Source organism: Aquarana catesbeiana, linkage group LG02, assembly GCF_042186555.1.
Source record: "Aquarana catesbeiana isolate 2022-GZ linkage group LG02, ASM4218655v1, whole genome shotgun sequence".
Classification (NCBI taxonomy): domain Eukaryota; kingdom Metazoa; phylum Chordata; class Amphibia; order Anura; family Ranidae; genus Aquarana; species Aquarana catesbeiana.
Genome location: NC_133325.1, coordinates 79531352 through 79603440, shown reverse-complemented (window position 1 = coordinate 79603440; position 72089 = coordinate 79531352). Strand labels below are relative to the sequence as shown.

General features: G+C 45.5%; 1 protein-coding gene across 2 annotated transcripts; it reads right to left on the bottom strand.

Annotated features, from left to right (window-relative positions):
* Positions 1-19366: 19366 nt before the first annotated feature.
* On the bottom strand, positions 19367-41645 carry BIRC2 (baculoviral IAP repeat containing 2). Of its 2 annotated transcripts, none has more exons than XM_073613073.1 (9): positions 41496-41645; positions 28653-30283; positions 26977-27076; positions 26218-26296; positions 25926-25971; positions 24632-24871; positions 23591-23848; positions 21138-21182; positions 19367-19650 (listed from the first exon to the last, which is right to left on the bottom strand). In XM_073613073.1, the coding sequence occupies exons 2-9, from the start codon at positions 29527-29529 to the stop codon at positions 19457-19459; spliced, it is 1839 nt and encodes a 612-aa protein (XP_073469174.1). In that variant the 5' UTR covers positions 29530-30283; positions 41496-41645; the 3' UTR covers positions 19367-19456. The 2 variants fall into 2 exon arrangements, with proteins under 2 accessions (XP_073469174.1, XP_073469173.1); XM_073613072.1 differs by lacking the exon at positions 41496-41645 and adding an exon at positions 41069-41223.
* Between the last annotated feature and the right edge of the window lie 30444 nt (positions 41646-72089).

Genomic DNA, 72089 nt, shown 5'->3' with positions numbered 1-72089 from the left:
TGTACACACGATCAGAATTTACGGCAACGGATTTTGTTGTCGGAAAATTTGGGAACCAGCTCTCAAATTTTGTGTGACGGAAATTCCCATGGAAAATGTCCGATGGAGCCTACACACGGTTGGAATTTCCGACAACAAGCTCCCACAGAACATTTTCCATCGGAAAATCCGACCGTGTGTACGGGGCATAACTGTGGCTGAGTGCGGGTGTACCAAGATGGCCACGACTGAACGTCACTTCCATTACACGATTTTCACGGGTCCCTAATCTGATGGAACACGTGTCTGTGGGGCCAGGACATGGACATTAGCACACATACCCACCTAATGCTGCCTCAGCAACAACTTCCCCCATATCATACCTCCCAACATTTTGAGATGGGAATGAGGGACACCTACTAACAAATGTATGTAGGCATAGGACACGCCCCCCTGTCACACCCCCTTAAAGAAGAATTAACCAAACAAAAAGGTTAATTAAATCCACAAGGACTTTTTTTTAACCACTATTATTCCTTTATATTAGCTTTTCAAATGTACAAATGCAACAATTTAGAAATTGGATGAAAGGTTTAGCACTGGGAAACACTTTTTGAAAGATAAAAAGTACATTTTGTATACAACCATATGGATCAGACAAAAATGAGGGGGTAAGAGGGACAGAGGGACATTGCTCCAAATCAGGGACAGTCCCTCGAAATCTGGGACAGTTGGGAGCTATGTCCATAGTAGCCATGACTGCCTGGAAGCTTTTCCCTTTGACTGTAACCTGGTAAACCACCTGCCAAGTGCTAACCACTAAGCAATTGTGCTGCCCATTATTAGTACACTGCATTATTTCCGTGACACATTACACTTGTTATTTCACTGCACGTCACTCCGTCAGCGACTAGATATTCATGTCTGCAATTATGTTCTTTTTTTTTTTTTTTACGTAAGAGGAAAGGAAAGGAAAGGAAAGGGGAGGTTTTACCTGCCTAATACCGTAATTCCTGCAACCCATGATGACATAACTAGAGGATTTCCAGCATTGCTTTGTTTGGGAAACCCAAGCAGCAACGCTCAATTCCTGGAGCCTCAAGAAACAGGAAATACTTTTAATCACTTCAGCTCCAGAAGATTTTACCCACTTCATGACCAGGTTATTTTTTCCTTTTTAACATTGCGCTACTTTAACTGGCAATTGTGCAATCATACAAAGCGGTACCCAAACGATATAATATTTTTTTTTCTTTTACACAAGTAGAGTTTTCTTTTGGTTATATTTAATCACCATCGCCATTTTTTTGCGATATAAGCTAAAAAAAAGACCGAGCATTTTTTTACAAAATATTTTTTACTTTCTGATATAAAAACATATCCAATAAAAAAATGTAAAAAATAAAATTTCTTCATAAATTTAAGCCAAAATGTATTCTGCTACATGTCTTTGGTAAAAAAAATAAAATAAAATCCCAATAAGTGTATATTGATTGGTTTGCCTAAAAGTTATAGCGTCTACAAACTATTGGATATATACTGGAATTTTTATTTATCCATTTATTTTTATACTAGTAATGGCGGTGATCAGCGACCTATAATGGGACTGTGATAGTGCAGCGGACAATCTGACACTAACTGATGCTGGGGGGGGAACTGACTGACACCACCAATGACATTAATACAGTGCTCAGTGCTAATATGATATACGCTGACACTGTACTAATGACACTGGCTGGGAAGGGGTTAACATTTACGGGCAATCAATGGGTTAGCTGTGTGCCTAACAACGTTTAGTGTGTGTACTGTGTGCTGTTTTACTAGGCGATGTACCAGTTTTTGCAGGGGGAAAAAAAATGGCACATTGCTGCTGTCTGTAGAGAGCCCTGTGTTTTTTTTACGAACTCAGGGCTCTCTTCTGTCATTCGCTCTGCAGGTTCCAGCCATAAGTCATTGGCCGGGGCCTGCTGATCAGCTTGTGCTGTAGCAAATGACAGTACAGCCAGGGCGGGTGGGCACACGTCCCCTACCCAGAAATGCAAAATAAATATATTTACGTGATTGCCAGGGGCGGATCCAGAGTCTAGTCTCAGGAGGGGCCCTGCCAGAAAATACGTTTTTTGCAGGCAATTTATCGGGGAAACGGCTGGTGTTGGCGCTTCAATCATCCCGGCACCATGGTTGTTATGGTCTCAGGATGATTGAAGCGCATTATTTTATTATTTCATTGTTATATAAAATGAAATAGTTCAACTCACCATAATGCAGAATCAGTGGGAGCCCTGAGCGTGTCACCGTCGCCTGCCACCAGATGCAGATTGTCACTTGCCACGTCACCTGCCACATGTTGCAGACTGTCACTTGCTGCTAAGGTGGAGATTGACTCTTGCTGTGTCCCAGAGTCAGGCAGCAGAGAGATGATGTAATCTCCCTGCACAGTGAGGGCGGGCGGGGAGAGATGATGTCGGTTTCCCCTACAAAATCTGTTTTCCCTGGCTCTCGGCTGAGATCGAAACTCCGCCTCTCCAGCCCTCTGCACTGCTGCTCCTCCTACTCTCCCCTGAATGCATGGGGGCGGGGGCGGTTGAAGGATGATTAGCATTCGTGGGAGAGGAGGAGCAGTGGTGCAGAGGGCTGGAGAGGCGGAGTTCCGATCTCAGACAAGACCGAGAGCCAGGGGAAACAGATTTTGTTGGGGGAACCGATCTCGGCACAACACCGGGCCGCTCGCTCTCTCACCCGCCCGCTCACTCACCCGCATCTAATTTCTCGGGGGGGGGGGGGGATTTTGGGGCAATTGACACGTTGCCCTTGCCCCCTCCCCCCCCCCCGCATTCTGCACAGCTGAGTTGCCCTATAGCAGTAAAGCTACAGGAGGTGGTCAGCAAGTGGTTAACCACAGATACTGCGGCAGGGCAGCCCTCTGCTCGAAATCACATACCTATATGTGGTTTTGTGCACAGGGTCAGGGTCTGTCCTGCAAGCACACCGCCCCAGTGTGAAAGCAAAAACGCCTGTAAAGTATAAAGTGCTTCAGTGTGAAGGGGGTCTAAGTGCCACTTTTTGGGGACCAGTGACACAATACAGTCTTCAGTGCTAAAAAAAATAATGCACTGTCACTGTACTAATGACACTGGCAGGGAAGGGGTTAACATCAGGGACAATCAAAGGGTTAAATGTATCCCCAGATGGTGCTTTCTAATTCTGTGGGGGATGTGCTTTGACTAGGGGAAAACAGAGATCCGTGTTTCTGCTTAGCACAAGATCTCCATTTTCCCCTCTGACAGAACGGTGGTCTGCCTTGTTTACATAGGCAGACTGCCGTTCTGCTTCTCCTACGAATGATCTGCGAGTTCTGGCAGACATTGCGTCCACCGGACCCGCTGATTGGCTCCTGCTGTGTCTAATTAGCGGGTCCAGCATTAGTCATTAGTACATGTCATTAGTACAGTGACAGTGCATTATTTATTTAGCACTGAAGACTGTATTGTGTCACTGGTCCCCAAAAAGTGGCACTTAGACCCCCCTCACACTGAGGCACTTTACAGGCATTTTTGCTTTCACACTGGGGCGGTGCGCTTGCAGGACAGGAAAAAAAAAAAAGTCCTGCTAGCAGCATCTTTGGGGGCGGTGGGGAAGCGGTGTATAATGAATAGGCGCCGTTTGAAAGCAGCGCTAATCGGGCGATTTTAACCCCGTTAAAAGCGCCACTATAACAGCGGTAAAGCACTGCTAAAACTAGCGGCGCTTTACCGCCGACGCCCGCAACTGCCCCAGTGTGAAAGGGGTCTAGTAAAAAAATAAATAAATAGAAATTCCATAAATATATCCCATAGTTTGTAGACGCTTTAACTTTTGTGCAAACCAATCAATATATGCTTATTGGGAATTTTTTTTACCAAAAATATGTAGAATACATATTGGCCTAAATTGATGAAGAAATTCGATTTTTTAAATTTTTTTATTGGGTATGTTTCATAGCATAAAGTAAAAAAAATTTTATTTTTTTTTCAAAATTGTCACTTTTTTTTTTGTTTATAGCGCAAAAAATAAAAACCACAGAGGTGATCAAATACCACTAGAAGAAAGCTCTATTTGTGGGTACAGAGTCGCACGACCGCGCAGTTGTCAATTAAAGCAACACAGTGCCGTATCGCAAAAATTGTCCTGGTCATGAAGGGGGGGGGGGGGGTAAATCATCCAGAGGGCAAGTGGTTAAAATGTCTAACACACTCGAAACTGACATTTATGTTTATAAGTGGGCACTAATGGGGTGAATCACCTGCTGGCTTTATGAATCTAGAGTGATTAAGATCATACACAAGGCAATGTCAGACTGCATAGTTCCACTTCTTGCCAGCCGTATGACACGTTTGTTGTAAACATACTCATGTTTTATCACAAGGCTTTATCACAAGGTACACACGTACTTACTTGTATGACCTTAAATACTTGCAAGTCACTGTGCAATATATTCATAACCCATGTCTTACATACCCAGGGCATGGAGAGAAAAACCCCATGCCCTGCTCTCTGCCTCAGGTCCCAGTGACATTTTTCGCCAAGGCAAATCCCTTTAGGAGGATGAGGGGTGTTTAGTAGAGTAGAGAAGGTTCTATTGCTGTTTACGTTCCTGCTAGGGAGAGTCATTGTCCTCAGAAGTCAGGAGTGGGTTGGGCTGCAGTTATACAAGTTTGTAAGCTCTAATGAGCAGGGCCCTCTGATCCCTCCTGTATTGATTTGTATTATAAGTGTACTGCCTGCCCTCATGTTGTAAAGCGCTGCGCAAACTGTTGGCGCTATATAAATCCTCTATAATAATAATTAATACAAGTTGTGTAAACTGGATGTGTTGCAACAAGATTTCAACACATAGTTTTCTACATTAGGTTACACTATGATCTCAGACACACTGCTTTCAGGGTCAGTAGACTTTGCAGATTAGGAGTGTAAATGCTAGATCAGGCTTGAACTGGGTCAGTGACTCAAGCTTTTATAAAGGGTCAGCAAGACAGAAAAGCAACTACCGTTTTTCCCCAAAAATAAGACCTAGCATGAGTTTCTGGGATGGCTGCAATATAAGCCCTAGTTAAAGTCCTTGTAAAATCATGTAATCTGTTCTGTAAAAAGATTATATAATGTGCAGTGTGTCTCCTTGTGTAACTTTATTGTGGAAAACGCCTTATTTAGAACGCCACTGGGCGCTCACGTGACCCGTCGGAGCTCTTCTCCTCTCCTCCCAGCTGACATCAGCAGCCCCTCCCTTTGCGGTGCTCGGAGCAGGCTGATGTCAGCGGGGATCACAGCCCCTCCCTTTGCAGTGCTCAGAGCGGGCTGACATCAGCGGGGATTACAGGCTCTCCCTTTGAAATGCTCGGAACGGGCTGACATCAGCGGGGATCTCAGCCCCTCCCTCTGCAGTGCTCGGAGGGGGCTGACATCAGCGTGGTTCTCGGCCCCTCCCTTTGCAGTGCTCAGAGCGGACTGACGTCAGCGGGGATCACGGCCCCTCCCTTTGCAGTGCTCGAAGCGGGCTGACGTCAGCGGGGTTCTCAGCCCCTCTCTTTGCAGTGCTCGGAGTGGGCTGACATCAGCGGGGATCTTAGCCCCTCCCTCTGCAGTGCTCGGAGCGGGCTGACGTCAGCGGGGATCTCGGCCCCTCCCTCTGCAGTGCTCGGAGCGGGCTGACGTCAGCGGGGATCTCAGCCCCTCCCTCTGCAGTGCTCGGAGGGGGCTGACGTCAGTGGGGATCACGGCCCCTACCTTTGCAGTGCTCGGAGCGGACTGACGTCAGCGGGGATCTCGGCCCCTCCCTCTGCAGTGCTCGGAGCGGGCTGACGTCAGCGGGGATCTCAGCCCCTCCCTCTGCAGTGCTCGGAGGGGGCTGACGTCAGTGGGGATCACGGCCCCTACCTTTGCAATGCTCGGAGTGGGCTGACGTCAGCGGGGATCACAGCCCCTCCCTTTGCAGTGCTCGGAGCGGGCTGATGTCAGCGGGGATCTCAGCCCCTCCCTGCAGTGCTCGGAGCGGGCTGACGTCAGCGGGGATCTCAGCCCCTCCCTCTGCAGTGCTCGGAGCGGGCTGAAGTCAGCAGGGATCTCAGCCCCTCCCTCTGCAGTGCTCGGAGCGGGCTGAAGTCAGCAGGGATCTCAGCCCCTCCCTCTGCAGTGCTCGGAGCGGGCTGAAGTCAGCGGGGATCTCAGCCCCTCCCTCTGCAGTGCTCGGAGCGGGCTGACGTCAGCGAGGATCTCAGCCCCTCCCTCTGCAGTGCTTGAAGCGAGCTGACGTCAGCGGGGTTCTCAGCCCCTCCCTCTGCAGTGCTCGGAGCGGCTGACATCAGCAGGGATCACTGCCCCTCTCTTTGCAGTGCTCGGAGCGGGCTGACATCAGCGGGGATCACGGCCCCTCCCTTTGCAGTGCTCGGAGCGGGCTGACGTCAGCGGGGATCACAGCCCCTCCCTTTGCAGTGCTCAGAGCGGGCTGACATCAGCGGGGATTACAGGCTCTCCCTTTGAAATGCTCGGAACGGGCTGACATCAGCGGGGATCTCAGCCCCTCCCTCTGCAGTGCTCGGAGGGGGCTGACATCAGCGTGGTTCTCGGCCCCTCCCTTTGCAGTGCTCAGAGCGGACTGACGTCAGCGGGGATCACGGCCCCTCCCTTTGCAGTGCTCGAAGCGGGCTGACGTCAGCGGGGTTCTCAGCCCCTCTCTTTGCAGTGCTCGGAGTGGGCTGACATCAGCGGGGATCTTAGCCCCTCCCTCTGCAGTGCTCGGAGCGGGCTGACGTCAGCGGGGATCTCGGCCCCTCCCTCTGCAGTGCTCGGAGCGGGCTGACGTCAGCGGGGATCTCAGCCCCTCCCTCTGCAGTGCTCGGAGGGGGCTGACGTCAGTGGGGATCACGGCCCCTACCTTTGCAGTGCTCGGAGCGGACTGACGTCAGCGGGGATCTCGGCCCCTCCCTCTGCAGTGCTCGGAGCGGGCTGACGTCAGCGGGGATCTCAGCCCCTCCCTCTGCAGTGCTCGGAGGGGGCTGACGTCAGTGGGGATCACGGCCCCTACCTTTGCAATGCTCGGAGTGGGCTGACGTCAGCGGGGATCACAGCCCCTCCCTTTGCAGTGCTCGGAGCGGGCTGATGTCAGCGGGGATCTCAGCCCCTCCCTGCAGTGCTCGGAGCGGGCTGACGTCAGCGGGGATCTCAGCCCCTCCCTCTGCAGTGCTCGGAGCGGGCTGAAGTCAGCAGGGATCTCAGCCCCTCCCTCTGCAGTGCTCGGAGCGGGCTGAAGTCAGCAGGGATCTCAGCCCCTCCCTCTGCAGTGCTCGGAGCGGGCTGAAGTCAGCGGGGATCTCAGCCCCTCCCTCTGCAGTGCTCGGAGCGGGCTGACGTCAGCGAGGATCTCAGCCCCTCCCTCTGCAGTGCTTGAAGCGAGCTGACGTCAGCGGGGTTCTCAGCCCCTCCCTCTGCAGTGCTCGGAGCGGCTGACATCAGCAGGGATCACTGCCCCTCTCTTTGCAGTGCTCGGAGCGGGCTGACATCAGCGGGGATCACGGCCCCTCCCTTTGCAGTGCTCGGAGCGGGCTGACGTCAGCGGGGATCACGGCCCCTCCCTTTGCAGTGCTCGGAGCGGGCTGACTGCAGCGGGGATCATGGCCCCTCCCTTTGCAGTGCTCGGAGCGGGCTGACGTCAGCGGGGATCACTGCCCCTCCCTTTGCAATGCTCGGAGCGGGCTGACATCAGCGGGGATCACTGCCCCTCCCTTTGCAGTGCTCGGAGCGGGCTGACGTCAGCGGGGATCTCAGCCCCTCCCTCTGCAGTGCTCGGAGCGGGCTGACGTCAGCGGGGATCACGGCCCCTCCCTTTGCAGTGCTCGGAGCGGGCTGACGTCAGCGGGGATCACGGCCCCTCCCTTTGCAGTGCTCGGAGCGGGCTGACGTCAGCGGGGATCACGGCCCCTCCCTTTGCAGTGCTCGGAGCGGGCTGACGTCAGCGGGGATCACTGCCCCTCCCTTTGCAGTGCTCGGAGCGGGCTGACGTCAGCGGGGATCACTGCCCCTCCCTTTGCAGTGCTCGGAGCGGGCTGACGTCAGCGGGGATCACTGCCCCTCCCTTTGCAGTGCTCGGAGCGGGCTGACGTCAGCGGGGATCACTGCCCCTCCCTTTGCAGTGCTCGGAGCGGGCTGACGTCAGCGGGGATCTCAGCCCCTCCCTCTGGAGTACTCGGAGCAGGGAAAAAGCGCTCCAGCAGGTCATGAGCACCCAGGGGCGCTGAAAATAAGGTATTTACCACAATAAAAAGTTACACAGGAAGACACACCGCACATTTTATAATTTTTTTTTTTTTCTAAGGTTGATTTTTGGGATTACAGAATTTCATAATACTGACTCCTGAGCTGACAGGGGGAGAGAAGACGGGGACACAGGAACTTTTTTTGTACATACCGTAAATAAGACATCCCCTGAAAATAAGCCCCAGTGTGTTTTTTGTAACCAAAATGAATATAAGACCCGATCTTATTTTTGGGGAAACATGATAGCAGTTGCAGAATGACAATTACATAGTTACATAGCAGGTGAGGTCGAAAAAAGACACAAGTCCATCAATTCCAACCTATGTGTGTGATTATATGTCAGTATTACATTGTATATCCCTGTATGTTGCGGTCGTTCAGGTGCTTATCTAATAGTTTCTTGAAACTATCGATGCTCCCCACTGAGACCACAACCTGTGGTAGGGAATTCCACATTCTTGCCGCTCTTACAGTAAAGAACCATCTACGCAGTTTAACGTTGAACCTCTTTTCTTTTAATGAGAGGCCACGTGTCTTGTTAAGCTCCCTTCCGAGAAAAAGTTTTATCCCTATTGTGGGGTCACCAGTCCGGTATTTGTAAATTGAAATCATATCCCCTCTCAAGCGTCTCTTCTCCAGAGAGAATAAGTTCAGTGCTCGCAACCTTTCCTCATAACTAAGATCCTCCAGACCCTTTATTAGCTTTGTTGCCCTTCTTTGTACTCGCTCCATTTCCAGTACATCCTTCCTGAGGACTGGTGCCCAGAACTGGACAGCATACTCTAGGTGCGGCCGGACCAGAGTCTTGGAGAGTGGGAGAATTATCGTTTTATCTCTGGAGTTAAAGTGGAGTTCCACCCAAAAGTGGAACTTCCACTCATCAGATTCCTCCCCCCCTCCGGTGACACAGTTGGCACCTTTCAGGGGGGAGGGGGGTACAGATACCTGTATATTACAGGTATCTGTACCCACTTCCGGCGTAGATAGCCGTAGAATCTGCGGTTATTTACGCCACTTCCTGCTCCCTCCCCGCTGCCTGCTGGGAAACACACGGGTCCCAGAGGCAGCAGGGAGCATTCGTATTGCGCGGCGCGACTCGCGCATGCGCAGTAGGGAACCGGGAAGTGAAGCCGCACGGCTTCACTTCCTGATTCCCTTACCGAAGATGGAGGCGGCAGCACCCGAGGACGGAGAGACGCTTCGGCCTCGGGTGCCGACATCGCGGGCGCCCTGGACAGGTAAGTGTCCATGTTTTAGAAGTCAGCAGCTGCATATTTGTAGCTGCTGACTTTTAAAAAAAAAATTTTCGGCGGCGCTCCGCTTTAATCCCCTTTTTAATGCATGCCAATATTTTGTTTGCTTCGTTAGCAGCAGCTTGGCATTGCATGCCATTGCTGAGCCTATCATCTACTAGGACCCCCAGGTCCTTTTCCATCCTGGATTCCCCCAGAGGTTCTCCCCCCAGTGTATAGATTGCATTCATATTTTTGCCACCCAAATGCATTATTTTACATTTTTCTACATTGAACCTCATTTGCCATGTAGTTGCCCACCCCATTAATTTGTTCAGATCTTTTTAAAAGGTTTCCACATCCTGTGGAGAAGTTATTGTAACTTTTGTTTTTCTCCCTTGAACAATTTCGTTTAATTTCAGCGGTGTATTAAGTACAGGAACAACCTTTAGGTTCCTCAGAATGCCTGGGATTCCCAAATCAAGTGTTCAAAAATTCAAAGCTTTTTTTTTCATTTGCATTGGTAAATTACCCCCACAAAGTTCCAACCTTCCCATGCCTTTTGTTGGACAATAATAAAAAGCAAACCATCCAAGGAGGTGCTGGGACTTTTATGAGTTCATACAAAGTAGTGAGCGGACAAAAACTTTCAGAGAGCTCACTGGCTCAAGTTAGACTGCTCACAACAGACAAGGCTACCTGCCAGTGGGTACCATAAAAAAAAGCACTAATAGAAGAAAGCCAGACCAAAGGATGAGTGTCCAAATTCATTTATACAAAAAAAAATAAAATACCAACATGTTTCAGGGATCAAAAAAACCTTCATCAGGGCTTCAGTTAAAAAAAAAAAGACCTTGAATGGATTCAAAATAGAGCACTCCCAAGTGAATGTGTGTAGGAATGCAAATTGCTGGATCAGGAGAGTTACTGGTCAGCACTATCTGTGTGTTGGACTATTAATAGCTTGCTTATTTATGGCTAGAACTGAAGCCCCATAGATTTCAATGGGGTTTGCCACTAAATTGGCAAACTTCAAGCAAGCAACTAAAACCAGCAAGATTTGCTCATCCCTAAGTGCAAGATGAAGATTGTAGGCAATAACCCAATCAGAAACTAATGGAAATAACACTACAAAAGCAGACAGTATCTGGGTTAATTCCATTTTCTTTTAAAGTGGAACGCCAGCTAAAACCTCTTCCTTTTCTAAATTCCAGATAGAGGAATGAGGCAGCAGACACTTGGGGGTGAATTGACTAAAACTGGAGTGTAAAATTTGGTGCAGCTGTGCATGGTAGCAAATTTGCTTCTAACTTCAACTTGTTTAACCAATTGCCTACTGGGCACTTTTACCCCCTTCCTGCCCAGGACAATTTTCAGCTTTCAGCGCTGTCGCACTGTTTTTTTGTTTTTTTTACACAAATAGAGCTTTCTTTTGGTGGTATTTAATCACCTTTTTTTTTTTGGTTTGTTTAGCAAAAAAAAAAAAAAAAACCAAAGGACCCAAAATTTTGAAAAAAAAAGGCTGCACTGATGGGCACAAAAAGGTGACACTGATGAGGAGACACTGTTGGGACTGCACTGATAATCAGTACCCTGATTATCAGCGTTGGTGTCCCTTTTACACAAGCCGGTTATTGGCTCTCTTCTTCTCTCCTCACGCTGTCAGCTGATCACGTGGTAAAGCAATTACAGCGCGATCACGGGATGTTAAAAGACGTCAAAGTAAGCATGCGCTGTAGCCGTCATTCGGCTATAGTGTGGGCAGGAAGGGGTCAAAGATTTGGCTAAAAAAAAAAAACACCTGGTTTCTGTGCAGAGATTTTGCACTCTACAGTTTCAGTAAATCTCCCCCTTAGTGCCCTGGATTGAGACAAGTACACACTATAGAGGGACATGCTTTGTTCATATTTCAGGTCTGAGGTTTACAACCACTTTAACCAATTCACACCGACCGTACGCAAATATGCGGCCTCGGCTTGTACCAGGGTGATGCTTGCAGCTGCATTCATGCATCACCCCCGCTCGGCTGTTATCCCAAGCAGCGGGAGGGGACGTGTCCCCCCCCCCCAGTGGCTCACCCGGGCTCTCTCGTCTCACTGGGAGGCCCAACCAGCCAGCACTTCTGCCAGAATAAGATCTAGTAACCCGGAAGCAATGTCATGACATCACTTCCAGTTTACAGAAGACTTAAAGGTGCCGAATAAAAAAAATAAAAAAAACCTGACAGCATTAAAAACAGCCAAAATTGCTTTTTTGTATGCTTTTAAGTGCAAAGGAGGGATCTGGGGTCTTACAGACCCCAGATCCCTCCATAAAGAGTACCTGTCACTGCCTATTACTGTCACAAGGCATGCTTGCATTTCTTCCAAAAACAACTGCATTTGAAAGACAGCTGCTCAAATACAGTGTGACATCAAATATTGCAACGATTGCCATTTTATTCTCTAGGGTCTCTGCTAAAATATTATATATACAGTGGGGCAAAAAAGTATTTAGTCAGCCACCAATTGTGCAAGTTCTCCCACTTAAAAAGATGAGAGAGGCCTGTAATTGTCATCATAGGTATACCTCAACTATGAGAGACAAAATGTGGAAACAAATCCAAACAATCACGTCTGATTTTTGAAATAATTTATTTGCAAATTATGGTGGAAAATAAGTATTTGGTCACCTACAAACAAGCAAGATTTCTGGCTCTCACAGACCTGTATCTTCTTCTTTAAGAGACTCCTCTGTCCTCCACTCATTACCTGTATTAATGGCACCAGTTTGAAGTTGTTATCAGTATAAAAGACACCTGTCCACAACCTCAGTCACACTCCAAACTCCACTATGGTGAAGACCAAAGAGCTGTCGAAGGACACCATAAACAAAATTGTAGACCTGCATCAGGCTGGGAAGACTGAATCTGAAATAGGCAAGCAGCTTGGTGTGAAGAAATCAACTGTGGGAGCAATAATTAGAAAATGGAAGACATACAAGACCACTGATAATCTCCCTCGATCTGGGGCTCCACGCAAGATCTCACCCCGTGGGGTCAAAATGATCACAAGAACGGTGAGCAAAAATCCCAGAACCACATAGGGGGACCTAGTGAATGACCTGCAGAGAGCTGGGACCAACGTAATAAAGGCTACCATCAGTAACACACAACGCCACCAGGGACTCAGATCCTGCAGTGCCAGACGTGTCCCCCTGCTTAAGCCAGTACATGTCCGGGCCCATCTGAGGTTTGTTAGAGAGCATTTGGATGATCCAGAAGAGGATTGGGAGAATATCATATGGTCAGGTGAAACCAAAGTAGAACGGTTTGGTAGAAACACAACTCGTCGTGTTTGAAGGAGAGAGAATGCTGAGTTGCAACCAAAGAACACCACACCTACTGTGAAGCATGGGCTGGCAACATCATGCTTTGGGGCTGTTTCTCTGCAAAGGGAACAGGACGACTGATCCGTGTACATGAAAGAATGAATGGGGCCATGCATCGTGAGATTTTGAGTGCAAACCTTCTACCATCAGCAAGGGCATTGAACATGAAATGTGGCTGGGTCTTTCAGCATGACAATGATCCCAAACACACCGCCTGAGCAACGAAGGAGTGGCTTCGTAAGAAGCATTTCAAGGTCTTGGAGTGGCCTAGCCAGTCTCCAGATCTCAACCCCATAGAAAACCTTTGGAGGGAGTTGAAAGTCCGTGTTGCCCAGCGACAGCCCCAAAACATCACTGTTCTAGAGGAGATCTGCATGTAGGAATGGGCCAACATACCAGCAACAGTGTGTGACAACCTTGTGAAGACTTACAGAAAACATTTGACCTCTGTCATTGCCAACAAAGGATATATAACAAAGTATTGAGATGAACTTTTGATATTGACCAAATATTTATTTTCCACCATAATTTGCAAATAAATTCTTTCAAAAATCAGACAATGTGATTGTCTGGATTTGTTTCCACATTTTGTCTCTCATAGTTGAGGTATACCTATGATGACAATTAAAGGCCTCTCTCATCTTTTTAAGTGGGAGAACTTGCACAATTGGTGGCTGACTAAATACTTTTTTGCTATATAGATATATAATGTTTGGGGGTTCCAAGTAACTTTCTAGCAAAAAATATGGATTTTAACTTGTAAGCAACAAAATTTCAGAAAAAGGCTTAGGCATGAAAGGGTTAAATATTTTTAAATGCATTTTGTGCAAGTAACTTAATTTGACTTTACATCAGACTCCCTCCCCTGTACTGCAACCAAGGCTAAAATAGGAGAGGCAGCACTAGGAGCCAATCGGGTGCAAATGCTGACCAGAAGCAAGACCAGAAAGAAAAGATTTCACTCTGCTCCTGCACAGGCTGGGAGCGATCAGGTGACCTAGAGAAAAGCAAGGTCACCCCAACTAGCACTGCTGTATTGCAGGGCTCTATAAATCTCAGGAAGAGGTCAAACCCCCTTGTGATGAACCTGATAAGGGGAGAACTGGTGGAGGCTGCTGAGCTAAGGAGGGCCTGATTGAAAAGAGAGTCTCTCTAACAGCCTTAAAAGAGATGTAAGCTGCCATTGCTGGCCTTCACAAAATGCCAATTGTCTGGTTGCAGGGCTGCACAAATGAGCATTTTCTACCATCAAGTTGAGTCCCTAGTACAGCAAAACAGAATATCAAGTCCAGTCTGAGGTTCATTGCCAATGCAGCAAAGAACAGGGGTTTAGCTAAGGTAGTCACATCTTCTATGCTACAACCATGAAGAGAGCAGTTTCTAGACCAGATTCTGAAAATGTATTATTCAACTTTTGTAATTTGCTCACTGCTTCTACCAGATAGGTGACATTATAAGTAGGCTGAATAGAATTCAGCACTACTGCTATAGGCATCAGGTTTTCAGATGGGAGTACCACACAAAAAACAAAACAAAAAAAACGGAGTTGGACTTACCAGTAACTCTTTTTCTAGGAGTCTTCCAGGACAGCCTCTGAGACATAGGGCTCCTCCCTCCGGGACAGGAAACACGTATACCCAATTAGTTTAAAAGGTGGTCCTCCAGGCCTCCCTCTTCAGTTTAACCAAGAACTACCGGAAGACTCTGAAAGACATAACACACTAACACAACGTCAGTACATACCTCCAAAAAACAGTTAATAAAAAACACCAGGTGGGAAACCAGGCTGTCCTGGAAGACTCCTAGAAAAAGAGTTACCGGTAAGTATAACTCCGGTTTTCTACTTTCGTCCAGGACAGCCACAGATATGATAAGCAAGAAACTTACTTTGCCAGGGCAGGACCACTGCCTGGAGGACCTTTCGTCCAAATGTCTGCTCTTTATCAGACAATAAATCCAGACAGTAATGTTTAGCAAACGTAGAGTAGCTGGACCACGTTGCTGCTTTGCAGATCTCCTCCGGAGAGGCACCGGCCCTCTCTGCCCATGAAACTGAGACTGCCCAGGGGCGCCCCTGATGATGCAGGTTTGTGACGAAACGTTGGGCTGCACAAGAGACGCATGACATAGCGCTGTGGATGGGGGAGTGGCCGCTATCTCGTTGGTAGGAAACGCTAGACGCTTTCCGATTGCCTGTACCTCATTCAAATTATGTGAGTTTTATATACTGTTTTATATCAATAAATTAAGCCTTCTGTCGGATGTCTGCGCAATGAGAGTGTTTCTTCCATTTTTTACCTATGTGGCCACCTGGCTATACCATTGGGAGCATCCTGCTTAGTCAAGTGTTTACTGGGCTGTGTACATCTGGTTGGTCAGGGAGAGAGGGACCTCTGTAATGCAGTGGTTCGTTTGAAGCGTGGATCCGACTAACTATACATCTTTATACTGTGTATTTCCAATGCACTGGCGGTAAGAGTCAGTAATATTGGGAACTGGGGGAGTTCCCCTCACAATGGACCACTTTGACGTTAAGTCCATTCATACTAGACATCAAGTTCTTTCTCTTCAGTACTTGAACATCTCTGATGGATTTCTGAATTTTTTCTGATGGACTATACAATATATTGATTTATTTATTTTGTGATGAACTTATTTTTGATTATCACCATTTTTTAGCACTGCACCTCTTACCCCTTACGTTCTTTATGAAGTCTAGTATGAATGGACTTGACGTCAAAGTGGTCCATTGTGAGGGGAACTCCCCCAGTCTCCCTCCCACTGGGACTCAGGAGTCACTGAGGTTTTGAGGTGGCTTGAGGAGGATTAAATAGGATTCCTCCTCTTCCACGCCCCTTGTGGCCCGTCCATTGTTTCTTGGGGCGGCCATCCCTTTCTTGATGGGCCTGCTGCCTGGGGCCTCGAATAAAGCATTTACCCTCAATTTTCTTTTCAGGAAATGCTTTTTTCCTTTTGAGTGCGTTCCAGCGCCTCCTGGAGGCCGGGCCCAAACAGATGGTCACCTGAAAAGGGTAACCCACAAAGCTTAAGCTTTGAGGCGGCGTCGCCTGTCCAGGCCTTTAGCCACACAGCCCTTCTAGCTGCATTCACTAATGCGGCTGACCTAGCAGCCAACTTTACAGATTCCGCAGAGGCATCTGTCAAAAAGCCAACTGCCTAAAATAATAATGGAAACTATTATTTCAAAAGCTGCTGCCTAGACATGCCAGCCGAAATGTGGGACTGTAATTGCATTAGCCAACATTCCAGATTTTTGGCCACACAAGTAGCTGCAAGGGCTGGTTTCAATCCAATGGATGAGGCATCCCAAGCAGACGTCCCCTCTTTTATCCATGGGATCTCTAATGCCGGACTTCCCGACAGAAAAAGTCCGATGGGAGCTTTCGGTCGGACATTCGGACCGTGTGTATGCCCCATCAGACTTTTTCTGTCGGCATTTCCGACGGACTTAGATAGAGCCTGTTTTAAATTTTTCTGTCGGAAAAAAAGTTTTGCCAGATGCAAAGTCCAGCCGTGTGTACGCGGCATAAGAGACCCCAGGTCGTCAAAGGCCAAATCTGTCTTTTTAGAGACCTTGACTAACGGTGTATCTAGTTTGGGAATTTTATTCCAGGGATGAGAAGCATCAGCTTCAAAAAGGGAATCTCCGCTTGAGGCAAAAAAAAAAAAAAAAAAAAAAAAAACGGCCTCTTTTTCGGCTGCTCCCACACCAGCAAAATCAACTCTATCAGAGATTTATGTACGGGGAATACCCTGGTCTTATGTGCACTAGAACCTTGGTACATAAGGTTGTGCTTAGAGATCTGAACCTGCTCCTCATGCATTTCCAAGGTGTCATAGATCGCCTTTAGATCTCCCACATCGTCCAAAGACAATTTATATCTGGACCCCCTGGAGGAATCATCCTCCCCCTGAGTCGGATGCTGAACCCGCTTGAGAGGAGGCTAGTGACCTAGGTACCCTCTCCCTATCCCCCTCATCCTCCTGACTAGGCTCAGATAGGGAAGGCATACTCACTGCCCTGGATAGGGATGAAGAGGGACCCTGCATTCGATCCATCATTCCCTTGAAAGACTGGAATGTGGATGCAATCTAGTCTTTAACAGATGTCAGGATTTTGTGACACGCTGCCACTGAATCATCTTTGACCAGACTGCTGACACACTCGGGGCAAAGTGGCTTTTCCCAATTGGCACCTAACTTAGTCCCACATACAGCACATTTTTTCCTAGGCGGCTGCATCTGGGTCCAGTCTTGGGCTTTGACCTGAAAGCCAAAAAAAATACAAACAATCTCCCATTGGAGTGCGGCCCTGACCCACACCACCACTGTGGTAGGGTAAGCCTAGGAGGTGCCCAGCCCATCACCTGTGGTTTCCCACCCAAGGAGGGAATTTTATAGGCCTAAAAGGACCCTGACCCCCAGTGTAAGCCATGGTCTACCCTCACCACGCTTACCTTAGAGGTGCCGGAGCCTGCTGAACCAGAGTCTACCTGTGCAGCCGTACCCTCCATGGTCCCTGGTGTTTGCTCAGTCTTTGAGCCTTTATCACCGCTCCGAACGCCTGTACATCCACCACTGCGCCCAGGAGACTGGAACCATGTCTCGCGTGGCGCCCCCTGATGACGCGGTTCTGCTGGAAGTCCGCTCTTATCACTTCCTCCTGCTGGAACGCAGAAGCCCTGCCCCCTCACGCCGCACCCAGAAGAACCGGAAGGTGTTACCAGCATGGCTGGCCGGGCGTCTCCCACCCGCCGGCTGACAGCTCACAGGTAACATTAGCGGGGCATGGGTGGTGGGATCTGCCGCCACATAGGGGTCCTGCTCTCCCTGAGCAAATGGCAGCGGTGTTCTTCAGGGACTCTACTCTTCCCTGACAGGACAGAGGGGTGCTAGCAGGCAGAGGCCAGTCAATGCCAGGGGCTCTCCCAGGACAGCCCTGAGATATGGAGCTCCCCTTAGGTTCTTAACATGCTCCTTCCCGTCCGGTAGGAAACACAAAAACAGAAGAGGGAGGCCTGGTGGACCACCTTTTAAACTAATTGGGTATACGTGTTTCCTTTCCTGGGGGGAGGAGCCCTATGTCTCAGAGGCTGTCCTGGAAGACGAAAAGGCAAAAAATAATTACAAAATAGGAAACATTACATTGTTTCTCAATAATACAAACTGACAATGGGATTATATTACCAGTTTAACTATACAATTAAGGTATTGGCTCCCGTACTGACTAGAATGGGTGCTGGAGAACATTTGGCAGGCAGGAGGGATGCACATTTTGTGCACTCTTGACTAAAGATTACCTAGCTTTTACTCAGAATCAGTTTGGGTCAAAACCCAGAATTCAGCCATAATTCCTTATCCAATGAGCTGTAGGCAGGGATTCCCACCCCACAGCTGACATATACAAGAGCAGCTGGAATGATCATGACATCATTAACCCAATATGGCCATGTTGCCTTTTTAGGTCAATATCATCATGAGCTTCCCCACCCCTTTGTGTACAGTCAAATATGGGATGGGGAATCTCCTGCCCACAGCTCATTGGACCAGGAATGATAGCTGACAAAACGAATGCAAGTTCATCCCTACTCTTGACGCAAAAAGGTTTATGGCCTTGAAAGGAATATTTCAGGAAAGAAATTAGAGCTGCCATCACCCTTAGTTACAGTTAGTTAGAATAAGCAGGCTCATCGCCACCTGATATGCACCACTTGTTCGTGGTCAAAAGATCCACCAAGTAGGGAAGTAAAGGATGGCAATCATGAAGCAAGGGAGATGCAGTTGTGCTCTTTTTTTAATCCCAAATTCTAATCTACCTAGTAAAGCCAGGATCAATGAGGTCTGAAAAGCCTGAACACTCAATTTGGCTTACTAGTATCAAGTTAGCAACTTCAAATAGGTTCTGTTTAATTTAACATGGAAAAAGATATAATCCATTTGGCCTTTCGGTTCACACCTAATGCGTTTTTTGCAGAAACACTACAGTTCATTTAAAATGGTTTCCTATGGGACACGTTCACATCTATGCTTTTTTCAGCCACTGCATTTTTGGAACGGTTCAGAACTTTTTTTTTTTTTTAAATGCAAAATAGTGCTTTCTTGGTTCAACAGGACTTCAATGGAGAAGCTGCAGAAAAGCATGTAGTGTTTTTTTGCTGCGATTTGCGGTTTTGAATCTGCTCGACAAAGTGGCAAAAAAAAAAAAAAAAACCGCAAAATGCAAATCGTGGCAAAATCGCGTGTGCAAAGACGCAAACTGCACAGCAACAAGCCCCGCAGTAATGACCAAAAGCAAACTGCATAGATGTGAACCGAGCCTGATGGAGGAGGGGAGACCAGGGAGATCATTCTGAGTCAGCTCCAAATGCTGCTCAGGCTAACCACAAACAGAAATAAAAAACTTAATGTACAAAAAAGGCAAATTGAACACAGCAATGATAAGCCCTTTTCACTCGGAAAGAAGCAACCACACAAAATTTGATTTGACTGAATCTTTAATCCATAGTGCATAAAAATTAAAACATTATGCAAATGATGATAGCTTATATGATTTTTCTCCTCCAACTTCACGAAAGAAATGTGCGAACTGTGCCTTTAATTATTCCTCTGCAAATTGGGCATTTCCGTAAAGATGGTGCACAATCCTTGCATACTACCAGATGCCCGCATGGAATAAATACGATGGACACTTCTTGGTCCATGCAGATTTTACAGGTTCGCTCTTCTTGCAGCCTCCTTAACTGCTCTTCCATTGGCAAATCTAAAAAGAAGAAGAAAAAATATCAGTGAAGCCTTTACGTATCAGGTGTGGTTATACTGAATGTGTTATTTAGAACTAGTTATACTTTCTTCACTACTTTGTGAGCTGTGACCTGGACTTTGATATTCTCGGGCTTGTTTCAGTTCACATTGAGGGTCCATGCACACTGGCTTAAAAAAAGAAATAAGAAAAAAAAAAAAAACCATACCCTAATTTTGAATGTTATTTTTTGTACTAGCGTTTTTTCCTGCCAGAAAACTGCTCTTAAAAATGCAACAGGGTTTTTAAAATGCGGAACTTAAAATATGCCTCTAAACATAATGTGCAAGGGACACATAGGATAACATTAGCTGCTTCTACAGGCTAAACTCCTCTAGGAGCAGCGATTTTTTTAAGCCAGTGTGCATGGACCCTTATCAAATTGTTTGTGATGGAAAGAAATGTTTTTTCATCCAAGAACGATCACACATATAATCTTTAACCACTTGTTAATGATTTAACCTGTAAATGATTTTGCACAGGGAAGCCGCCATATATGTACTGTATACGGTCGGTAAATGGTTAAGAGAAGAATGTTGCTAAGAATAGTTTCTTTTGTAAAGAGTATGGAATGGTTCAAACTCCTAGTTTTTTTAGTGCTAGTACCCTTCACTTCCTATCCATTGGAAGACTACCCCTCACCTTTTCCAGTGACAACTGTAAAAGTTGGAATTTCCCACCCATCAGTTCTCTGTCCCAGAGACAATGGTCACAAAGACAGAGTGAATCCTCTCAGCAGGGGCATAAATGGCAATAAAAAGACCCCTTTCACACTGGGGGCGCTTTTCAGGTGCTTTTGGGCTAAAAATTGCGCCTGAAAAACACCTCCCCTGCAGTCCCAGTGTGAGATCCAGAGTGCTTTCACACTGCGGCGTTGCGCTGGCAAGACGTTAAAAAATGCCATGCAAGCAGCATCTTTGGGGCGGTGGAGGAGCATGTATACACTGCTCCTGCCCATTGAAATGAATGGGCACAGCTGCCGAAACACCTCAGCAGCGGCGCTACATGGGCGCATTTAACCCTTTATTCGGTCGCTAGCAGGGGTTAAAAGCGCCCCGCCAGCGGCCAAATAGCGCCGCTAAAACTAGCAGAGTTTTACCGTCAACACCCACCCCAGTGTGAAAGCAGCCTTAGAGTAATTTTAATTCCTCTATACTCCCATTAAATAAGGAAGACCGGTTTTATCTGTAGAAAAACAAGTCCAACAGGAACATGAGTCGTATCCTGATTATCCAGTCATTGTGTGTGACTCAGTATAACTAAGTGCCACACGTTGAACAATTCAAACAATCCACTGTTCTTGACCAATTGACCAGCTTAAAATGCAGACTTATGTAGCAGCAATTTTCGATTTTGGTAACTGTGTCACTTGAGTTTGTAAACAGAACATATACACTTGAATATTAGTAGTTTTCTAATATGTACAACGCAGAGCCAAAAAGGTTTACCTGAATAGTCATCTGATGCTTGACTCGTCTTCAAAGACTGTTCAACTGAAAAGGAAAAAAAAAAAAAAAAAATTATATGAGTTTTAGTTTAGCACAAAAAATTTAAAAAAAATAAAAAACACCCCACCACATAGACCTGAATATATGGCACAGAGAAGCCTAGAAGAAATGTAGAGGAAAATCTCCTTATGGTGTTAAAAAATAAATAAAAAAAGAAGAAAGGGGATGAGATTGGCTTTGCATATGTATAACCAATTAATTTTTATTTATTTGTTTAGACTAAAGAGGAGATAAAACCCCTGCCAGTTTTTTTTTTCCTGACTGTGTACCATTGGGGGAATCTCTCTTCATCTGATGCCCCAGAGGTCCAACAGGGAAATTCTCCACATATAGATGGTAAACATGCCCAATGGGGGACGCAGATAGTATTAAAAACCTGACAGAGTTTAATACACAAAAAAAAAAAAAAAAAAACTTTCACAGGGTTTATAATCAGTGACACTCTGAGGCCACCACCAGACACACCACCGTTCAGAAAGTCTAAAAATCTAAAATTGCACAAAACTTTGCTCCTGGTCAGTGACTTGTGGACCTGCACCACATGGAAACCTCCCATACAGAGAAAGGCAGTCACCATCGCAGGATTGCAGGGTGTGGACTTTCTGGCCTTCATGCCCATATAGGAACACCCAAATGTGACCATCAGGTGGACATATCCTGCAACATGTCTGATGGGTAAGTGGTTTTAACAACGTTGTTAAGGAGTTAAAATTACAAACCACTAGCATGCAAAGTCTTTGCAACGTTTGCTTTTTACAACAAATGTGTTATCATAAAAGGTAGCACCAATTTATCTGATGTGACAGCACCAAAAATCTCACACACAACACCCTGCTAAAAACAGCAGACATAGGCAAATGTTCATCACATTTACTTCTGCATTTGGTAAATGCTGAAAAGACCCTAGATCCCCACATTGGCAAAGGGATCCAGACATGGCCTGCTGGTCACTTCACGACTTCATAAAAAATTCTGTAGCACTACATACATTCACCTACTGTAATGTACTCAGTGAAAGATGGTGCTCCCATAAACTGAACTTAAAAGATTCCGTACAAAAACATGGAATGAGACTTTGAATAAGCACCCAGAACATACAAAAATAATAAAAACTTTTCTTTATTAAATACAGATTAAAATCAGTATAAAACCACTATATTCAATACATATCATATCTGGAGTCCATCATACAAGGTTATCTTCAAAGGTTCAGTATTATTAAACCTCAACTCATGGAGAGTCTTCATCGGGAGGTACCGTATTTAAATCGTCATTTAACACGCACTTTTTCACCCTGAAAAATCGGGTGAAAATTATGTGTGTGTGTTATACGCCAATCGTTCAGTTCAGGCTGCCTCGGAGGGGATGGGGGACACAAGCGCCAACAGATTACATACAGGAGAATTTCCTGTTTACTCGGCGGCCTCTGTAATAGGAAGTCCCGTCTCCTGGGCTGACAATGGACAACTGTTCTCTCCATCATAGGAGGTGGAACTTTGTATTAAAAAGAGGCCACAGAGTAAACAGGACATTCTCACTGTATGTAATCTGTCGGCGCTCGTCCCACCCCCCTCCCTGTCTTCTCCAAGGCTGCAGATGGGCATGCATCAGGCTGCATTCATGGCAATGGCGAGGCTGCATTGATGGGCACTGGCCATTATTTTGCTTCACAGTTCTTTATTTAAAACTTTAGTTTTTTTGCTGAAACTTCCCTCTTAAAAACCAATGGATGTATGAAAAAAGTGAGAGTGCGTGTCCACAGGAGCTCCAGGCGGCTTTGGAACTGATGCAGGAGATGCTGAACCCAGCTACAAATACATCCAAAAAAAGGGTTCAAACATTCGATGTGTGCAGAAAAAAAAAAAGAGGCCCAGTGTATGGTGTCCAAACTCCAGAGTGGTCTCAGCAACGGATGGTGAGCTCAGTCTTCGCTCAAAGCCACCTGGAGCTCCTGTGGACACGCACTCACTCTTTTCACACATCATTTGTTTTTGATTTACCTCCTGATGAAGACTCCATGAGTTGAAACGCGTTGAAGTTTAAGACTACTGAATATATACTTTTGAAGAGAACATTGTATGATGAAATCCAGATATGATATGTACCCATGATGTATTTAATATGTTTTGTACTGATTTTAATCAAATAAATCATTAATTTTGGATATTGTGGGTGCCCATTCAAAGTCCAATTCCACATTTTTTAATGAATATTGCTTTAGGGTTAAGACACTCAGACACATAGCTTGGGCTGGTGAGAATACAAGTCTACTGAACTTAAAATAGTGGAAGACTTCAGGACATGTACAGGTGTATGCACCCCTATATGCATTTAGATCAGCGTTGGTACTTGACATTATACTTCTAGTAAGCATGGTCCACTTAAACACTTACTGAATAATTCTTTATAAAGCCCTGGGTCGTGGCTATTAAGGCTCTGTTTGAAAAGCTCTACTATATTTTTTTCCTTGGTCAAAACTTTATCAAGCAGATCCTGGGCTTGTAGAACAGGCGTTTTCTTGCTCTTCATCATCTCACATTCCTCATAACTTATACCTTTTGCAACAAGGTCACCCATAATCGCTATGCAGAGGGCAGATGGCATTTGCTGCGACAGGGTAAGGTAGCTTCTCTTTAATATATTGATCTCATCTGCAAAACAAACAACAAAAAAATTCTCAAATGCTAGTGAAACTCGTCAAGTTGTCTGACAAACTTGAACAAACATACATCTAGTACAATTTGGGGTTGATTTACTAGAACTGGAGAGTGCAAAATCTGGTGCAACTCTGCATAGAAACCGATCAGCTTCTAATTTCAGCTTGTTCAATTAAGGTTTGGAAAAAACAAAAAAAACACACACACACACACACACACACACACACACAGGATTATGATTGGCGTCTATGCAGAGCTGCACCAGATTTTGCATTGTCTAGTTTTAGCAGATCAGCCCAATCGTGTTCAGGCAAAGCACTGTGCTACTCTAATCAGCTCAGACTGAGCTTGCAGTTTTAAAACTGCATACACAGAAAAACCATGCCCAAGCTTAGATAATGCAAGATAAAGCTGCAAGTTATGACATGTACTTTGCATCTTTGGCTTTATTGGTCTATTTAGTCTCAGAATACATTTGCTGAATAAGCTGAGAGCAACCTTGCAGTCTTAAAACTACATAAAACACTAAATCACTGATCTTATAGTAACTCCAGTTTTGTTGTTGGGGGGGGGGGCGCTAGAATTTCTGGGTGCAAGGACTTTAACAAACTTTATAGAGTCCTGCCTGGTCTCTGTTCCTAAGAAGCTGTGTGTTCCACCATGTCCTTGGAATTCCTGAATGGGAGTGCGTGTTCAATATAATCAGCTGATGCACTCTGCACTGTATTTAGCCTGCTGCTTCCTCTTTTATAGGCGATTTACATGCATCCCAATTACCTGCTGAACTCTGCTCCGACTGTCTGTCTCTCTCCTCTTCAGTCTGCTCTTTCTGGGCGCTTAATAAATCATTCACCAAGTCAGTCGCTTCCTTGTAATTCTCTCCTGTGGTCAGTATTCGATTAAAAATGGTTTCTTTGACCAATCTGCGATTGAAGCCCATAGACAGCACATCTTGGACCTCTTTAGTGTTCATGCAAGTCTCATCATCCTTGTTATTCTCCTTATCCAAGCGAATAACTAAAAAAAAAGACAAACAATATATTTGAATTCCTTTTTTAGAATGTTTTACCAAAAAAACATTAGTCATTTAACCTGAACACTGGCTTCCAATATTCTAATCATCTGATTTCTAAGCACCGAGAGGTACTAAACTTTTTTGCCTGTGAACAATAGAATGGCTGCTCTGCTGTAATAAACTGAATGCCATTCATTACCAGAGGTGAGGATTATCATATGAATAAATAATGTCATTACATATCATAGCCAAAAAGAAAAAGAATGTTTCTACCACAGCTGGGTAGTATCCTGGTATAGCCAAAAGGACCAAAGAAGATCTGCCATGAGAGATTGATTACTGGGCTGAAATAGCCCAAATTCTGAAAATGCCACTTTCCTGGCTGTCTAATATCAGAAATTTTTGAGTTGCTAACCCGCAACAGCCTCGCAGAAATTGAAAGTCAACTACGAATGTGCCTAGGAGAAGAAGATGATGATCTTCAAGGGTAAAATTTCTCTCATAACATTTGGGCAACTATCTAGCAGTTTCAGCCACTTTCAACAAGGAAAAAAAAAAAAAAAAAAAGCAAACACACACACTTTACCACCAACAGTTCAAAGCCATAGAATAATAATCATGATTGGTGGCAGGTCACTTTGATACATTTGCTTGTTTTTTCAAATCAAGCTCTGGTTAAGCCCCCTTTCACAGCGGTGCAACTTGTCATGTAATTTTGGAACCGTTGAAATTGGTGTGACTGACTTGCACCGATTTGAAAAAAAGGTTCCTGCACTATTTTTGGCGATTTCATGTGAAACTTGCATTGACATCTGTGCATGAAATTGCACAGATGTCAACAAGCCGTACTGACTGGGAACTTTGAAATTGCGCTGAAGTAGCGTGATTCCAAAGCCGCATTCAGTGTAAACCGGCCTTTCAGCAGCTTAAAATGTACCAGGTGTATGGTCTCCTTATAAGGGGGTCAATTTCTGCCAGTCTCTGAACCCGGCCAATGGGACCCTTTACACAAATTATGGAATTTTTGTTTTGTCTTTTCTAATAAAATATACTCACTTGGTGGATACTGGGCTTCATTTTGAGATTCTGAATTTGATAGCAACTAGAAATAAAATAAAAAAAAGTTAGGCATTATAAGCAGATGTAACTTATACTGGTCTAGAAGTGTAGACAGAATTCACTTTATTAATTACCAAATGTGGACAACACACGTTTTCTATCCCTTATTTTACGGTTGTCCTCCCCCAAACAAGATTTTTTTTTTTTAAACACAAAAAAAAGTTCCAATTTTTCCTCAACAAGAAAAATGTGATTTCCATTAATATATTAACATTTTTCACCAACCTACCTGATCTAGAAGATGTGGATACCGCTCTTGAATGTTTTGGACAAAACTCTGACCTTTAATGTGCAATAGATATTCACACCTAACAGAAAAAAGTAGAAATATAAGAAATAATACAAGAAAACAAAAAGTAGCGTGTTCACAAATAGTGCGACACAAGGCTCAAATAAAAACCCTGACCTAAAGTAAATCTGAGGGAGAATACAGGTGCCACCATTATCCTCTGTCCAGGTAACCATGTTATCTGAATGCCGACAACTCATCCCTGGCTGGGGGCAGCTGTGATATTTGGGTCATGGGTCCAACCAGAACAAGTGTAATTTCTGGTAGTAAAAAGCAGCACTTTGCACATGTATAATAGCAAATAAGCTTCCTACAATCCAAAAGCACATTTTCTCTGGCGTGCCTGGTGAGACATCCCTAGGGATATCGATGAGAACTACCAGTTTCCTACTGGGTAGATGAGGTGTGTAATATTCTATATAAAATTTAGACCGGATTATATTTCCCTAGCCGCCATCCTGTTACAGCTCCTATCACAACTTTGTTGACAATTGAAAGCAGTAACATAACACTTGGACAAGTGGGAATGGTAAAAGATAAGACTATGGAACCTGCAAAAATTAAAACAATGGACTGGCAGAAGCATGTAAAAAATGTACACATTTCCAGAAAAAAAAAAAAAATTACAGATTTGGTTGCGGGTTTAAACTAATCTCACTTTTTGCTTTAATGCTACATAAAACACAAGAAATATTGTACCTTGGAAACCATTTTGCATGTTCAACCCAGGGGTCATCTCCAGACTCCCAGCACCTCAAACCACCGTCACAACAGAAGCACTTCACGTCATCATTCCGTCCTGCAATAAAACAAGCAGATTGATAACAAAAAAAAAATAATTAAAAAAAATGACAGTTATTTTGTAAAAAGTTGCCAATGGTTGTAGATAGTCGTGTAGAAGGATCTGGACAACCGCACACCGGGATAGGTAGATAAAATTCTTTTTTATTTATTTAATAAATAGGATTGTAAAGTACATATGACACCGCTGGACTGGTACAGCTTAACAGCCAATGGTTGTACTTGCTCCTTCTCACAATGAAAGTCTATGGGGTTGTTTTACTAAAGGCCAACAGACTGTACCCTTTGCAAGTGCAGTTGCTCCAGAGCTTAGTAAATGAGGTAAAGCTTCACTTTACGAAGAATACCCAATCACATGCAAGGAAAAAAATCAAAAGCATTTTTTGCTTACACAGGATTGGATGATGGAAGTCAGAGCTTCCCATGATTTATTAAGCTCTGGAGCAGTGTTTCTCAACTCCAGTCCTCAAGGCGCCCCATCAGGTCATGTTTTCACTGGATTTCCCTCAGATGAAAAACGGCTGTGGTAATTACTAAGGCAGTGAAACTTATCAAATCACCTGTGCAAAATAATGGAAAGCCTGAAAACATGACCTGTTGGGGGCACCTTGAGGACTGGGGTTGAGAAACACTGCTCTGGAGCAACTGCTCTTGCAGAGTGCAACTGCATAGTCTATTTTCCTTTAGTAAATCAACCCCTATGAGTCAACCAACTCAAAAACCAATATACCCCATGTGTCGGATATCTCAAAAGTTAGCTACTAGAGCAACTGCGCCCAGTTGCATTTTCCCCTCCTCTAGTGGCCCATTTACAGATCTCTAGATTTAACAACAATAATGCTAAAAAATTATGCACACCACATCTATATCTTTGCATGGATCTGTACAAAAGAAGTGCAAAGCCATCGATTGGAGTGAACAGAGGCAAAGGCACAGATGCCCAGGGGCCACAGCGTTCACTGGATATTTAATGCCTGTGGCACGTTTGTACAAAAGCAAGGGGCAGGGAGACAGCCTAGATGAGAATATCAGCACAAATAAAGTGATATATATATATATATATTATATACACATATACAGACACACACACACACACACACACAACATGCCCTAAAGGGGGCCCTTTAAGTGTCAGTTTTGTTTATGGATTTTACCAGCTCTTTAAAATGTTTTATTTATTCTTCAACTATTAAAAGTGGAGTTCCACCCACATTGACAACATTCCTGCTCATTATTGCAGTATAAAATCGGCATTGGCTTTTTTTAGTCTATTTACCTATTATTATCCTACTATTTAGCAGGAGAATTGCTGCTCCTCCAGTACATCATTTCCGAGCATGCATTTACATTGAAATGCGTGCGCCGCGCTGTGGTTTATGTGCATGGGCGAGATCGGGGGTGCATGCTGGGTAGCCAGCAGCGCCTTATCTCGGACAAAGATACTAGTGAGCTTCACATGCCCACAATGAAGATGGGGGGTGTGCTCAGAAAGGAACAGTAAGGTTAGTTAAAAAGATAAAATATATGGAACTCTGCTTTAAGCCATTTTACCAAGTTATACATACTACACTTACCAACATAGTAAAAGCCAGATTCTGCTAGTTTTTTGGGTGTCACTGGGATCCTGGATGGCCAATTTATGAACGTCTTCAGCCGAGATGATGTGGTCTGCATGCATACATTAGAAACATTGGACCTCAATGATGGCTTGGCACTAGCGCTCACAAAAGAACAATCTGGGAAGTGCCTGCGGTGTTCTGCCAAGGCATTATCGTTGGGTTCCCAGTTATTCAACTTCCCATCACAGGCGAAGCAAGCGACTTTATCTCCTGGACCTATGTAGTAGAATCCTGCTTTAGCAAGATCACTAGGACTAAGAAAGGTCACAGGCCAGTTTGTGAAAGTGCGAAGCCTGGCTTCTTCTGTGTACATGCAAGAGCTGTCATTGCTCCTTAGGTGAGACAGGTCTTCCACGGCCCTTGATGTAACTGAATCATGAGGAACGCTTGCGTAGGATTTACTTATAACACCTTCTTCCAAAGACAAAGACTGGCTGCTCAGAGAACATGGAGGTGAGAAAGCAGAATATAAGGACGCTCCAAGATTGACGGGAGATGCGTTCTGGATGAAGCTGCAGCTTGGATAAAGCCTCTTGTGTTTTTCAAATGCATTGTCTCCCCTTTTCCAGTTATCTAGCATTAGTCCACAGGTGAAGCATCTGACTTTATCATCCACGCCGGTGTAGTAAAAACCAGCTTTAGCAAGGCTTCGCTCAGAAACAGGGGTATTGGCAGGAAATTTAGAAAAAGTCGATATGCGGTAAAGTTCACATGAAAACTCCAAGGTAATCATGCCCACAGATGGGTTAGATTTCAACAGATTTGCCAAATAGGCACTGCTGTTTAATTCTTCCATTATAGGAGTGTAAAAACCAAAGATGGGGGAAGTCATTCTCTAGGAGGTAGCCCTGTACTAAAGCCCTTACTGAAAAAACGGTTTCACAGATTCAAGCTAATGCCAGGAAAATATGACAATACATGATGCCTACATAAAGACGAATAAACTTGGTGATACTGAGGAATTCGGTTGTCAAATTGCTACCTTTCTGCTGTTATTCTTGTGGTGTTCTACAATGAAAAGTACTATTTAGGACCACATCACCTGGTCAAAGAAATATTGAGGATGACACTTTGAGAGTAATGGAACCAATGGCCAGAACAGCAACAGCTGGCACCCAACGCTTCTGGCCTCTGCTGTCGGGAATACAAGCATGTGTTCTCCAACCTTTCATTGCTCGCTGGCACACTAAGCAACAACACAGGGCATGAATCTAAGTGGCTAAAACAAAAACAAACCACAAAGCAGTAAAATAATTATTCGGCATCTAAAAACTATCCTGGTGGAATGTAACTAGCTTGACGTAGAGGCTTTTCATACAGATTTAGCAGGGACATTTCCAGCTTTTTCTGCACAACATTACGTGTTTTTGTACAGTTTTTAAGCATTGTGCGGGATGACTCCATAGATAATACCTGGCTGCACATTTTACTTTACATAAAACAATGGCTGCAAAAAACTACCTCCTAGAGAATGACTTCCCCTCGTGGGGTGCTTAGCCTTGCATGATAAGCGAGTAGCCAAAACGAAAAAAAAAGAAAAAATTCTGTAAAAGACGACCAGAAGAGGTGCTGTAAGGTCTTCTAATCTAAGAGAGAAGAGAAAAAACCAGAGATGAGTCCCAAGGCATTCTCCAATACAACAACTTATGCAAAACGTTCTAGACAATGTATTCTAATTGGCACAAATTTCCCCCGAAAGAAAGAAAAAACATAAGACTTTTAGAGTACCAATAAAGAATGGATTACCAAGTGGTCACCGAATCTGTTCAGATTTCATTACAAGTCATTGAACACATTTTACAAAAATCCTCAGTATATTTTGTGTTTACCAATTCCCCATGTCGAACCCACCGCACATACATGGGGCGTTCACATGATCTATACATTATATCATTTACATCTTTGTCAACAATATAGGAGGATAAATAAATAAAGAGGAGTGATATCAAGAATGCCCACTACGCTTTTCATACACCAATGATCTACTTCATCAGAACACAGGAGGGTAAAATAGAAATATCTCCATCAAGTCAATAAAGATCAATGTATTAAAATCCTTGTTGGCATTCATACATGCAAACTCCCCAATGTCTCAGCGGGGCTGCAGGAGATCATACCTTAAAGTAGTTGTAAACCTCAGACATGAAATACGAACAAAGCATATCCATCTATAGCACGTATCAAACACAAGTCCTGCCAGACCATTTCATGTGGCCCCTCACACCTCTCCTGTAACTGGCACCCCCCCCCCCCCCTTGTCTCAGCAGCCGGCAGGACAGATCTCCTCCAACAGATCCTGCACTTCTCCATGCTGCTGCAGAGAGGCTCATCGTTTGGCCCCCCACATCTCAGCAGTCAGCAGGGGACAGATCTCCTCCAACAGATCCTGCACTTCTCTGTGCTGCTGCAGAGAGGCTCATCGTTTGGCCCCCCACATCTCAGCAGTCAGCAGGAGGACAGATCTCCTCCAACAGATCCTGCACTTCTCCGTGCTGCTGCAGAGAGGCTCATCATCTTGCCCCCCCCCCCACATCTCAGCAGCCAGCAGGCGGACAGAGCTCCTCCAACAGATCCTGCACTTCTCCGTGCTGCTGCAGAGAGGCTCATCATCTTGCCCCCCCCCCCACATCTCAGCAGCCAGCAGGCGGACAGAGCTCCTCCAACAGATCCTGCACTTCTCCGTGCTGCTGCAGAGAGGCTCATCATCTTGCCCCCCCCCCCACATCTCAGCAGCCAGCAGGCGGACAGAGCTCCTCCAACAGATCCTGCACTTCTCCGTGCTGCTGCAGAGAGGCTCATCATCTTGCCCCCCCCCCCACATCTCAGCAGCCAGCAGGAGGACAGAGCTCCTCCAACAGATCCTGCACTTCTCTGTGCTGCTGCAGTAAGGCTCTTCGTCTTGCCCCCCCCCCCCCCCATCTCAGCAGTCGGCAGCAGAGAGGAGGATAGAACTCCTCCTACAGATCCTGTGCCTCTCTGTGCAGCTGCAGCACCCCCTTGCCTCTGCCTTCCTGGTCTCCGCATTCAGCAGACTCCAGGCCTCCTCTGGTCTTCCTTTATTACTAAAACCAGTTATAATCAAATGCAGAGGCCCTCATTTAATATGATAAAGAGTAGATACATTTCTATAGTCTTACAGATACAACTGGCCCTTTGAGGGCAACCATAATGCTGCTGTGGCCCGCAATGACATCCCTGATCTATAGGTGTGTACTTTTATTATTATTATTCAGGATTTATATAGCGCCAACAGTTTACGCAGCGTTTACTTGTCTCAATTAAGAGCACAAAGTGTTATTTCTGTCGGCTGCTTTGTTCCTCTGATATCAGCACGAGTTGCTTCTGACAGGTTTTCCTGACACCAAAGAGAAAAATGGTGACGGGAGGAAACTATATCTGACTGACAGCCTCCACTCTGTCCTTGTGTGGTGGGGGGTGAGGATGGGGAGGTTGTCTCTTCCCTCCTCAGAGCAGTCTTCAGAAAGTAAGTTCAGCTCCCCGCCCCCTTTTTTCTGACAGTTCAGACAATTTTTATACATTCTGGACTTTGAATGGAAGTAGAGAAGACTGCAGATAAACAGGTACAACTTATATAGGAGGATTTGTTTCATCTCTGCATCACCTGAGGCCAGTCACTTCACTGGGTATATGAGAGGGTTTACATCCACTTTAAGGCTGCATTCACACCTGAGCGTTTCAAAGTCGCTCGTTTTTACTGCGATTTTTCCGTGATTTTGTACAGGTCACCAATGTAAAAAGCAGAAAAACGCCTGTAATCTGCCCCAAAGAAGCTCATGTTCCTTTTTTCAGCTCAGGCGTTTTGCTTCAGGAGACAAAACGCACAGATGTGAACAGGTGCCATTGAAATGAATAGGATTTTGCTTGTTGGGCGTTTTTTGGGGTGTTTTACGAGCTGAAAACGCTCAGGGGTAAATGCAGCCCTAGGGTTTGTTTACCCCCCCAGGGTGCTCCTACATGAGCTACAAAATACATCTCCCCCCAGCTTCCTCCCATCCTTCAGTGTGCCCCCACATCAGCTACAAATCCCCTCCCCCACATAAAACTACTAATTACTCCCCCCGCAAGCTACAAATCCCTCCCCAGTATGCCTTCACACCAGCTACAATCCCCCCCCCCTTCAGTGTGCCCCCACATCAGCAACAATCCCCCCCCTTCAGTGTGCCCCCCACATCAGCTAAAAATCGTCCCCCTCCCCCCCCCTGTGCTCCCACATTAGCTGCAAATAATCGCCCTGCAAGCTCCCAAATTCCCTCAGGAAGTATGTACAGCACCCTGCCTGCCCCTCCCACCAGCTGCCTGCATTGCATAGACAAGCACAGAGACCCAGCGATAATATGAATAGGTCTAAAGAAAGGCACATGATGAAAATGGAAAGGTTATATTTCAACATTTCATTAGCATGTTGATGAGATGGGGGGAAAAAGAAGGACCAAGGCTGAGAATGTAGATTAACCCCTTCCGCACCCGCTGACGCAGATATACGTCGGCATATTGAAGAGGAATATCGTTATGGCAGCAGCTAGCTACCATAACCCCGGTATCTTCTTCAGTGAATGGTCCGCTTTCAGATAAAAGTGGTCTCTGCGGCGGATTCGCTGCAAGATCACTTTTATCGGCGCCCTCCACCGCCAGCAGCGATCGCATCCACTCCCTGGCTTGGTATGGAGCCGAGTGAGGGGAAGATGGCCCCCCACCCGTCTCCATACCATTGCAGGGCAGAAGCGACGTCAAAACGATACTTCCGCCCATAACTCTTAAAAAAAAAAAAAATAGGGACTTTTTTTTTCAAAATGACTTTTTTTTTTTTATTATTGCATTTTAGTGTAAATATGAGATCTGAGATCTTTTTGACCCCGGATCTCATATTTAGGGGGCCTGTCATGCTTTTTTTCTATTACAAGGGATGTTTACATTCCTTGTAATAGGAATAAAAGTGAACCCCCCCCCCCCCCCTTTTTTTTTTTTTCTTTAACCACTTCAGCCCCGGACCATTTGGCTGGCCAAAGACCAGAGCACTTTTTGCGATTCAGCACTGCGTCGCGTTAACTGACAATTGCGCGGTCGTGTGACATGGCTTCCAAACAAGATTGATGTCCTTTTTTTCCCCCACAAATAGAGCTTTCTTTTGGTGGTATTTGATCACCTCTGCAGTTTTTATTTTTTGCGCTATAAACAAAAAAATAGCGTCAATTTGGAAAAAAAAAAAAACGCATTATTTTTAACTTTTTACAAAAAATATGTAGAAGAATACATATCGACCTAAACTGAGGGGAAAAAAAAAAAAAATCAATAAGCATTTACCGTATATACTCGAGTATAAGTCGAGGCCCCTAATTTACCACAAAAAAAAAAAAAAAAAAAAAAAACGGGAAAAACGTATTGACCCGAGTATAAGACAAGGGTGAGAAATGAAGCAGCTACTGTAAGTGGAAAAAGAGAGTCAACAATGCCCATCTGCAGCTGTATACCTCCCTGTGCATGCCTCACTGTGTCCTGTGCATGTGTCCTGTGCATGTGTCCTGTGCATCCTATGCATGTGCCCTGTGCATCCTCCGTGTGGCGATCTCCATCCTCTGATCAGCGTGTGATAATAAAGTTCGGCAGCCATTCCACTGTTCAAAAGCCGTGCCTCATCCTCGTCTGTGATAGGCAGAACACTCAGCAGTCAGCCTATCACGGACATTCTCTCATTCTCATACCACGGACAAGGATGAGAGAATGTCCGTGATAGGCTGTACACTGACTGCTGGGAAATGGAGTGTTCAGCCTATCACAGACGAGGAGGCGGCTCGGCTTTTGAAAGCTGGAATAGCCTCCAAATTTTATTATCACACGCTGGCCGCTGTCTGCCTGCATGACACGCTGATCATGTAGGCAGACGGCGGTGACTCGAGTATAAGTCGAGAGGGGCACTTTCAGCCTAAAAAAAAAAAAAAAAAAAAAAGGCTCAAAATCTCAACTTATTTTTGAGTATATACAGTATTGATTGGTTTGAGCAAAAGTTATAGCGTCTACAAAATAGGGGATATTTTTATGGCATTTTTATTGATAATTTTTTTTTTTTTAACTAGTAATTTTTATCGTGACTGCGACATTATGGCAGACACATCAGACAATTTTGACACATTTTTGGAACCATTGGCATTAATACAGTGATCAATGCTAAAAAATTGCATTGATTACTGTAACAATGTCACTGGCAAGGAAGGGGTTAACCACTAGGTGGCGCTGTAGGGGTTAAGTGTGTCCTAGGGAGTGATTCTAACTGTGGGGGGGCTGTGTGTGTGACATCACTGATCACCGCTCCTGATTACAGGGAGCTGTGATTAGTGACAGTGTCACTAGGTAGAACGGGGAGATGCTTGTTTACATTAGCATCTCCCCGTTCTTCCTCACCGTGAAACGATCGCGGGTATCCCCGCGGACATACAGTCCGCAGTACCCGCGGTCATGGAGCTTCCGGTGGGTGCGTGCACCCACAAGCCGCCTCTTAAAGGGCAACGTACAGGTACGTTAATCTGCCTGTACTTGCCCTTCTGCCGCAGTATATCTGCGTGAGGCGGTCGGGAAGCAGTTAAAGAACTGTGTAAAAATTTAAAAAAAAAAAAAAAATTTAACGCGCCCCGTCCCACCGAGCTCGCATGCAGAAGCGAACGCATGCGCGAGTAGCGCCCACATATGAAAACGGTCTTCATACCACACATGTGAGATATCACAGCAATCGTTAGAGCGAGCGCAATAATTCTAGCTCTAGACCTCCTCTGTAACTTAACCACTTCAATACCGGGCACTTAGACACCTTCCCGCCCAGGCCAATTTTCAGCTTTCAGCGCTATCGCAATTTGAATGACAATTGCGCGGTCATGTTACACTGTACTCAAACAATTTTTTTATCATTTTGTTCCCACAAATAGAGCTTTCTTTTGGTGGCATTTGATCACCTCTGCGGGTTTTATTTTTTGCGCAACAAATAAAAAAAGACCGAAAATTTTGAAAAAAAAAACAAGTTTTTCTTTGTTTCTGTTAAAAATTTTTGCAAATAAGTACATTTTCTTCTTCAATGACGGGCACTGATATGGCTGCACTGATGGGCACCGATGAGGTGGCACCGATGGGCACTCGTAGGTGGCATTGATGGGCACTTGTAGGTGGCACGGTTGGGCACTGATGAACACTGATGGGTGGCATTGCTGGGCATCACTGCAATATAATGGTGCCAATCAGTGCCCATTTGTGGGCACAGATTGGGCACTGACTGGGCACATGTGGATGGCCATGGGGTACATACCTGACCATCTACATGTTGCCCCCTTCCCTGGTGGTCCTAGTGGCGATCCCTGGTGGTCCAGTGTGGTCATCTGAACAATCAGCGCAGACCCCCCCCTGTCTGGAGAGCCACCGATCGGCTCTCCTCTACTAGCGTCTGTCAGACACGAGTGAGGAAAAGCCAATCAACGGCTCTTCCTATTGACATCGTGATCAGCTGTGATTGGACACGGCTGATCATGTGGTAAAGAGCCTCCGCCGGACTTTTAAGGGTAAAAGTTTGTCGGCATTCCACGAGCAGGTGCAATATTGAAGCGCAACATGTTGGGTATCAATTTACTCAGCGTAACTTATCTTTCACAGTATTAAAAAAAAAAAAAAAAAAAGGCTAACTTTACTGTTGTCTTATTTTTTAATTCAAAAAAATTGCGCTTGTAAGACCGATGCGCAAATACGGTGTGACAGAAATTATTGCAATGACCGCCATTTTATTCTCTAGGGTGTCAGAAAAAAGAAACAATTATAATGTTTGGGGGTTCCAAGTCATTTTCTAGCAAAAGAAAAAAAAAAAAAAAACTGTTTTAAACTTATAAAAACAACAAATCTCAGAAAGAGGCTCGGTCCTTAAGTGGTTAAACTTCAGCAGGTTTGGTGACAGATTTCCTTTGCAAATGGAAAGCAGAACTTAACTCAGCAATGTGTGACAAGCTTTTTATGTGGTCTCTCCCTCCTACACAGAGGGGGGGGGAATTTGCACTGTTGAGTTCTGCTTTAGGCTCCATTCACACTAGCGCGTTTTTTGATGCATTTTGCATTTTGCAGAAATGCACGGGAATTTTTTAACATGGGTTCCTATGGAACATGTTCACATAAATGCCTTTTTGTATCTCTGCATTTTTGGAAAGGGTCAGGGACTTTTTTTCATGTAAAATGCAGCGTTTTGCATGTAATAGAATTCAATGGACAAGCATCAAAAACGCAAGTGCACCGTTTTTGCAGCGTTTTTGCAGCGTTTTTGATGCGTTTTTGCCATTTTTTTTAAAATTTTTTTTTAGACTGTAAAAAAAAAAAAAAACGCAAAACGCAAATCGCGGCAAAAACGCGGTTCACAAATGTGGCAAGCATGAAAAAAAAACACTCCAAAAACGCTCAAAAGCAACATGCATAGGTGTGAATCCAGCCTTAAAGGCCAGTTCACACCAGATGCAGTTCTATGCACTTTTTTTTTTCCCTCTGCACTAAAAATGCATGCAGTGTTTTTCACGTATTCCAATGGCTCTAGTTCACATCATGCAGTCAGTTTCCGGTGCAGAAACTGACTGCACCGGGGTGAACTAGAGCCATTGGAATACGTGGAAAACACTGCATGCATTTTTAGTGCAGAGGGAAAAAAAAAAAGTGCATAGAACTGCATCTGGTGTGAACTGGCCTTTAAGGCAATGGCTGCTTTATTAGGTTTCTGATGAGTTCACTTCAACGTCTACCGTATGTGCAGAACATTATGTTTTCTCACAGCAACCAAATGGGAACAAAACAAAGATCATATTACAAAGAGGTGCGTAGTTCAGGGAGAAGACGTCCATCTTTGAATACTTGCTGTGAGTGTGTATTTTATGATACAAAAGAACCAGGCTGATGCAATCCATTTCCTTCCAGCTAACAAGCCCAGAGAACTGGCAGAGGCCCAGACTGCTCTTAAAGTGGTGTTCCCATTATAAAAAAAAAATTAAAATTAATAAACAGAGCCCACAAGTTGTCGGTGACAGCTCAGTCAGTGTGCAGGGAGCATGCTCACCTCCTCAGCCACCCAAGGTGTATAGCATAGCTCCCAACTGTCCCTGATTCCAAGGGACTGTCCCTGATTTGGAATAATGCCCCTCTGTCCTCCTGATTTGTCCTGATCTATATATTTGTAGAGAAAATGCACCATTGATCTATAAGAAAGTGTTTTACAGTGCCCAGCTTTTCACCCAATGTCTAAATTGCTGCATTTGTAAATATCACAAGCAAATATTAAGGAATAATAGTGGTAAAAAAAAAAAAGCACTTATGAGTTTAATCAATCATTTTTTATATAATTCTCCTTTAAGGGGGGCGTGGCAGGGGGGTGTGTCCTATGCCTACATACTTTTGCATACAGGTGTCCCTTGTTCCCATCTCAGAAAGTTGGGAGGTATGTGTATGTACAGCATCTGGGCATTGAGGTCTACCCCCCCCCCCCCCAGAGACACATACATGCATTACAATCACTGAGATTGGTTTGGGCAATCTCTAATACCCCCAAATAGTGCAAAGTTCAGTTACTAAACACAGGGTAGGAAGGGGAGGGGGGATTACTAAAACTGGAGCAGCTGTTCAGTAGCTTCCATCTTCAGCCTTAGAAGAGGATTTGGTTGTTTTGCACAGCTGCTCCAGGCTTAGTAAATGCCTTATAAATTATATATATCCCACTTTCAGCAGCAGACAAAGGGAACAAAGAGCACAGAGGGTGTCACCGACAGAGGCTTCTACCTGCAGCAGCATGTCACTGTCCTAAAGTTTTCCCACCTCCAGCCTCCCCCGCTCTGTGTATTTAAACTCCTCCTTTAACCCTCCGATGTCCATGAAAGGGAGTAAATGTCAAACAGGGGAGGGAGAGATATATAGAGCTCTCCTATTATAGGAACCCTTTCTTCTGCTACAATATACCCCCACCCACCTTTACAACCAGTTCAGATCTTCCCTGCTGACCAGACACCTCTCATTGTACAATCTCCTTCAGATCTATAATACAGGAGCCTGCTGAATGTGTTTAGATGTGTCCTCCCATTATATTCAGTTTAAAAGTGAGAGGAAACTGTCCAATCAAAATAGCATAGTGTATTGCCAGCTTTAGGCTGTCCAACTATCCAATCTCCTTCAGGATGACCATACACTGTACGATTTTATTTGTACAATCGGCTTCGGATCCACCATCAACTATGTACTACAAGAGCCTGCCTGATCAGTGGCAAATTGAACGGCTTGTTCAGGTTTGCCCACATTTTATATCGTTTTTGGTAAAAGTTAAAAGTGGAGTTCCGCCTGCAAAAAATAAATGAATTAAAGAGTCAGCAGCTACAAATACTGCAGCTGCTGACTTTTAATATTAGGACACTTAGCTGTCCAGAGCGCCCGCCATGTCCTCACCTGAAGCCGATCTGTCCCTTGGCTCCTGGGGTGAGACACCGCCATCTTCACTAAGGGAATCAGGAACTGAAGCCTTGCGGCCTCACAGCCTAGTTCCCTACTGCGCATGCGCAAGTCGTGCTGCGCGATCCCACTGGTGTGCCTGCTGTCTTCTGGGACCTGTGTGTCTCCCAGAAAAAACAGCTGGGCCAGAAAGTTTGCAGCGGATTCTGCGGCGCACTTTTGTCATAAGTGGGAGCCAATACCTGGATTATACAAGTATCTGCTCCTCCCCGATAGGTGCCAAATGTGACACCAGAGAAGGGGAGGAACCAGATCAGTGTAAGTTTCATTTCTGGGTGAAACTCTGCTTTAAAGGAAGTTGTACAATCAGATTGTATCCTGTGTGGTGAACTTATTAAAGTGTTACTGAACCCAGGATCCTGCATTCCCCATATCTGGTCCCCCACAGTAAACAGAACATAGAAATGTGATTATTTTAGTAAATATAAACTGCTAAAGACCTTTCCTCATCAGCAGTATAGAGCAGTCTTGTGACTTTTATCAGTGTCTGGTTAAAGCTTGTAGGAGGAGGAGTTTTCATACTGCACTGTAGGGCTGGGGAAAAAAAAAAAAAAAAAAAATCGATTTAAATCTTGAATGGAGTTGAGAGGTCAAATCGATTCAAAATTTAAGCAAATCGATTTTTTTAGATTTTTTTTTTTTCACCGCGCAAGTCCTGAAGAGCTGCGGGCAGAAGTTTTTAGGCGAGGCTGGGGCTTCGGCCTAGCCTAAAAACTCCTGCCCGCAGCTCTTCAGGACTGGCGCGGTGTCCAAACAAAAAAAAAAAAAAACTCGATTCGAATCGTGAAGCAAGTTTTTTTTTTTAAGAAAAATCGCAGATTTTTTTTTTTTTGTGGAAAATCTCCCAGCCTTACTGCACTGAGCATTCCCATGAGGATGCAGGACCCCTGACCCTCTGTCTGGACAGTGCTGATTGGCCCTGTGCTCATCACATGCACTCTCCCAAGAAAAAACTCTCTAGCAATACACACCAAACTGAGCATGTGCAGAGTGACTCCAAAGGCCCTGTACTATCAGGAGATGTTATGGGGTCAATGCAAGAAGAAGAGGAGGCTCTGTGCATACAGGATCAAACAGCCTGTTTACACAATGCAGAGAATTAACCCCTTAGGTCCTACGGTGAGTATAACAAGCATGCTTTACTGCAATATCCAGACTGATTTTACTGTTGAGGGTTCAGTAACACTTTCAGGCCCGATTCACACCTATGACATTTATAGTGCATTTTGCAGATTTGCCATAGGAAACCAAGTTCAATGGACTGTAGTGCAAATCTGGAAAAAGCACTAAAAATGTCATAGGTGTGAATCGGGCCTAACCGTGCAATCAGATGGTTTGGTTGTCTAGTCATCTTAAAAGGAGATTGTATACTTGAATAGAGCATGCCCATCCTAATGAAGATTGTCCAATCAGATTACATAAGAGTATGCCCATCCTAATGAAGATTGTCCAATCAGATTACATAAGAGTATGCCCATCCTAATGAAGATTGTCCAATCAGATTACATAAGAGTATGCCCAGCCTAATGAAGATTGTCCAATCAGATTACATAAGAGTATGCCCATCCTAATGAAGATTGTCCAATCAGATTACATAAGAGTATGCCCAGCCTAATGAAGATTGTCCAATCAGATTACATAAGAGTATGCCCATCCTAATGAAGATTGTCCAATCAGATTACATAAGAGTATGCCCATCCTAATGAAGATTGTCCAATCAGATTACATAAGAGTATGCCCATCCTAATGAAGATTGTCCAATCAGATTACATAAGAGTATGCCCATCCTAATGAAGATTGTCCAATCAGACTGCGCCCACCCCTCCCCCCCTGTCATGTCCCAGGTCACCTACCCTCACAGCTGTCCCCGTCCACACACACAGTTTAGAGAATCGTCCAGCATCGCAGAGAGGAAGAGAGACAAGCAGGGACTGTGAGAACTACCGTATGTACAGAACTGTACTGTGTATTTATAGTATCCTCGTTCACACCCTACTAGCCTATTTGGACAAATCAAACATAAACATGTATTTTTCAAAAGGCCTTACCCCTCCCCCCCTCGTTAGCGTAACTGCCACGTGATTTCCCCGCCTACATGGGCGGGCCTCTCATTTCTATTGCTAGGAAGTCAGCCAGTTAGCACTGGCCTGTCTGTATCAATGGCGGATCTATTGAGCTGACACTCACAGACTCCTGTTATTGTCTCGGAGACACAGACCCTTCTCCTCACTCCCCCTCTCTCTGGCTCCCACGGTGGTATCTCCCGGTTCGGATACTCACCAGGACTACATGGCGCTCGTCCGCCCGAAGCTCCTCCGAGCTCTCATCTGCTCGTCAGCCAATAGGAGAGGAACGGGAGAGCTCAACTGGACCGGACTGGGGGGGAATTCCTCGTTGGAGTTATTTCGATTTTCTCATCATTTGGAGTTATTTCGGTTTTATTATTATTATTGTTGTTTTATGGGGGGGCGCAGTGTTGGCGTGTGAAGCGAGAATTACGGTAGAATTGAGATAACGAATCGGAATGTGAACAAGCCGGAAAGTACAGAGTGGAAAGTCCCTTCATTGTGTAAATAACACTCCCACCTGGAAAGTCCCGCATTCTAAGCCTTCTGGGTAGGTTAGAGGGCAAAGGAAAGGGGAAGTCAGGAGGTGGGGAGGGGATTGCCCAAAATGTTCCAACGCTGACTGTACACTTGTGTCATTAAAGAAAAAATAACCCAAATCAGTCATATATTGCAGCTTACCAATCATCAGATATGGTGGCTGCATTACTTTTCTGTTTTTAAAGCTCCCCCCCCCCCCTTTTGTTTTCACCCGGTGATCTGACCAGTAACCCACCTCCTGTATTAGAGGGTGCCCCCTACTCTGGATGAAGGAGCACAGGGGGCACAGCAGCATTGTCAGTCTTAGGCTCCGTGTACACGGGACGCTGAGGCAAAGTCCAAGGAACGATTTATTTATTTTTTGACACTTTGAAACCAGTGTTTAAAACGCCCATTTAGCCGCGTTTGCGTCTAGAAGCATTTAGTTAAAGCGGAGTTCCACACAAAAATGGAACTTCCGCTTTTCAGAACCCTCCCCCTCTCCGGTGTCACATTTGGCACCTTTCAGGGGGGAGGGGGGTGCAGATACCTGTCTAAGACAGGTATTTGCACCCACTTCCGGCATAGACTCCCATGGAAGTCAACGCCTCTTCCCATCCCGACCGCGCTGTCTGCTGGGAACACACAGGTCCCAGGAGAGAGCGGGGACCACTAGGGACGCGCGACTCGCGCATGCGCAGTAGGGAACAGGGAAGTGAAGCCGCAATGCTTCACTTCCTGATTCCCTCACCTAGGATGGCGGCGGCAGCTGCCGAGAACCGAGCGGGTTCTCGGCGTCCCCTGCCGACATCGCTGGACCCTGGGACAGGTAAGTGGCCATGTATTAAAAGTCAGCAGCTGCAGAATTTGTAGCTGCTGGCTTTTTTTTTTTTTTTTTTTTTTTTTTTTGGCGGTGTGGGTGAACCCCCCCCCCCCCCTTTAAGATACCATCATAAGACCCTCCCCAAGCTGAAAAAACATTGTTATTTAACTATTTCAGTCATTTTGTGAGACCAGAGTGAGTAGCAGCAGCTGAGAGAGCAGCAGTGTACTTGTATTTAGTGTGTCATTTGCCACGTCACCTGCCACACGTTGCAGATTGTCTACTTGCCTTGTCACCTGCCACACGTTGCTTCTTCAAATCTAACAATATATGGGTCAAATTCCAATTATACTTCGGATAACCACAATGCTAGTGGTGCATTGGATTGGATCATGGGCTCTTTAGCCACTTCAGCCCCAGAAGGATTTACCCCCTTTCCTGACCAGAGCGTTTTTTTTGCGATTCGGCACTGCGTCGCTTTAATTGACAATTACGCGGTCGTGCGACGTGGCTCCGAAACCAAACCGACGTTTTTTTTTTTTCCCACAAATAGAGCTTTCTTTTGGTGGTACTTGATCATCTCTGCGATTTTTTTTTTTTTTTTTTTTTTTTTTTTTTTTTTTTTTTTTTTTGCGCCTTAAACAAAATAAGAGCGACAATTTTGAAAAAAACGCATTATTTTTTTACATTTTGCTATAATAATTATCCCCAAAAAATATATAAAAAAACATTTTTTTCCCCCTCAGTTTAGGCCGATACGTATTCTTCTACATATTTTTTGTAAAAATAAAATAACAATAAGCGTTTATTGATTTGTTTGTGCAAAAGTTATAGTGTTTACAAAATAGGGGATAGTTTTATGGCATTTTTATTAATAATTTTTTTTCTTTACTAGTAATGGCGGCGATCAGCGATTTTTTTTTTTTTTTTTTTTTTTTTTTTTTTTTTTTTTTTTTTTTGTGACTGCGACGTTATGGCGGACATGTCGGACATTTTTTACACATTTTTGGGACCATTGTCATATATACAGCAATCCGTGCTATAAAAATGCACTGATTCCTGTATAAATGACACTGGCAGTGAATGGGTTAACCACTAGGGGGCGGGGAGTGGTTAAGTATGTCCTAGGGGAGTGATTTCTAACTGTCAGGGGGATGGGCTGGTGTGTGACGTCACTGATCTCTGCTCCGATGACAGGGAGCAGAGATCGGTGACACTTGTCACTAGGCAGAACGGGGAGATGCTGTTTACAACGGCATCTCCCCGTTCGTCCTCTCCGTGAGGCGATCGCGGGTATGCCCGCGGTGTTCGAGTCCGCAGGATCCGCGACCCGACTCACGGAGATCGCGGCAGGCGCGCGCGCGCACACGGCGGCAAATTCAAAGTAACATACAGGTACGTTACTTTGCTCAGCTATGCGATTCTGCCAAGGTAAAAGAGCCGGTTGGGAACCAGTTAGGGTATGTAAATGTTTGATGAATCATTGCAAGCAATTACAAGTTTTTAAAATATAATTTTTTAATGTTTTTTCATCATTTGCCATCACTTTTGTGATTTTTAATGTAAAAAAAAAATAGGGAACCTTTAAAAACGCTTATAAACGAAAACGTGTCTAAACGCCGGTACCGCATTAAGTCGCGTTTGGTGTCTGAAACGTGGAAATCTTCGGTGTCTGAGCCCATTTTTTTTTTTTTTGCTTTCAAAGAAATGCTGGTAAACTCAACTGCCTAAAAACGGCAATAAACAAGACTGTGTACATGGTCACATAGGATAACATTGAATGAGTTCAGGGGCAGTTGAAAAAAGCTTCCAACTGCCTCTGAACGTCCGTTTAGCAGCGTCCCATGTACATGGGGCCTAAGACCCCTTTCACACTGGGGCGTTTTTCTGGCGCTTTAGCGTTAAAAAAAGCGCCTGAAAGAAGCCTCATCTGCAATCCCAATGTACAAGCCCGAGCCCTTTCACACTGCCAGCGCCTGAAAAACGCTGGTTAAGCGCCGCTTACGACCCCTTTCACACTGGGGCATTTTTCGGGAGCTGGCAGTGTGAAAGGGCTCGGGCCATCGGCACACCCAGCCCTGTGGCAAAAACACGAAAGCGCTGCAAAGAAGCTGCTTACAGGACTTTTTTTGACGCCCTGCCAGCGCAGCGCCCCAGTGTAAAAGCACTCAGGCTTTCACATTGGGATTGCAGATGAGGCTTCTTTTAGGTGCTTTCCAGGTGCTTTTTTTAACGCTAAAGCGCCTGAAAAACGCCCCAGTGTGAAAGGGGTCTAAGGGGGAGGGGAGTGTCGGCTTATAGTAGCAAATTTTAGATACACAAACATATTCATGCCAAACACACTTTTTTTTTATTATCAAATTTTTTATTTATTTTCCATTATATACATTACTTCATACTTTGAATCTATAATATTCAAGTTTATCCAAACAGACACGTTTATCTTAACACTTAACAATTCTTCCCCCTTTCAAGCACAAAAGAAAAAAATTAAACACCTTCCTCCTTCCTTATTTCTCCCACCCCTACACCAGTAGTACTCCCTCCCCTACTTGTCTCATCTCTTCCTCTAAATATAGTGTTTCCATTGTGCTCCACACTTCCCTTCCAAATCCACAAAATTGAAAAGTCATTCCGTCCTTGTGATAGAGGAAAAAAAAAAAAACCCTCAGCCTGTACAAACAAAAAAATTGTTTAGGAGGCTACTAAGCCAATTCAAATCACTTTTAAGCATCAACCATAATATCCCAAAAAGAAAAAAAAAAAAAAAGAACTAATATGAGGCTTCTATGAGCCATACATCCTTCATAATCAGTGAGTAAATACGCCCTCTTCCCTTTACTATATCTGTTCAAACTATCCCTTCTCTTCTGTGCCCCCCTTCCTCCCTAAGTGTTCTATCCCTTCCCATTTCCCCACCTCTTATCCCTTCCCCGTATTCAACCCCAGGTGAAAGGTAAAAAAAAACTAATAAGGGAGAAGAGGAGACACTTTATAATCAGTTACAGCAAGCAGTTTTTTTTTTTTTTCCTTCTGGGATAAAGGTTTTACATAAAGAAAAGCTGGAATGGAATATATATATATATATATATATATATATATATATATATATATATATATTAGAGGTCGACCGATATGGGTTTTTCTCTGGCCGATGCCGATGCCGATATTTAGAAATCGCAGTGGCCGATGGCCGATATGTGATGCCGATTTTTTTGGGCCGATATATTAGGCCGATTTTTTTTTTTTTTTTTTCCCCTTCATCTCATAAAATCTAACATTTAGACCCCTTTCACACTGGGGCTTTTTTCAGGCGCTTTTGGGCTAAAAATAGCGCCTGTAAAGTGCCTGTAAAACGGCTCCCCTGCAGTCTCAGTGTGATATCCCGAGAGCTTTCACACTGAGGCGATGCGCTGGCAGGATGTTAAAATAAAGTCCTGCAAGCAGCATCTTTGGAGCGGTGTATACCACCACTCCTGCCCATTGAAATGAATGCACACCGCTGCCAAAGCGCCTGCAAAGCGTTTCGGCAGCGGCGCTTCAGGCGCGCATTTAACCTCTTCCTCGGCTGCTGCTGGGTGATAAGCTCCCCGCTAGCAGCCGAATAGCGCCGCTAAAATGACGGTAAAGCGCCGCTAAAACTAGCAGCGTTTTACCGTCAACGCATGCCCGCTCCAGTGTGAAAGCAACCTAAAGTGATACAGAAATTTTTTTTACATTTAAACATTTATTAAACAAAACAAACCTCCAATCAGTTCACTTGTATGTAGAATTTAGATTAAAAAAAATATAAAAAAAAAACTATATCTTAAAAATTAATACACAAAAACAGGTAATCAAAACTTTTGGACAAAAAAAAATGGGCTAACTTTACTGCTTAGTTTTTTTTTTAAATTTATTAGTGTATTTTTTTTTTAAATTGCGTTTGAAAGACCGCTGCGCAAATACCGTGTGACATAAAATATTGCAACAACCGCTATTTTATTCCCTAGGGTCTCTGCTAAAAAAAATATATATAATGTTTGGGGGTTCTAAGTGATTTTCTAGCAGAAAATACAGGATTTTTACTTGTAAGCAACAAGTGTCAGAAAAGATTTAGTCTTTAAATGGTTAAACTGAAAACTTCTCCACGGAGTTCAGTCTATTGATAAAAAAGAACTTGAAGAGATACAAATGTATCTTCTTATCAGACTTGGCAGGCTGCCCAGAGAAGGAGAGAAGATAACTTTCAGGCAACTTGCATTGACTTATATTACAGAAGTCATTTGCAAGTCACGGCTGAAGTTATAATCGGCCTTTTTTATCAGCACAATCGGCCGATGCCGATTAAGTAAAAAACGCCAAATATCGGCCGATATATCGGCCGGCCGATATATCGGTCGACCTCTAATATATATATATATATATATATATATATATATATATATATAATGAGCTGCTGGTGCTGCACACCCCAGAACGTTATACAAAATGGAAAATTCCCTCACAGGGTTTTTTTCTTAGCAGCCAAGAAAAATATTTAAATTTATTCATTAAAATTCTTTTATTTTTTGTTATCAAAAGCAATTTAGAAATCCATGAAAGTTGTCAAAAAATGAGCTCTGGCATTCACATGAAAATAACATTACCCATCAATCATGGTAAAGACCACACTTTTATATGGAACCCGTGGTTGGTATTTTACTACAACGTGGTCAACCACATGATAAACCTACGCGTTTCGACCCTTCTAATTATGGTCTTCTTCAAGGGGGGGGGGGGGGGTTTGTTCTATGCAGAGAAGAAAAAGAAATTTTCCATAATCATCATTTTATATTATACATTACATCTCACCATATAAATGATGGTGGAAAGAAGGATAAACGTCCTGCAGCCAGAGATTACTTTAAAATTTTTGATCCTGGTGATCTTGAAGCCTCCATGTGCTGTCTCTGCATTATTATTTTACAGGATTTATATAGCGCCAAAAGTTTACGCAGCGCTTTACAATATAAAAGGAGACAATACAGTTACAATACAATAAAATACAAGAGGATTAAGAGGGCCCTGCTCGGAAGAGCTTACAATCTAATTCCTTAGAACGGGCCCCACCTTCAAAGAACTTACAAGAGACAACTCTTTTGGACTCCCAAGGGCATAAGGAGGAGAGCAAGTGAGCACATGTGATCTATATCATAGCAACCTACGGGCACTTTCACATCGACAGCTTCCCTGGGGGTCGGCGGTAAAGCGCTGCCATTTACTGTAGTATTTGCAGTGCTTTTAAACCCCGCTAGTGGCCAAAAAAGGGTTAAAACCGCCTGCTTTGCCGGCAGTTCGGCGGCGCTGCCCATTGATTTCAATGGGCAGGGGCGCTGTAGGAGCGCTGCAAAGAAGCTGCTTGCAGGACTTTTTTTTAACAGCCTGCCAGTGCAGCGCCCCAGTGTGAAAGCACTCGGGCTTTCACACTGGGATTGCAGCTGAGGCTTTTTACAGGCGCTATTTTTAGCGCTAAAGCACCTGAAAAACGCCTCCAGTGTGAAAGGGGTCTTAATATTTTTGCAGTAAAAATTCAAAAGGATTTTTTGATTGTTGGAAGGTTACCAAACTAGGTAACCACCAACCAAATAAATAGATTTAGTCATTGATTTTATATTTATTTATTAACTATGATTAATTTTTATTTTTTACTTTACCCCCTGCGGGTGAGTGTATTCATTAATTATATATTTATATGTTGCTCTTACATGAGAGAGAACACAAAAATCATTGTGCGTATGTGTATGTATGTGTGTGTGTATGTGTATGTGTGTATATATATATATATATATATATTGAAATTGGATAGGATTATTGTGAAAATTAATGGGTGTAAATTAAAATAAATAAGTGCTAATTAACCACTTGCCGACCACAGAATGGGGAAGTGCCTATGTAAACAAGGCATTTCCCCGTTCTGCCTTGTGACATGACAGAGATCACTGCTCCCTGTCATCGGGAGCAGTGATCACTGTCATGTGAGTTTAAGCCCCCCCCACAGTTAGAATCACTCCCTAGGACACACCTAATCCCTTCATCGCCCCCTAGTGGTTAATCCCTTCCCTGCCAGTGTCATTTACACAGTAATCACTGCATTTTTATAGCACTGATCACTGTATAATTGTCAATCGTCCCAAAAATGTGTCTGCCATAATGTCGCAGTCCCGATAAAAATCGTAGTTCGTCGCCATTACTAGTACAAAAAAAAATGAATAATAAAAATGCCATAAATATATCCCCTATTTTGTAGACGCTATAAATTTTGCGCACATCAATCGATATACGCTTATTGCGATTTTTTTTTTTTTTTTTTTTTTTAACCAAAAATATGTAGAAGAATATATATCGGCCTAAACTGAGGAAAAAAATTAGCTTTTTTAACCAAAAATTGTGGATATTTATTATAGCAAAAAGTACAAAATATTGTTTTTTTTTTTTTTTTCAAAAAACCGCAGAGATGATCAAATACCACCAAAAGGAAGTTCTTCTATTTGTGGGAAAAAAAGGACGTCACTTTTGTTTGGGTACATCGTCGCACGACAGCGCAATTGTCAGTTAAAGCGATGCAGTGCCATATTGCAAAAAAATGGCCTGGTCATTGAGCAGCCAGATCTTCCGGGGCTAAAATGGTTAAAAAAAATAAAGACTTCCTGGCCAGATCACCAGGTGAAAACAAAGAAAAGAAAGCCTAATGAAGAAAACAAATGCAGCTATTACATCTAAGAATTGGTAAGCTGAAATATAGTAAATGCTTGCTGTTGGGTTTAAAGAAGAACTCCAACTTTTCACACATTTTACAAGCTGGCCCAATTGCACTATGCATAGTTGCCAACATTCCCCAAAAATTTTTAGGGACATTTTTTTGTATGTAGGAGGAGTATTATTTTAGTTAGGGATGTGGCATTCGTTTGAAGGTGTGGGCGAAAAATGGATGTGGTTTCAATTTTGCTAAATAATGTTTGTGGCTTAAATGGGGTGTGGTTAAATAGAGTCTGAGATGGCTTACATAGTGCAGAATGTGGTAATATAGAGGGAAGGAGGGAGAAAAAAAGAAATAAAGAAAGAAAGCGGGACAGGGATGGAGAGAGAAAGAAAGAGGGATGGAGGGAGAAAGAAGGAGGGAGAGAAAAAGAAAGCAAGAAGCAAAGAAAGAAAGCAGGATGGAGGGAGAGAGAAAGAAAAAAGCAGGATGGAGGGAGAGAGAATGAAAGAAAGAGGGAAGGAGGAAGAGAAAAAAAGGGGGATGGATGGAGAGAGAAGGAAAGAGGGATGGAGAAAGAAAGGGGGATGGAGAGAGAATATAAAAATTGCATATTAAAATAAGAGAGGAGAGAGAGTACATACAGTTTGTATTGCACATTCAGCGTCCTCACAGGTTGGTGAAGGACATTTGCCAGCTTGGCCCCAACAAACTATGTAAATTATGTGAAAACCTGGAGTTCTTCTTTAATGCCACTATAAGGTGCTTTGGCCCTGTGCATTAAATCCTGCAGTTTTTGGGTACCCAGGATGTAAAGTTGCTGAATCAAGCTCTGTCACCACCACCAGCAGCCTGTCAAACTCTGTGTCAGGCTAAATTATGTGGTGGCAAGACACTGATCCAAGTGGTACTTGTGTTTAGGACCATATGCATGGCCACTGACATGGGGGGGGGAAACCACCTCTCCAGTACCAGGCCCCACTAATTCAGCAGAGGGCAGGGTAGAGCGGGGACTCCCAACTTCTCTGCAACAATGTAAAGAAAAAAAACATTCTCTGGGCCCCATTTTTGTTCAGCAGCCAGGGCCAGAAAGGGAACTATTTAAATTTAAAGGGGTTGTAAAGGTCCGTTTTTTTTTTTTTTTTTTTATATATATATGTGTGTGTGTGTGTAAAAATTAAAAACGTTTTACTTACCTGCTCTGTTTAAGGGCTTTGCACAGAGCAGCCCCGATCCTCCTCTTCTGGGGTGCCCCACCGGCTCTCCTGGCTCCTCCCCTTCATGAGGTGGGCTCGCTCCCTAGGCCCGCTGGTCTGGGGGGGGGGGGGGAGCTGCAGCACAGAAGGTTTTTTACCTTAATGCATAGAATACATTAAGGTGAAAAACCATGAGACTTTACAACCACTTTAAGACTGCTAAAGCACCGCTCGTTTTAGCAGCGCTGTTTAGGCAGCATTGCGCTGCTTTTCGGACGCTAGTGGGGCGCTTTTAACCCCAAAAAAGGGTTAAAAACCCCCGTTTTGCAGCGCTTTTAAGGTGCTTTGAAAGCGATGCCCATTCATTCCAATGGGCAAGGCATTTTGGGAATGCTAAGTACAGTGCTCCCAACCCACACCAAAGATGCTGCTTGCAGGACTCTTTGGAACGACCCGCAAGCGCACCACCCGAGTGTGAAAAGACACACTGGAATGAATGAGAGGTGGTTTTCAGGTGCTTTGCAGAGGCTATTTCTAGCGCTAAATCACCTGAAAACCGCCCCAGTGTGAAAGGGGTCTAAAGTGTTAGTTCACCTTTACTGAAAAAAATGCTCCCCACACGTCTGCTGTCACAAGAGAAACTGAGGGCAGTGGGAGCCATAAGCTCCTGCTGCTGTCAAACTCCTTTAGGCTGGGTTGACACCATTGCAAATTGGATGTGGGTTATCTATGGAGACGGCTCACATATCTCCATAGCAGGTCCAGTGCGTTTTGCATCGTCTTTTGGTCCGTTTCAGGTCCGAATTCAGCCCAAAATTCGGGCTGAAATCGGACCTGAAACAGTGAACCAGGACGCACCGAACCCCTGCTGTGATTCAGATGCGGCGATGGTGTGAACCCATTTGGCAGACCGCGTGGAAGCATTATAGTGTCTCCTCACTGCCTGTGTTGGGACGCTGATGTCTGCGGAGTCTTTAATAAAAGCGATGAATCTGCAGATGGTGGTGCATGCGGTGGGTCACATGACCTCCATTGCTGGTGTTGGATCACATGTGTGCTGAAGAAATTTGAAGTATTGAGCAAGATGCTGACCTCTCTTTCCAATAATGTTGCAATTGTACTTCAGACAATCCACTTTTAGAAGATGTTGTTTTACTGTGTGTGAGCCTTGTATTGTGTCACGTACCTGAAGGGAGACTGAATTGACGAGGTCGGCCTCTCTTGTATCTCCAGTCCAGGTCCTGCTGAGAGTGAAACAGAAGGAGCCAAGGAACAGGAGGCACACGAGTGCCTGCAGGTAGGAACCAGGAACCCTGTTGCAGGAAGTTGCAGCTGGTCGCAGGACTGTGGTTGCAGAGCAGCTGGTCGCAGGACTGTAGTTGCAGAGCAGCAAGTTGCAGGACTGTAGTTGCAGAGCAGCAAGTCGCAGGACTGTAGTTGCAGAGCAGCAAGTCGCAGGACTGTAGTTGCAGAGCAGCAAGTCGCAGGACTGTAGTTGCAGAGCAGCCAGTCGCAGGACTGTAGTTGCAGAGCAGCCAGTCGCAGGACTGTAGTTGCAGAGCAGCAAGTCGCAGCTGGTCGCAGGACTGTAGTTGCAGAGCAGCAAGTCGCAGCTGGTCGCAGGACTGTAGTTGCAGAGCAGGAAGTCGCAGCTGGTCGCAGGACTGTAGTTGCAGACACTCGGGTAGTTGCGCTGGGCCAAGCTGGGCACCAGGTCACAGGGATAGCTGGGTTCGTCAACAGGCAGGCAACAGGGTACCGGAACATCAGGCAGAGACGGGTCAGATGGGAAGCCGGGATCAGGAACCAGAGATCAGGTATAACAGAGTTCAGAGCCGGGTAAACAGGAGCCAAGGTCAGCAACGGGAATCAGGCAGAATAACTTAGGTTCGGAGTAACAGGGACACAGCTGAAGACCAGTCAGCACCGATCAGTTGCTGGGACCTCCTTTAAATAGGCCCACTGGCGCCAACTGGGCACAAGCGAGCACGGGGATCTGTGGTCTCCCGTGAGCACGCACATGCGCACCAGCGCGCACCAGGCGATTTCTGCTGGTTTCCTTACATATTGGGTGTGATTTATACAATTTCATAACTTATGTTTAAATTATAAGCAGGACCCTCTGATTCCTCCTGTATTGTATTGTAACTGTACTGTCTTCCCTTGTGTTGCAAAGTTCTGTAAACTGTTGATGCTATATAAATCCTGTATAATAATAATAATAATAATAAAAGCTATTAATACAGTGTATGTACTTCTCTGATTTCTCTTGGGTACCTTGAAAGTCCCTTAATATTTTCTCTTGCATGTATTGTTAAACCTGGGAGGTTGGTTCCATTATACACGTAGGCAGAATAGCCCTAGGTCCATATACACTTTAACTATAGCCTATATTTTTATTTATGTTTTCATCAGCGCAAGGGATTGTACTTACATTCAGTGAGAAGTGTTGCTGGTGACTGCTCTATAAATTGGAATCCGGAGTCCTCGGCCCCCTCCCCCTTTCAATCCCAGCCGCAATCATCCAGTGCTGCGGGGGGTTAATATGATCAGATGGACCTCTCATAGGCACTCATCAAAAGTGCCAACTCTATCTGCCAACTATGACTCTGCCCCTCTTCCCCTATTCATAGAAGATGTATGTAGCACACTCCTAGTTAGGTTGCTAATAGCAGCCTCAGACAATTCCTGGTCAAGAAGATGACCAGCAGGGTGCCGAGGTGTGCTTAAATGGTCTGGAGCTTGGAAAAGCAGGGTCCTTGTCCTGGTGGAGAGAGACCCAGCTTGGAAGGGTTGTCTGCCCTCCTGGGCTACTTTAGCTGAAGACTGAAGGTTCATTGAGAACAGCCGAGAGAAAGTCTGCTTAGGTTCTGGCCTGGAGGATTACAGAACAGGGTCTGGCTGGTACTGGAAGGAGGCATCCATGTACACAGAGACACATGTGAGTAGGGGGTCTGAGAGAGAGATCCTAGAGAGACTGTTGCTGTTTGACATCCTTATTTTTTTAAGAGAGACTGTTCCAGATTTGCTGGCTCAGAGAGGTTTCCAGTGAGAGATCCCCCTGAGCTGCACACCCACATCCTCTTACACCAGAGGCCCGCCTTGAAGAGACTACTAGAGAGAGGGTCAAAGTTTGCAATAGTTCCAGAGAATCCCAAGGCTCACCCGATACCCTATCCAAGTTCTTCAAGCCATAAATCTTAAAAATGCACTTTCTGCCTGGGTATTGCGTGAAGAGACTGCTGTGTGCCTGGCTGCTGTGCACCCAATAGGGAACAGAACCTGTAACAAACAGCGAGGTCTGCACTATATTTGGGGGCTCGGCCCTGGATCTCTCCCCCCGGTGCAGACAGCTGTTGCTACTGCTACCTGTTGTAGAAATTGAAATGGGTGAAGCCACAGCCAGTGACATGTGCATGTTCAGACAAGAAGTGACTGCTGATGACTGTATGAATACAAAGCACATTCTTTACAGCAAGCAAAGATGCTAGTTGTCTAAGCATTTCTGTGTGGAAAGGAAAAAGTTTGCAGTGCACCTGCTTTAGTATAAGTTGCTATCAGTTACCTGAGCATTCCTGTGTGGAAGAGAAAGATTCAAGCCATGCAAAGTGCATTTATGTCAGTGAATGCTGTTGCCAGTTGCTGGAGCATTTCTGTGCAGGAAGGAAAGAGTTAAGTCGCAACAAGGGAGAAGGGCATGGGCGCCAGTGAGCCCTGGGGAGAGGGGCAGAGTTAGAGAATGGACTTTGGCAAGGGAGTAAACCCAACTCATGGTGAGGTGCACCAAGATGGCAGGGTACATGCCGTTCAACTATGCAGGCTTGAGATTACAAAGTGTAGACATGGTAGTGGAGAGAGTGGGTCGGATGGCAGAAGAGCCTGAGTGCCTTACTGACACAAGTGTGAGGTGAGGCTGTTAGACCAGGGCAACAGTGGTATGGGCACCGTCCGAGGAGCCGAGCACCTGTGTACAGTGTGTGGCACCTGTCGAAGACCAACAGTGGTGAGAGTTTGGAACAGATGTGGCCACTGTGTAGATCAACTATTTGACCTAATACTGACTGGCCTAACCCCAATTACATATGATGTGGATGGGAGCACAGGATTCTGTTCCAAGGCTGCTGAACCAGAGCTTCCGGAAGGACACGTGAGTGCAGTGTCGGGGCCCCTTTTGCCTGTCCTGTAGGGCAGAAGCAGGAGAAGTTGTGTCCCAGGCTGAGGAGGAGGGCCCTGGGGTTACGTATACAGTCACTAGCAGGGTCCCATTCCAGCAGTTGCAGGAACACCACCCTCCATAGGGGAAAGTATAACCACTGAGGGAGAAGCAATGGAAAAGCCTGCAGCACTCGTGGTTCCGGTATCTAGCACTGTGGAGGAGCTGTTAAAGCGAACTGAGACAGGGGATTCAAAGGATCAAGAGTGTGATATGGCAACAGACCCAGGATCACCTAAGTTTAGTAGAGCTACTAGCAAAGAGAACATCAGTGAGTGGGACACTTCAGGGGGTCTTCTTCTGGATGGTCTTGGTGAGACCCATGTGAGCAATAAGTCGCAGTTGAAGAAGTCGCCTGTGAGGCTAATGCCGCGTACACACGGTCGGACTTTTCGTCTACAAAAGTCCAACGGACGCTGACGGACTAAAGCTGGCTGGTAATCCGATCGTGTGTGGGCTTCTCCGGACTTTCAACGGACTTTTTCAGCCTCAAATCCGACGGACTTTAGATTTGAAACATGCTTCAAATCTTTCCGATGGACTCGAGTCCGGTCGAAAAATCCGCTCGTCTGTATGCTAGTCTGACGGACAAAAACCCACGCTAGGGCAGCTATTGGCTACTGGCTATCAACTTCCTTATTTTAGTCCGGTGTACGTCATCACGTAAGAATTCGACGGACTTTTGTGTGATCGTGTGTAGGCAAGTCTGTTCGTTAGAAAGTCCGCCGCAAGTCCGTCGAAAGTCCGTCGAAAGTCTGTCGGACAGGCTGTCGGACTTTTGTAGCTGAAAAGTCCGACCGTGTGTACGCCCCATAAGAGTGTAATTGGTGACAGAAACTGAACCTATGCAGGCTGAGGATCCTGAGGAGTCAGACAGGGAGAATGATTATCAGGTATTGCAGTGTGGACAGAAACTGGGGTTGAGTCAAGAATACCTCAACTGCCATCTGGTTTTGTCATCTCCTTACACGGGGCGGGGACAGTTGCCCAAAACAAGGCCTATCGTGAGCTCATCAAGAGGGCCTGTAACCCCTACATCCCGCTGGGTAGAGGGATAAAAGATGAATTCTCCAGGCTGAAAAAGAGTATGCAGAGGAAGGGAACTCTGGAGTTCGCATATGAATACCCCTATGTACCCCAGGCAGTGATAGATCAAATCAAAGCATTGAGTGAGAATTGGTGAATGAGGAAATTTGGGAATTTGGAAGTTGGAGCTGGGGCCGATTTGTGTGCAAGGACAGAGTAGTTATTAAGAAGTTTGAAAGACGGGACCAAGAGTGGTCTGTGAATATTTGGGACCCTGATGGGAAAATAGTCCTGGACCCTGCATTTTAGTGGTATGCTGTGCATAGACCTATTCATCACTTAGCACATGGCTCACAGTTGTGTGACCTCCCCCTCCTTGGAATCACAGCAATTTTACTGAATGCTGATATTGCGCTAATTCTTTTGAGGGCCTTTATCCAGTGTTGGCTGCTCAAACATCCAAAGGTCCTATGCCATCAGCAGAATTTAACTCTCCCCATTAAATGGGCAATTGAACATTGTCACATGAGATGTGTTGACAAGTTAGTGGGAGGAGATCTTTCACCCTTTTTCCATACTGCTAAAGAGGATCTGTGTATGCCAAATGGATGATCCACTTTTTTAAAATGGACACCATTTTGTTCCTTTGTTGCATAATATCTGGGTTCTATGGACTTTGGAGAATTACAGAGCCAGGACCTGGTAATTTACAAAGACTCTTTAGTATAAAGATTCCCTACCTAGGAAACTTTTATTGTCTTTGCAGAAAGTTGTAGAGAACGTAGATAGGTTTAGTTAGTTACAATGTCTTTCTCTCTGTTTCGTTCCAGGGCCCTTCTCAGAGGTGATGCTCCAGAACTTTAGCCTGTAAACCGTATATATGCACATCGACTTTGTTTTTTGCAGTTAATGGAGAAGATACTACTTCGGCTGAAGTATCTTGCTTGCCTACCTATTTTTGGCAGGGGGGGGGGGGTGTATGTAGCACCCTCCTAGTTAGGTTGATAAAAGGTCTAGGTAAATTTAGTTTTTGGTTCCTCTGTAGCCAGTGGAGCAGGATTTGATTACTTTTGGCTGTTTTGGGTACTGCTGGCTGCATATTCACCTGCTACCTTTTGCATTCCAGTAATTTCTGAAACAAAGTGGGTTGGGGGAGACAGATCTTGCAATGAATATTCATGCAGCCTCAGCCGATCCAAGGTTGAGAGGGTGACTAGCTGGGGCTGAGGTGTGCACAAATGATCTGGGGCCTGGAACAGCAGGTTCCTTATGCTGGTGGAGAGAGACCCAGCCTGGAGGGGCTGTCTGCCCTCCTAGGCTACCTAGCTGAAGACTGCAGGAGGTTCATCGAGGTCCCAGCTCAGGAAAAGGTGTGGGGCCTATTGCCAAAGCTGTGAGAACAGTCAAGAGAAAGTCTGCTGAGGTTCTGGCCTGGCGGCTTACGGTACAGGGTCTGGCTGTTACTGGAAGGAGGCATCCATGTACATAGGGACACAGTGAGTAGGGGCCAGAGAGAGAGATCCTAGAATGACTGTTGTCAAGCAATAAATCCTAAAAAGTCCCTTTCTGCCTGGTTGTTGCATGGAAAAACTGACAAACTGTTGTGTGCCTGGCTGCTGTGCACTTAATAGAAAATAGAACCTGGGACAAACAGCAAGACCAGCTTGGGGTCTGCACTATATATACTACAGCTTCCAACAACGAAAAGCATTCTATGAATGGAGGACGGGTGAAAAATTAAATATATTTATTAAATATTAATAAATTAAAGAGCCACCTCCTCCATTCATACATTGCTTTTCTATATGCTATAGTACAGCTTCTGTGAACGGCAGGGTGGGGATGGCCAGACATAGTCGACAGGTGCAGTGGTGGCTTTATTAACCCTCTGCAACACTGGAAGATTACAACTGAGAGGAAGAGGCAGGGTGGATTTGATTTAATTCAAGTCAATTTAAATCACTAGTAAAAAGGCTTAAATCAACTCGATTTAAATCATAATTTTTAAAGAGCTACTGTCATCTGTGTCCTGCAGCGGCTCCTCCTCTGACCCCCTGTTGACTCACCGACAGTCCCATTCATTTTAATGGGGTGGCTGGTGATGCGGCAGTGACACAACAAGGCGAGGGATGTGGCGGCAGCAGTTGAGTGGATGCCCGCTAACAAGTGCTGCCATGATGGATCTGAAATGACAGGTGATCTTAAAATGTAAGGACATATTCTTGCTGGTAGTTATAATCTTTAATTTTTGCAAACAAAATGAAGGTTTCCTATTTAGAATAATAAGCTGTCAGGTTAGTAATGCCCGGTACACACGATCCGATTATCGGACGAATGATCGTCCGTTTTTTTTTTTTTGCATGCTAGTCTCACATCGAATCTGATGAGTTTACTAAAGTCCCGAAAATTCCCGTACGACAGCATAAAAATTCGGAAGTGATGTCAATGCATTTGTATTGCATTTTCAAATGCTAGGTGTACTGATTAAACGAAAATCGTACGATCTGGCATCGTACAAAAAAAATTTCTGCGCATGTCCGATAGAAAAATATCGGATGAACTGTCCTGATCGGCTCTTGAAAGCTCTGTACTAACGTTCTGATTATCGTACGATCAATTCTAATGCGGCATTTTTGGTATGATTTTCGGATCGTGTGTACGGGGCTTAATACAGCGATATCAGAACCAATTTTAAGTTAATAGGTTAATCACACATAGTCGGAGAACTACTCAAAATTCTTTTATTTAATTAAAACAAAAACATTGCCAGTGCATGTTATCTCAGCTTTCAGAGCTTGAATTCATTGAATGAGTTTACCAAAAATGTAAATATTGCAGAATAAAAAGCCTCAGGCCTCATAACTAAGCTCAATTTCATGCTGAATAAACTAAATTATTAATGTATCTTAAATAGAAAACTATCTTTAGATAGATTTTTACTCCAAAAAACATTTTATCAAAATAAAAAAAAATCAGATTTAAATTTTAAAAAAAATCAGATTTGTTTTTTGTTTTTTTGTTTTTTTTTTAAATCCACCCTGGTAAGTGGTGGGGACAGAGGATTACAGATCAACAAAGACTAGCCAGCAGCACAAGAGTCTCTTCTCATTGAATGCAATTACCATCCCTTGATTTAAAGAAAAAAAAATGAACATCATTTAGGATTTAACATAGATGGAATGAGCTTTTGTTCACTAAATTTTTTCTCTGGGCAGAGAAAAATGTATTACATCTTGCTTGTATCCTGAACTTGAGTTTGAAATCCAGCCTTTATAGTGTGCCAAAAATGTATAACTTGTGAAGAGATCAACCAGTTATTTTCATACTTTGTGGCCAGTTACTTCAACGCCCTCTTCTAGTTCTCTTCATGTAGCTCTGATGCCCTCATATCAAAACTGCCAGAAGTAGGGGAGCGGTGCATTCCGAGAGCCAATGTTAGGCGCGTCTAAATAACACCAGCCACCAACAGCTCAGGGTCTATAAATAAAAAGATGCTGAACAAGTGTGAGAAACATCTGCTCAGCTTCAACCAAACTACGGTATTATGTGTAAAATAATTCATCAAAATATATGAGAAAAAACGTTAAAGGAAATCTTTGGTCAAAGCAAACACTTTTACTTTATAGCATCAGCAGTGTAATAGCAATACAGACAGTAGTTATATTTGACAATCCAAAATAGTCAATTTTATTCAATACAAAAGGTTAAAATGAGACACTTAAATTGGTTGCAATTTACATATACCCAGTGAAGTGACTAGCCTCAGGTGATACACAGAGATGAAGCAAATCCTCCTACATACGTTGTACCTGTTTATTTACAGTTTTATCTTCTCTACAGCTGTTCAGAGTCCAGAATTTTTACAGCCTGTCTGAAATGTCAAATAACAGGGGATGGGGAGGTGAAATTACATTCTGAAGAGCTCAGTGAGGAGAGCTGATTGGAGGCAAGGGACACCCCCGCCTTCACACAGTACACAGGCACTGAGCTGGGGCTGTCAATCACAGGCTGTTTTTGAGTACAGAACAACACGTTCCTTTAACACAGATGGTGTATTTGTCACTTTAAATGTAGATACGGAACTAAGTGGCCTCTTTATGAGACTTAAAAACCTTATGGTAACCGAACTACATTTGGAATGGGACATAGCGTTCCTTGAACAATACTCCAAGGAACGCATGGTCCCCAGAGGCCTGCGATGGGATATACACCCCCAACAAGGAGACTCTGAAACAGAGCCATGGTTCCGCAACTTCAACGAAGCGGGGATCAATTTACTTAGAAAAGAATTAGATTAACAATCATTGATAAAGAAATTAAAGATCTCAAAGAGAAACTTGTCCCACATAAAACAACATCTGAATACATTTCCCTTTCAACCAACCTAAAAAAATTGTTTAAAGAAGGAAGAAAGGGAACAGAGAACAAAGAAACAAAAAAAAATATACTAGAGATGTCAACGATTATAAATCTAACATGGTCTTCAGTTGGCAAAAAGAGGGAAGACACATCTTCTAATGCCGGTGTAGAATTATCTCAAATGGAGACATCCATTCCCTCTACATCGATGAATGAATCTAGATCAGTACCACATTCCACTCAGCCTTTTAAATTGGGGAGGATTGATCATCCCACCACCCCGAGTGGGCCTAAGAACAGACATCCTAGTGTCCATACACCTAGTCACTACTATAGAGGGACACAGTCCAACTATGGGAGGGGGAGAGGTAGTAGCAATAGGGGTAGAGGCCAACAGCGTGGCAAACAGGAAGGCTCACAATAATATACTCATCAGAGACATGAACAATCACCACATGGTTGTATGGTAACCAAGGAGATTACCATCGAGATCAATATCTTACTCAGAGTACACACTTACACACGCACTTACAATCGTTTCTCACCCCTCAGAGACAATTATTCACGAGAGACATATAACACACATCACTCCTATATGAAAAGGGAACATGACCAATACAACAAATCACCGTACAGTTACAATCAGACTTACCTTGGACCTTCCCACACTGGGGGATTTCCCCGGGACATACCAGGTCACAAACAAGGACAAGAACAAAACAAGGCTCCCGAGGAGGGCAGCGTGCCAGGAAAAAGAACATAAATGATAAAGGCATTTTTAATCTTAGTCACGCTACATTTTCCGATGCTGAAAAGCTAATTTTAGATAAGGGACTCAAATCTGTCAAAAAACGTAATAAATTTGCTACATTTGTAGATGTACAGTAATTCATACGCAAACTGAACATACAAAGACACTTTATTAACCCTAAAAGACCAATAATTCAGGAGAGTGTGGGAAGTACAGTTCATTCGGGTCTTTCCAACCCCTCTCTCTTTAGTCCTCCAGTTTCCATTGCACCTTCGATTACTGTCTTTCGAGACTTGGTATTGAAGGATTTAGACCTTGTAACGAGCCCCTTGCTCGCTCGGTTCCACTCTCCCGACACTCCTCTGTAGCTATAGAATCAGATTGCAGAACGCAACATCTGATGGTTTGGTCATCCGATGTTACGGGACTAAAACTACAGCTATGTGCCGTTCTAATCCAGTTGTGTAGCTCAGAACAAACACCAGGCAGGCTGTATGTAGGTTCAACCAGGAATCTCTCTTTATTGACAAATATAGGCTCTTTTATACAATAAAAGAGGAGGTGCGTACCTCCGGCTCATATTACTCTGAACATACAGTGACCAGAAACCTAATTAACATGGGCTAATTAACGAATCCCTTTAGACAGCCTAGATGACGCAGACATGACCTTTAGGCCAGACTGGCCATCTTGTAGCTCAGAAAACCCAATCAACATTATCACAATAGCAGAGTTAATTAACACAAACAACAATGGGGATCTAATGACTCTTAGATCCAATACTAGAGACTTATTTACAATACACATTCTAGTAGGCAACAGACAGACAGGTGGCTGGAATTTACATCAGCATCTCCTAACAGTATTTGTCCAAGCATTATGAATCAGCCACTATTCCTAATATGGCAAATCCAGCGTCCCCAAAGTCTGTGTGTCCTGGGGGACTAGGACCCGAATCCACAGTAATACCACCTCAAGGGTCCCCAGGCATACAGCTCACATAGAGCACAGTTCCCCCAAATGCCAGGGCCCACGATCGATCAGCCAGAGGCTAGCATTCAGTCCCCTCCAAAAGTCTCTCTCACGGCTAGGTCTGTCACATTTCTCCCCTTTCGGCAGGAGACTAACACAGGAGGAGACCCCAGACGGGTTGACTCCGAAGTTAGTCAGTAGTTCCAGTCCTCTAATGCCTGTACCCACACAGTACCCCAAACAAATTGTTCCAAACAAAGCATTACTCACCCAGCCAACCTCTGCCTCTCTCAGAGAACATATCTGCCGCTGGGGAGAGGCCTGGACTGGCCCTTCTCCCTGGAGTCCTTTCTGCTGCTGGAGAGAAGACAGGGTGTCTGGGCTCCCTCCGTCATGCTGTTGGGGATCTGGGCCGACTGCCCAGCATCCCTGGGGTATACAGGTGGAGACTGAAGTCCCATACACCTTCACAGGAAATCCATCCTCTGTTAGTTGAGGGCAGAGTCCAGCAGTACTCGGCCCTGTTGCCAGCCCTCCTGCTGGAAACCCCACACCATCTGCTCCGGCTAACTGTTGGGGAGGGAGGCCGACTGCCCCGTCTCCCTGGAACTCTGTAGTTGTTGCCGGTGCTGGGCAGGGGTTGGTAGCACTCTGCCCTGTTGCCAGCACTTCTGCTGGGGACTCCGCATCCTCCGCTCCAGCTAACCGTTGGGGCAGGAGGCTGGCTTCCTCCACTCCCAAACTGTGTAGCTGCTATTGGGGAGGTGAGCCGGCTGCTTCCTTTTCCATTCCCTCATCTGGATGTTGGGTCGATATGTCTGTGGTACTGTCTCCCAGGTGCACGGATCTTTGCTGGGGAGGAAAGACCACTTCCTCCACCCTGGCCAACTGTTGGGGAGGGACGACGAACACCCCCTCTCCCTTCTCCCCCTGTATCCTGATCTGCTGCTGGGAAGTGACCACCTCCTTCTCACCCTGAGCCTCCCGAACCGCCGCAGGTGTAAGGCAGAGATCTTGGACCCTCTGTCCGGTTGCCAATGCTTTAGCTGGGGAAGTTCCTTGTAACTTCACAGATACTTCTGTTGGTGCTGGGCAGAGCACAGTGAAGTTTGGCCCTAATAACAGCTCTTCTTCTGCTGGAGGCTCACCAGGTTGTTCTTCCTCAGCAGAAAAGTCTATCAAATCCCCTGTCTCTGCAACTGGTGTCTGGGGATAAAGGTTCACCATCTCCTCTCCGTGGAACCCAGAAGATGCTATCAGTGCTGGGCAGAGGTTAGCAGAGCTCTGCCCTGTTGTCAGCACTTCAGCTTTGGGGATAGCGATCTCCAGATTTTCCACTGCCGATTCTCTGGCATTCTGCTGGACAGGCACATTCCTCCATCCAAGATCATCCAATGCAGAAACAGGTTCATCAAGATCAGTCAGCACTTGCTGCATCCGCCATAAGACCTCCGCCTCCATAGCTGCGGGGGCAGGTTGGCAAAGCACACTGTTACTCTGCCACGTTGTCAACTCTTCAGCCAGGATTTCAGAGTTGTCAACTGGTATTTCCTGATAGTCCCAGGCAAAGGGAGCCCCACCCTGCTGCTGAGCAGAGTCTAGCAGCTGTCTGTAGGCCATCTCAAGCTCCCATTCCTGAACGGCCAGAAACTCCAAATCTTCCTGTGCCCAGTGCACTTCCGAGACATTCAGTCTTCGCTCTCTGTGCTCCATTATTTCCTCCAAACGCCACTCCCGATCACTCCCAAAGTCAGGGTCCTAGGACAGCCTCCAGTACAACAATCCCAGGCCATCGTAGTCAAAGCCTTCTGTGGGGCTGTCATCCGCTGTCCACGGGCATACTTGGACTACATACCACTGGAGGACTCTGTAGCTCTCGTCCAACCGCATTTCTGCCCGGATCAGCCTGCTTAACTCAGCTGTCCACTCCTGGTTCGGCTGTTCCCCCAATAACAGCATTTGCACTTCATACTGCGACCAGTACCTTACATGGATGGAGGGGAGAACTTTTCCCTGGTTTCGCTGCTCACGGGCTAGCGCTTCCTTCCAGAGTTCGCAGTGGATAGAATCAAACCATCCTAGCAGGACCTGCTCTGATACTGGTCCTCTGTGCTGTATCTGCATCTCTCGCAACCTCCTTCTGAATTCCTCTTCCATGGTGGCTGGTATATATACCTCTCCTCTCCTGCTATCTGGACCTTGGATTCAGGTGATGGTTTGGATGTGTTCACGGCAAGGAAGCACGATCCCATCATTCCCTCCACGGCTCTCAAGTAAGTCTTTCAGCGTGGCTCTCCTGCAGGCTGGTTTGGAGTGTCCCAGTAACTGGAGAGCAAATCCCACCGCTGCCAACCAATGTAACGAGCCCCTTGCTCGCTCGGTTCCACTCTCCCGACACTCCTCTGCAGCTATAGAATCAGATTGCAGAACGCAACATCTGATGGTTTGGTCATCCGATGCTCCGGGACTAAAACTACAGCTATGTGCCGTTCTAATCCAGTTGTATAGCTCAGAACAAACACCAGGCAGGCTGTATGTAGGTTCAACCAGGAATCTCTCTTTATTGACAAATATAGGCTCTTTTATACAATAAAAGAGGAGGTGCGTACCTCCGGCTCATATTACTCTGAACATACAGTGACCAGAAACCTAATTAACATGGGCTAATTAACGAATCCCTTTAGACAGCCTAGATGACGCAGACATGACCTTTAGGCCAGACTGGCCATCTTGTAGCTCAGAAAACCCAATCAACATTATCACAATAGCAGAGTTAATTAACACAAACAACAATGGGGATCTAATGACTCTTAGATCCAATACTAGAGACTTATTTACAATACACATTCTAGTAGGCAACAGACAGACAGGTGGCTGGAATTTACATCAGCATCTCCTAACAGTATTTGTCCAAGCATTATGAATCAGCCACTATTCCTAATATGGCAAATCCAGCGTCCCCAAAGTCTGTGTGTCCTGGGGGACTAGGACCCGAATCCACAGTAATACCACCTCAAGGGTCCCCAGGCATACAGCTCACATAGAGCACAGTTCCCCCAAATGCCAGGGCCCACGATCGATCAGCCAGAGGCTAGCATTCAGTCCCCTCCAAAAGTCTCTCTCACGGCTAGGTCTGTCACATTTCTCCCCTTTCGGCAGGAGACTAACACAGGAGGAGACCCCAGACGGGTTGACTCCGAAGTTAGTCAGTAGTTCCAGTCCTCTAATGCCTGTACCCACACAGTACCCCAAACAAATTGTTCCAAACAAAGCATTACTCACCCAGCCAACCTCTGCCTCTCTCAGAGAACATATCTGCCGCTGGGGAGAGGCCTGGACTGGCCCTTCTCCCTGGAGTCCTTTCTGCTGCTGGAGAGAAGACAGGGTGTCTGGGCTCCCTCCGTCATGCTGTTGGGGATCTGGGCCGACTGCCCAGCATCCCTGGGGTATACAGGTGGAGACTGAAGTCCCATACACCTTCACAGGAAATCCATCCTCTGTTAGTTGAGGGCAGAGTCCAGCAGTACTCGGCCCTGTTGCCAGCCCTCCTGCTGGAAACCCCACACCATCTGCTCCGGCTAACTGTTGGGGAGGGAGGCCGACTGCCCCGTCTCCCTGGAACTCTGTAGTTGTTGCCGGTGCTGGGCAGGGGTTGGTAGCACTCTGCCCTGTTGCCAGCACTTCTGCTGGGGACTCCGCATCCTCCGCTCCAGCTAACCGTTGGGGCAGGAGGCTGGCTTCCTCCACTCCCAAACTGTGTAGCTGCTATTGGGGAGGTGAGCCGGCTGCTTCCTTTTCCATTCCCTCATCTGGATGTTGGGTCGATATGTCTGTGGTACTGTCTCCCAGGTGCACGGATCTTTGCTGGGGAGGAAAGACCACTTCCTCCACCCTGGCCAACTGTTGGGGAGGGACGACGAACACCCCCTCTCCCTTCTCCCCCTGTATCCTGATCTGCTGCTGGGAAGTGACCACCTCCTTCTCACCCTGAGCCTCCCGAACCGCCGCAGGTGTAAGGCAGAGATCTTGGACCCTCTGTCCGGTTGCCAATGCTTTAGCTGGGGAAGTTCCTTGTAACTTCACAGATACTTCTGTTGGTGCTGGGCAGAGCACAGTGAAGTTTGGCCCTAATAACAGCTCTTCTTCTGCTGGAGGCTCACCAGGTTGTTCTTCCTCAGCAGAAAAGTCTATCAAATCCCCTGTCTCTGCAACTGGTGTCTGGGGATAAAGGTTCACCATCTCCTCTCCGTGGAACCCAGAAGATGCTATCAGTGCTGGGCAGAGGTTAGCAGAGCTCTGCCCTGTTGTCAGCACTTCAGCTTTGGGGATAGCGATCTCCAGATTTTCCACTGCCGATTCTCTGGCATTCTGCTGGACAGGCACATTCCTCCATCCAAGATCATCCAATGCAGAAACAGGTTCATCAAGATCAGTCAGCACTTGCTGCATCCGCCATAAGACCTCCGCCTCCATAGCTGCGGGGGCAGGTTGGCAAAGCACACTGTTACTCTGCCACGTTGTCAACTCTTCAGCCAGGATTTCAGAGTTGTCAACTGGTATTTCCTGATAGTCCCAGGCAAAGGGAGCCCCACCCTGCTGCTGAGCAGAGTCTAGCAGCTGTCTGTAGGCCATCTCAAGCTCCCATTCCTGAACGGCCAGAAACTCCAAATCTTCCTGTGCCCAGTGCACTTCCGAGACATTCAGTCTTCGCTCTCTGTGCTCCATTATTTCCTCCAAACGCCACTCCCGATCACTCCCAAAGTCAGGGTCCTAGGACAGCCTCCAGTACAACAATCCCAGGCCATCGTAGTCAAAGCCTTCTGTGGGGCTGTCATCCGCTGTCCACGGGCATACTTGGACTACATACCACTGGAGGACTCTGTAGCTCTCGTCCAACCGCATTTCTGCCCGGATCAGCCTGCTTAACTCAGCTGTCCACTCCTGGTTCGGCTGTTCCCCCAATAACAGCATTTGCACTTCATACTGCGACCAGTACCTTACATGGATGGAGGGGAGAACTTTTCCCTGGTTTCGCTGCTCACGGGCTAGCGCTTCCTTCCAGAGTTCGCAGTGGATAGAATCAAACCATCCTAGCAGGACCTGCTCTGATACTGGTCCTCTGTGCTGTATCTGCATCTCTCGCAACCTCCTTCTGAATTCCTCTTCCATGGTGGCTGGTATATATACCTCTCCTCTCCTGCTATCTGGACCTTGGATTCAGGTGATGGTTTGGATGTGTTCACGGCAAGGAAGCACGATCCCATCATTCCCTCCACGGCTCTCAAGTAAGTCTTTCAGCGTGGCTCTCCTGCAGGCTGGTTTGGAGTGTCCCAGTAACTGGAGAGCAAATCCCACCGCTGCCAACCAATGTAACGAGCCCCTTGCTCGCTCGGTTCCACTCTCCCGACACTCCTCTGCAGCTATAGAATCAGATTGCAGAACGCAACATCTGATGGTTTGGTCATCCGATGCTCCGGGACTAAAACTACAGCTATGTGCCGTTCTAATCCAGTTGTATAGCTCAGAACAAACACCAGGCAGGCTGTATGTAGGTTCAACCAGGAATCTCTCTTTATTGACAAATATAGGCTCTTTTATACAATAAAAGAGGAGGTGCGTACCTCCGGCTCATATTACTCTGAACATACAGTGACCAGAAACCTAATTAACATGGGCTAATTAATGAATCCCTTTAGACAGCCTAGATGACGCAGACATGACCTTTAGGCCAGACTGGCCATCTTGTAGCTCAGAAAACCCAATCAACATTATCACAATAGCAGAGTTAATTAACACAAACAACAATGGGGATCTAATGACTCTTAGATCCAATACTAGAGACTTATTTACAATACACATTCTAGTAGGCAACAGACAGACAGGTGGCTGGAATTTACATCAGCATCTCCTAACAGTATTTGTCCAAGCATTATGAATCAGCCACTATTCCTAATATGGCAAATCCAGCGTCCCCAAAGTCTGTGTGTCCTGGGGGACTAGGACCCGAATCCACAGTAATACCACCTCAAGGGTCCCCAGGCATACAGCTCACATAGAGCACAGTTCCCCCAAATGCCAGGGCCCACGATCGATCAGCCAGAGGCTAGCATTCAGTCCCCTCCAAAAGTCTCTCTCACGGCTAGGTCTGTCACATTTCTCCCCTTTCGGCAGGAGACTAACACAGGAGGAGACCCCAGACGGGTTGACTCCGAAGTTAGTCAGTAGTTCCAGTCCTCTAATGCCTGTACCCACACAGTACCCCAAACAAATTGTTCCAAACAAAGCATTACTCACCCAGCCAACCTCTGCCTCTCTCAGAGAACATATCTGCCGCTGGGGAGAGGCCTGGACTGGCCCTTCTCCCTGGAGTCCTTTCTGCTGCTGGAGAGAAGACAGGGTGTCTGGGCTCCCTCCGTCATGCTGTTGGGGATCTGGGCCGACTGCCCAGCATCCCTGGGGTATACAGGTGGAGACTGAAGTCCCATACACCTTCACAGGAAATCCATCCTCTGTTAGTTGAGGGCAGAGTCCAGCAGTACTCGGCCCTGTTGCCAGCCCTCCTGCTGGAAACCCCACACCATCTGCTCCGGCTAACTGTTGGGGAGGGAGGCCGACTGCCCCGTCTCCCTGGAACTCTGTAGTTGTTGCCGGTGCTGGGCAGGGGTTGGTAGCACTCTGCCCTGTTGCCAGCACTTCTGCTGGGGACTCCGCATCCTCCGCTCCAGCTAACCGTTGGGGCAGGAGGCTGGCTTCCTCCACTCCCAAACTGTGTAGCTGCTATTGGGGAGGTGAGCCGGCTGCTTCCTTTTCCATTCCCTCATCTGGATGTTGGGTCGATATGTCTGTGGTACTGTCTCCCAGGTGCACGGATCTTTGCTGGGGAGGAAAGACCACTTCCTCCACCCTGGCCAACTGTTGGGGAGGGACGACGAACACCCCCTCTCCCTTCTCCCCCTGTATCCTGATCTGCTGCTGGGAAGTGACCACCTCCTTCTCACCCTGAGCCTCCCGAACCGCCGCAGGTGTAAGGCAGAGATCTTGGACCCTCTGTCCGGTTGCCAATGCTTTAGCTGGGGAAGTTCCTTGTAACTTCACAGATACTTCTGTTGGTGCTGGGCAGAGCACAGTGAAGTTTGGCCCTAATAACAGCTCTTCTTCTGCTGGAGGCTCACCAGGTTGTTCTTCCTCAGCAGAAAAGTCTATCAAATCCCCTGTCTCTGCAACTGGTGTCTGGGGATAAAGGTTCACCATCTCCTCTCCGTGGAACCCAGAAGATGCTATCAGTGCTGGGCAGAGGTTAGCAGAGCTCTGCCCTGTTGTCAGCACTTCAGCTTTGGGGATAGCGATCTCCAGATTTTCCACTGCCGATTCTCTGGCATTCTGCTGGACAGGCACATTCCTCCATCCAAGATCATCCAATGCAGAAACAGGTTCATCAAGATCAGTCAGCACTTGCTGCATCCGCCATAAGACCTCCGCCTCCATAGCTGCGGGGGCAGGTTGGCAAAGCACACTGTTACTCTGCCACGTTGTCAACTCTTCAGCCAGGATTTCAGAGTTGTCAACTGGTATTTCCTGATAGTCCCAGGCAAAGGGAGCCCCACCCTGCTGCTGAGCAGAGTCTAGCAGCTGTCTGTAGGCCATCTCAAGCTCCCATTCCTGAACGGCCAGAAACTCCAAATCTTCCTGTGCCCAGTGCACTTCCGAGACATTCAGTCTTCGCTCTCTGTGCTCCATTATTTCCTCCAAACGCCACTCCCGATCACTCCCAAAGTCAGGGTCCTAGGACAGCCTCCAGTACAACAATCCCAGGCCATCGTAGTCAAAGCCTTCTGTGGGGCTGTCATCCGCTGTCCACGGGCATACTTGGACTACATACCACTGGAGGACTCTGTAGCTCTCGTCCAACCGCATTTCTGCCCGGATCAGCCTGCTTAACTCAGCTGTCCACTCCTGGTTCGGCTGTTCCCCCAATAACAGCATTTGCACTTCATACTGCGACCAGTACCTTACATGGATGGAGGGGAGAACTTTTCCCTGGTTTCGCTGCTCACGGGCTAGCGCTTCCTTCCAGAGTTCGCAGTGGATAGAATCAAACCATCCTAGCAGGACCTGCTCTGATACTGGTCCTCTGTGCTGTATCTGCATCTCTCGCAACCTCCTTCTGAATTCCTCTTCCATGGTGGCTGGTATATATACCTCTCCTCTCCTGCTATCTGGACCTTGGATTCAGGTGATGGTTTGGATGTGTTCACGGCAAGGAAGCACGATCCCATCATTCCCTCCACGGCTCTCAAGTAAGTCTTTCAGCGTGGCTCTCCTGCAGGCTGGTTTGGAGTGTCCCAGTAACTGGAGAGCAAATCCCACCGCTGCCAACCAATGTAACGAGCCCCTTGCTCGCTCGGTTCCACTCTCCCGACACTCCTCTGCAGCTATAGAATCAGATTGCAGAACGCAACATCTGATGGTTTGGTCATCCGATGCTCCGGGACTAAAACTACAGCTATGTGCCGTTCTAATCCAGTTGTATAGCTCAGAACAAACACCAGGCAGGCTGTATGTAGGTTCAACCAGGAATCTCTCTTTATTGACAAATACAGGCTCTTTTATACAATAAAAGAGGAGGTGCGTACCTCCGGCTCATATTACTCTGAACATACACCTGTGACCAGAAACCTAAGTAACATGGGCTAATTAACTAATCCCTTTAGACAGCCTAGATTACTCAGACATGACCTTTAGGCCAGACTGGCCGTCTTGTAGCTCAGAAAACCCAATCAACATTATCACAATAGCAGAGTTACTTAACACAAACAACAATGGGGATCTAATGACTCTTAGATCCCATACTAGAGATTTATTTACAATACACATTCTAGCAGGCAACAGACAGACAGGTGGCTGGAATTTACATCAGCATCTCCTAACAGTATTTGTCCCAGCATTATGAATCCGCCACTATTCCTAATATGGCAAATCCAGGGTCCCCAGAGTCTGTGTGTCCTGGGGGACCAGGACCCGAATCCACAGTAATACCACCTCAAGGGTCCCCAGGCATACAGCTCACAAAGAGCACCGTTCCCCCAAATGCCAGGGCCCACGATCAATCGGAAAAGAGGCTAGCATTCAGTCCCCTCCAAAAGTCTCTCTCCCAGCTAGGTCTGTCACAGACCTATTTCCCAAAAAAAGATCATATGATAATCCCAATATCAAAGTTAGGCTTAAACAATTATGCGAACGTAAAGACCTGACTACGCCTGGCCGATAAAGGAGGGGGTATAGTCATTTTAGACAAAAGCGACTATTACAAAGAGATGTCTAGAATCCTCAATGATTTAGACACCTATAGATCATTGTCAAAGGATCCTACCTCAGGTTTTAAAAAGATTTTGGTTGCACATGTTGACAAGGGAGTACAGTTGGGAATTCTAGACAAAAAGGAAAAGGAGTATTTGGTACCCCTGGCTCCCCATATACCCGTAGTGTATTATCTCCCAAAAGTCCATAAGGACGCCGTACACCCCCCCCCGGACGTCCTATCGTTAGCGGAATCAATTCCGTCACATCTCGTATAGGACGTTATGTTGATTTCCATTTACAACCTTTGGTGAAATCCATCCCTTTTTATCTCAAGGACACTAGAGATACCATTAGTCTCTTGGAGCAAGTAGACTATTGTGATGACTATTTGTTTGTCACAGCAGACATTGCAGCCCTGTACACTTGTATACCACATGAGCTTGGGCTCTCTGCTGTAGACTACTATCTAAGAATGATAAGATCCCTATAGTCCAACAAGGGTACATTATGGAACTTCTCGAATTCGCAACAAAACACAATTATTTCTGATTTAATAACCAGTTTTATTTGCAACAAAGGGGAGTACAACTGATGGTCCACAAGTATACCGCCCTACAACTCGTGTTAACCCCACTACACTTCTGGATAAGTGAAAAAATGCGTGTCTAAAAGTAAGCTATAGCTGCCACTTTAAATACAACAAACATGTGAATGAATTTAAACCCCTAGGATAAGTGGAATAAATAGTGGCACTTCAAAAAAAATATAATTAATGCACCAAAAACAGTAGTGAACCTGAATATGCTGTGAAAAAAAATATAGGTGCTTAATAATATACAACTGTTATGCCCTGTATACACGGTCGGATTTTCCGATGGAAAAAGTACGATCGGATTGTGTTGTCGGAAATTCCAATCGTGTGTGGGCTCCA

Bases quoted from the DNA above. Each gene is read 5' to 3' on its own strand.
- BIRC2 (XM_073613073.1), bottom strand. From the start codon at position 29,529: ATGACTTCCCCCATCTTTGGTTTTTACACTCCTATAATGGAAGAATTA. The intron at 27,077-28,652 runs GTAAGTGTAGTA...GTTTTATTGCAG, and splicing joins ATCTGGCTTTTACTATGTTG to GACGGAATGATGACGTGAAG. The intron at 19,651-21,137 runs GTAAACCTTTTT...TCTTCTTTTTAG, and splicing joins AGCATCAGATGACTATTCAG to ATTTGCCAATGGAAGAGCAG.